At 31.6% G+C, this 72,089-nt stretch overlaps 3 protein-coding genes and 1 long non-coding RNA gene across 4 annotated transcripts; 2 read left to right on the top strand and 2 right to left on the bottom strand.

Moving 5' to 3' along the window:
* The first annotated feature begins 43,070 nt into the window (after positions 1-43,070).
* LOC131171227 (protein FAR-RED IMPAIRED RESPONSE 1-like) lies at positions 43,071-44,147 on the top strand. The gene is made up of 2 exons (XM_058130700.1): positions 43,071-43,470; positions 43,579-44,147. Exons 1-2 carry the CDS (start codon positions 43,071-43,073, stop codon positions 44,145-44,147), a joined length of 969 nt encoding a protein of 322 aa, XP_057986683.1.
* Positions 44,148-49,664: 5,517 nt separating this feature from the next.
* On the top strand, positions 49,665-50,573 carry LOC131171262 (uncharacterized). The gene is made up of 2 exons (XR_009141832.1): positions 49,665-49,795; positions 50,374-50,573. It is a non-coding gene; the product is annotated as an uncharacterized LOC131171262 (long non-coding RNA).
* A 1,215-nt stretch (positions 50,574-51,788) lies between these two features.
* Positions 51,789-53,282, bottom strand: LOC110642635 (pathogenesis-related genes transcriptional activator PTI6). The gene has a single exon (XM_021794745.2). The coding sequence runs from the start codon at positions 52,908-52,910 to the stop codon at positions 52,122-52,124; it is 789 nt and encodes a 262-aa protein (XP_021650437.2). The 5' UTR covers positions 52,911-53,282; the 3' UTR covers positions 51,789-52,121.
* A 3,986-nt stretch (positions 53,283-57,268) lies between these two features.
* Positions 57,269-61,970, bottom strand: LOC110642633 (ubiquitin-conjugating enzyme E2-17 kDa). The gene is made up of 5 exons (XM_021794741.2): positions 61,834-61,970; positions 61,653-61,748; positions 61,400-61,527; positions 60,158-60,262; positions 57,269-57,706 (listed from the first exon to the last, which is right to left on the bottom strand). Exons 2-5 carry the CDS (start codon positions 61,720-61,722, stop codon positions 57,563-57,565), a joined length of 447 nt encoding a protein of 148 aa, XP_021650433.1. The 5' UTR covers positions 61,723-61,748; positions 61,834-61,970; the 3' UTR covers positions 57,269-57,562.
* Between the last annotated feature and the right edge of the window lie 10,119 nt (positions 61,971-72,089).

Genomic DNA, 72,089 nt, shown 5'->3' with positions numbered 1-72,089 from the left:
AGAGGAATTGTCCGCTTTAGTCATAAGCCTCACGGTTTTGTCCCATAGGTGGAATGGAGAACTTCTCAGGAGGTCACCCATCCTAGGATTTCTCTCAAACTAGCACGCTTAACCCTGGAGTTCTTCCAACTTTCTAGGCCATTCCACCAAAAGGCGCCACTTGTGATTAGTTCTCCCATGTTATATATCATTACTTTTTGAACCAAAGACCATCTTCGTGCTTTGCCGATGTGGGATTTGCCTAAAGAACCTTTCTCCCCCCCTCTCGGGACTCAGCGTCCTCGCTGAGGTTTGCCCCACCATCGCCCAAGAGGACACGCGAGCAGCTCTGATACCAATTGTAACGATCGAGCTCCAACCACTAGAGGAATTGTCTGCTTTGGCCATAAGCCTCACCGTTTTGTCCCATAGGTGGAATGGAGAACTTCCCAGGAGGTCACCCATCCTAGGATTTCTCTCAAGCGAGCACGCTTAACCCTGGAGTTCTTCCAACTCTCCAGGCCATTCCACCAAAAGGCGCCTCTAGTGATTAGTTTCCCCATCTTATATATCATTACTTTTTGAACCCAATACCATCTCCGTGCTTTGCCGATGTGGGATTTGCCTAAGGGTCCTAAAGGCGCGCCTCTAGTGATTAGTTCCACTATTTTATATATCATTACTTTTTAAACCCAAAACCAACTCCGTGCTTTGCCAAAAGTTCCTTTGGCAAATCCCATATCGGCAAAGCACAGAGATGGTCTTGTGTTCAAAAAGTAATGATATATAAAATGGGAGAACTAATCACAAGAGGCGCCTTTTGGTGGAATGACCTAGAGAGTTAGAAGAACTCCAGGGTTAAGCGTGCTCGCTTGAGAGAAATCCTAGGATGGGTGACCTCCTGGGAAGTTCTCCATTCCACTTATGGGACAAAACCGTGAGGCTTATGACTAAAGCGAACAATTCCTCTAGTGGTTGGAGCCCAATCGTTACAATTGGTATCAGAGCCACTCGCGTGTCCTCTTGGGCGATGGTGGGGCAAACCTCAGCGAGGACGCTGGGTACCGAAAGGGGGGGAGAAAGGTCCCTTAGGCAAATCCCACATTGGCAAAGCACGGAGATAGTCTTGGGTTCAAAAAGTACTGATATATAAGATGAGGAAACTAATCACTAGAGGCGCCTTTTTGGTGGAATGGCTTAGAGAGTTGGAAGAACTCCAGAGTTAAGCGTGCTGGCTTGAGAGAAATCCTAGGATGGGTGACCTCCTGAGAAGTTCTCCATTCCACCTATGAGACAAAACCGTGAGGCTTATGGCCAAAGCGGACAATTCCTCTAGTGGTTGGAACCGATCGTTCCATCAAAGGCCCATTGCTTCTGATCTTTGAAACTCTATGGCATGAACCCATTTATGAATGGTTTCACAAACTATGCCCAAGATAACCCCTTAATACGAGAGAGCACATAATCTATCATCCACTATCTAGGCACAGGTCCCATTACATGCTGCACACACTGTATTAGCCTCCTGTCAATCAACTGTAGCTCCACTCCTGCCTGTTTGAAAGAGTTCAAAAACCGTAATGCATCATCTGTAGTATCATATGTACCAGGCACCCACTTCTTGAAATTTATTGTTTGCTTATAAGATTCACCTCTCTATACTGGGGGCTACTGCTGTTGTGGAGGGCGGACCATATATTGCACCATCATGTCAATGGTCCTCCGTAGACCAACTAGAGCGGCTACCATTGGATCCATAGGATCCTAGGCCATAAAGGATTGTTCCTGTACTTGTGGTTGTTGCTCTTCCACTTGAGTAGCTCTAGGTCTCCTACCTCGTCTTCTTAAGGAAACGCCTCATCTTGTGCCGATACTTCATCCGGTACTTCCCATTCTAGCACCGTGGCATCTCTCCTACCTCTACGTATTTTCTTAAAATTTAGTAGCATTAGCCTACAAAAATCTAAAACAATGTACTAAGCATCTCTATAAACTCATAATTACATACAGGTACATAAAGCAGAAACTAGATGTAAGGATAACAGTGCAAGGACAAACCCCAACTTGACTTTTAAGCCTTAGACATGTACTTTTAATGAATCTGGAGCCTAAGCTCTAATATCAACTTTGTCACGAGCCAAATTATAGGTTGGACCAATACTAGGACTTGAGTTAACATAACGTCCCCAAAGCCCATAGTAAGCCTAACTGTTCTGGCCCAACCATGAAGCCCATACTCTAAGTCCCAATTCAAGAAATAATCAAACAAAGTTTGATCATAACCTGGACTATCCAACAGGGAGTTCTTGACTCACCTAACCTGTAATCACAAAATATATCCATTTACAAAATATATCCATTTGGGAAGCTTAGCTCATCCTTATAATACTCAACACAGTAATTTAATTAAATGAGAGCTCAGCTCCCTCATCCAAGACAAATACCCATTCCATATATCCATACACGCATAAATATTAGGTATACAATCTCAAAAATAAATAAACTATTACAATCCCAAATCAATTAAAATACTTCTAACACATGCAGAGTTCTAGATTTGTAATCAATACTATATAATACTGATATTTGCTACTGATAGACTTGCGAGGAAGGAAGCTGGTTAATCACAAAACAATGGGGTGAACAAGAGTGAGCGTTCGACTCATAGAATAAGATATTAATTTTAAATATAATTTCTATAACTATCTAGGGCTAATGCATCCCTAAGGATGAAATGCAGCATATATCAACACATTTAACCAAATTCAAATAATATTCACACAAAGAATAATTTAGAGCACTCACACACTCGTGTATCACATTAATCAAATATATATATGTATATACATATATGTATACATACATATGTATATATACATATGTATACATATGTATACATACATACATATTTATACATATGTATACATACATATGTATTTATACATATGTATACATACATATGTATATATACATATGTATATATATATATATATATATATATATATATATATATATACATATGTATATATATATATATATATATATATATATAAATACATATGTATGTATACATATGTATAAATATATATGTATACATACATATGTATATATACATATGTATATATACATATATATACATATATATATGTATGGGCGTTGATCCCCTACACAACTCTCTTAATTCCAACCTCTGCCAGCGAGATCAACTCAAGCAGGACTTTCTCTTAATAATCCAAATGCGAAGGTTAGCGAGATCAACTCAAAGCTGTACTCACTCTGACTTATCACAAAAAGGATCAGGCCCCAAACAAGACTAGCTCAAGCCGATCTGCCCGTCCTACCTATATCCAGTACCACACCTCATGATGCCGATACACGCACACAACTCCAAATTACCCTATTTCATCAAATAATAATACAACACAAAGCGTGCCTATAATAACTATATACATATAATTATAAGTGAATACATGAGCATGCCTTATATATATGATAATATTGAAATTATAAATAAAATCAATATCTACTCACAGTACACTTGGAATCACTGTGGCGGCTGAGCGAAGGAGGATGGCTAACCCTAATCACCTACGCCAATTCTGATGCCTAAAACGCATCCGAGGCATCTAAAAATGGTGGTGGGGACTATAATTTTGACCTGTTTTCGAAATGGCTCCAGCAGCTCGCCTGTTTGGCCCGAAAATGCGGATCCAGGTGCCATTGAAATTTCGCGAAATAAAGGTACCGAATTTTTGGTGTTGAAAAAATTTTAAAATTTATATCAATGCGAAGCTCTCGTATGTGGAGCATGTCAGTACTCTTGGAATTTTTGTGAGGTTCCCGGTTTGGGAGAAATTTAGCCCAAAAGTTGAAATGGGCTTAAACTTTTTAAGCTTAAATGGGACAAACCACTCAACAAAAATTCGTGTTCTTGATGTCTTTGGAAAGCTCTCGAAGTGTAAAGGGTGATTGGGACTGGATCCAATCCAATTGGTGGCTTAATCGGCCGAATTTTGGCTTGGAAGTCAAAGAGTCACGCGTGCTAGTGAAGAGAGGTTTGGGCGCATTTTTTAGGCAAACCAGGCTGCGGCTAGCAGCAGGAAGGCTAACTAGTGGTGCGCCTGCAAGCTGGGGAAAAGGGGGAGGTGGTGGTTGACGGTGGGGAGGAGAGAGGAGAGAGAAAATAGAGAGGAATGGTTAGGTTGTCCGAGACGCAAGAGAAGGGAGAAGAAAAAGAAGAAGAGCCAGTCTAATTCGATCGGTCCGATCCAGTCTAGTTTGATTCGACCAATTCGATTCAGGGTACCCAAAATTGAATTTTTACTCTATATTGAGACCCAAAATGAGGTCCAAAAATTCTAAAAAGAAAATAATAATAAGAAAAATTTGTGAAGCCAAAATATATTTTTAGATTTGCTACTTGGTTTTTAAATAAATTTTTAAAAATTGATAAAATTTATTGTCTTAAGAAAATCAAACCCGATTTTAAAAATCTAAAAAATTTCAAATAAATTTTCATAATATTTAATACAAGAAAATATTATAATTTTTATATAAAATAATTATTTAAAATTTTGGGGTATTACATGTTATGAGCCTTTGAATATCAGTCACAATACCAAATTAGCTTGTAACACAGAAGAAAATAGTGAAGTTGGTGGCCTCTTGGCCAACTACTCCAAAGCTCAAGTCAATTTTCAATCGAAGATGAGGATGTTGAATGATAAAATGCTCTTCAATAGAAAATTCAACAGAGTAAACACACCTCATTAATACTTTATTTGAATTTATAGACTGAAAACTAAAGAGCTGTTGTAACTAGTTTGAGAGAATATCAGACACTCAAATGTCATTCTGAGATTTTCGCCTATGAATCTGCCTTGATTGTTAACTGATACTGCTGATATTTGGTATGGTTAATACTCAGCTTATTGGATTAGTGACTACTCCTATTCATTGCTTTGATATCTTCTTGTTCATGTTTGTTCAGACTAATCTTTTCGAACTTTTCTTTGCTTGGTCTAGATAGTTTGGGTCTTGGCCATTCAAATCAATTGGCTAAAGCCACACGATGCTCGAATTACTCCCTGATCATGACTTCTTTATTTGACATTTTCATTGAGCGTTAGCTCTTTAATTATTATATTTACTTCTTTGATCGAGCACTAATTCTTTAACTTGATTTTTCACAAATAGTATCACTTATGAAAATTTTAAAATATTAAAAATAAATATCAAAATAAACTATATCTCTTTTATAACAAAAAAAAAAAAGAAAATCTCTCCCTATAGAAAATGTTATGTCAATGAGCACATTGATACTGTTATGGATAAGCACACAAGAAATATACTTTTTATTTTTTTTTGTTTTTATTATTCTAAATGAAAAAAAAAAAAAGTAAGCAATTAATGATATTGATATGAGCGTGAGAGGCTGCAGGTAGCTTAGCAGATAGGTGTGTGTAATCATTTACACAAAGCACGTGTTTTGATTTTATATAATTTTATCACACTAATCATCTTTATTAATTGGATTGTTGCTTCTAAAGTGGATAATTAATGGGCCATTGTTAATCTTAACTGATAAACAAACAAACAATTAAAAATATCTACTGTATGTTGTTGATGTGATTGCATCTCCATCCTGTCTTTGCTTATGGGATTAATTTTAATCATAATACCTCAATTTAATTAGTTGTATAAATAACGTTTCTTAATTTAATTTATATCATAAAAATTTTTTAATTTTAATTTAAATATTATTATAATCCTTAAAACATGTTATTATAGATTTTCAAGTTAAATTATAGATAAATTTCACTTATCATCCCCTAATTTTAATAAATATATTATACACATTCTTCAACTTTAATTTATCTCATAAAAATTTTTAAACTTTAATTTAATATTTAAATAATTTTAATATAAAATATACTAATAATAATTAAAATTAATATATTATTTTAATAATTTAACAAATAAAGACAAAAACTATATAAATCAACTTATTTAAATATTTTCAAAACAAAGTAAAATAATCATATGCTATTGAGAGTTTTGCTACTTTAAGTTTAACATATTTATTTTTTTATCAATAAATATGATATTTTTACCTATTTATTTATTTATTTTATTAACTATGATATTTTTATATATATATATATATTTTACGATTCATAAAAAATTAATTTCTTTGAGATTTATAGGGACTACTCTTAACAATATTTTCTTCAATGATCGAATCTAAATTCTCCCATAAAAAATACAATGGATCTTATCATTACACTGAACACATGTTGATAATTCACCTCCATATTTATATAAGTGTAAAAAAATATATATTAAAATTACCTTTATCAAAAATAAATTTAAAATAAATAATATTAAAATTATCTTTAAAAGCATAAAAAATTTAATGAATTAAGTGTTATTAGGTAAAATTATAAAGAAAAATGAGTTGGATAAATTATATATATATATTCACCTCTTTGTTTGTTTAAGTGTAAAAATATATATTAATATCACCTTTATAAACAATAAATTTAAATTAAATAATATTAAAATCATCTTCAAAGTTATAAAAATTTAATGAATTAAGTCTTATTGGGTAAAATTAATGTAAAGATAAATTGGATAAATTACATTTATAGATTTTTATTCATATTATCACGTCCCTAATTAATTATAAAATTAACTATATTCTCTTTTGTTAAATGGGATAACATATGAAAATCTAGAATTTATATGTTTTCTTCTAATTAAATTTGAGGTAACATCATAATCAAAGAATGCACCGACTAAACAACTATATAGGTATCTTGATAAAAGTTTTCAATAAGGAAAAAAAAATCTAGCTTCCTCTCTAAATTCTCTCTCTTCTTTCTTCCTTTTCTCTTTGAGAACTCTTTAAAATGGTCACCGGTGAGTATTTTTCATTAATGGTTATCTCTTCCTTTTTTGTTGAGTATTTTCACTAATAATTACCTCTTTTCCTTTTCATTTTTACATTTTTTCTTATATTTATATTTTATTTTTCTTAATAATCTCTCTCTCTCTATATATATATATTCTTTTAGAACATATTTGTGTTTGTCTTCAAATCATCTAAGTTTTATCTCCTTTTGGAGGATTTATTGTTTGCTCTTTGTAAAAATTTAGTATTTCCTTCTTTGGCGATAATTTATTGTTCCCTCCATTATGAGGGAGGATATTTTTTAATTAGATGTTCTACTTTATTATTTGTGTAAGAGTGCAATGAAAGATATCAAAATTTGGTAGTTTTTAGGACTATAAAAATTATAGAGTTGAATAGTAATAGATTAACACTAAATAGAACATGTGTTTTTCTGTTAAATAATCAACTCAAATTATCTGTCAACACGATCAAATCTTTCAAATCAAGATAATTACTATTATATTTTGTATAAATTATTTATCTTAAATTTTTTTATACAAAATTATAATAGCATGGAATATTTTAGATTTGTATTCTATTTCCATCAAACGAAGCTGTATTTTATTTTATTTTTTAAAAAATGGAGGGTAACATGGTCGGGATTAGTTGATTTGGGTGTGATTTTCTGCAATGAACTTGGTCTAGTAACGGCGTGTGCTTCGAAGGGTATTTATGGGAGTTGGCCGCCTGATGTTTCAGAAGCTATTGCCCTTTTGTTTGGTTTGCAGTTTGCTTCAGACTTGAGTTTCTGCCATGTGATAGCTGAATCAGATTGTAAAAGGAACGTGGAGCTGCTACATGGTGGTGATATTTCTCAAAATGGATTGGGGTTTCTTCTACAAGATTCTTTAGAGTAAGCCCATAGCGTTGATAGTTGTTGTTGGTCGCATGTTAGGCACACTGGTAATTTGGTGGCACATGTGTTGGCCAAAATTAGTAGAGATGATGAGGGTGAGAAGTTTGGATTAAGGAAATGCCAACCTCAATTTATTGAAATAATGGTAAATAAGACTTTTTTTTTTTAAAAAAAAAAGATATACACATAGCATTATGTTTTTCACATCTACACATATTTAAAATTATTTTCTGTATTTTTATCAAGACTTAAAATTTAATATACTTTTATAAATAAATTTAATTGAATATAAATATGATACTACATCAAAAAGTTAACGGTGGAGTTTAAATTTAAAAACTTTCAGATTGAATAAATTTCTCTTGTCACTTAGATCAATCTTAATAATAAATTAATTTTTCAATATATTTGAATTTATATAAGAAAAATATAATAATTAGTTATAGAAATAATAATTTGGTCATTCCATTCCAATAGAATAATTGTCGTTGAAGGGTAGAGGAGTTTCGCCACATCTCATTCTCAACTCTCAAATGAGTTATGGTTTTGGACTTTAGTGTCGCAGAAAGACAATAGATAATGGATGGGTCCCATACCCATTTGTATTTGGATGAGAAAATAATAAAGAAATAAATGAAAGAGGAATTAGGAATATACAGTGGGAGGCGGCTGTGGTTTAAGTGGAGGAGGAGCTCAGCTGGGTCTCTGTTTCTTTGTTTGGTTCCTTTCGAATCCGTTTGGTCACCTACCATAGGCCCCACTGAATCTCTTCCCCTTGTTTTCTTTCACCACGGTAACTTTACTTGCCCCACTTAGGATAATTTACAATTTGGTTCTAAATTTTGATGGATATCATAATTTAATTTTTATATTTTAGAAATTAAAAAATTTAATCTCTTACTTATATTCTGTCAAAATCAAAAATTATTTCGTCTTATATTATCATTAATTTAAGTAAAAAAATAAATATTTTTTTAATTAAAATAAATTTATTATTTAGTTATTAAATTTTAATTAATATTATAATTTGATCATTTTATTATGAAATTAAATAATTTAATCTCTATACTTATCATTGCTGGAATTATTAAATTTATTTTTTTATTATTAACTTTGTTGTTATTATTATTTTTTTTATTTTTTATAGAATAGAAATAATTAATTTATTGAATAATAATTAATTTTAATTAAAGGGAAACATAAGTTGATGATTAAATTATTCAATTTCTAAAATATAAGAATCAAATCTAATATCGATCAAACTTCAAGGACTAAACAGTAAAATTCTATTAATTGAATAAATGTCATATTTATCTTTTCATTTAAATTAACAGTAATATTGAATAAATTGATTTTGAATTTTAACAAAAACATATGTGAGAGATTAAATAATAAAATTCCTACCCTTTCCCTACGAGAAGTTTTATAACATATTCTATCTAGGCAATTCTACATAAAATGATAAGCCAATAAAGATTCAACACATAATGAGACTAAAAATGTGAAAATAAATAAAAGAAATTACCCAACCATTTTTTTTTCCTAATAACTGTTTTTCATATACATGTTTTTCTTTTTTCTATTCGTTTTTTTTTTCATAATTATGGTCAAAGAAAAAGGGGAAAAAATTTAATAATTTTATTCTAATTATTAGCTTTAAAATTATTTATTTAATGTTTAAAATTAAAGTTGAAGTAATTATACATTCAATGATTTTCCTTAAAAAAATTAAGACTACATATTATTTTTGAAAATTATAAAATACAATATATATATATATATATATATATATATATATATATATATATGTATATGTATATATATATATATATATATATATGTATATATATATATATATATATATATATATACATATATATATATATATATATATATATATATATATATATGTATGTATGTATAATTAAAATATATTTTAAAATTGAGTTCCATATTAAAAACTAATATTTTTATTCTAATCAACTTTTATTTAAACACTTTTAATTTCAATTTTAATTATTAAATAAATTTATAATTAACTTTTAAATTCTGGAAGTTTATTAATAAAATAAAAATATGCAAAAAATTCAAAAAATTCAAAAGACTTTTTTAACTGTTGAGCCAAAAACTTATTATTACATGTTTATCTATAAATTAAAACTTTTAATTTATTTTTTATTATAATATTAAAATATTTCTGAATTACATAGGGTGAGCATTCAATTCGAACCGAATCGAATCGAACCGAACCGAATTAAATTATGAAAACAGAATTATATATTTTAGAAATCGAACCGAATCAAAATTGATGAAAAATCAAACCGAACCATTCTATTTAAGTTCCATTCGGTTCAAATCGATCGATTTTAATTTTTTATTGATTTTTTAATTTAGACTTGATTTTCAAGTTATTTAGTCTAATTTTGACTTTGGTTTGAATCTATTAACCATTAATCAATGAAATTAAACAATTTATATATATATAATTAAATATAATTCATAAATTCCCCATAAAAATAAATTAATTCAAAAATTGATTCGGTTCGATTTGGTTCAATTTGAATATATAAAATTACTATTCAGTTTGGTTCGGTTTAACTAATTTTTTTTTCTTTAAATACAATATATATATATATATATATATATATATATATATATATGTATATGTATATATATATATATATATATATATATGTATATATATATATATATATATATATATATATATACATATATATATATATATATATGTATATATATATATATATATGTATGTATGTATAATTAAAATATATTTTAAAATTGAGTTCCATATTAAAAACTAATATTTTTATTCTAATCAACTTTTATTTAAACACTTTTAATTTCAATTTTAATTATTAAATAAATTTATAATTAACTTTTAAATTCTGGAAGTTTATTAATAAAATAAAAATATGCAAAAAATTCAAAAATTCAAAAGACTTTTTTAACTGTTGAGCCAAAAACTTATTATTACATGTTTATCTATAAATTAAAACTTTTAATTTATTTTTTATTATAATATTAAAATATTTCTGAATTACATAGGGTGAGCATTCAATTCGAACCGAATCGAATCGAACCGAACCGAATTAAATTATGAAAACAGAATTATATATTTTAGAAATCGAACCGAATCAAAATTGATGAAAAATCAAACCGAACCATTCTATTTAAGTTCCATTCGGTTCAAATCGATCGATTTTAATTTTTTATTGATTTTTTAATTTAGACTTGATTTTCAAGTTATTTAGTCTAATTTTGACTTTGGTTTGAATCTATTAACCATTAATCAATGAAATTAAACAATTTATATATATATAATTAAATATAATTCATAAATTCCCCATAAAAATAAATTAATTCAAAAATTGATTCGGTTCGATTTGGTTCAATTTGAATATATAAAATTACTATTCAGTTTGGTTCGGTTTAATTAATTTTTTTTCTTTAAAATCGAACCGAACCAAAATAACTAAAATTTTTATAATATAAAATCGAACCGAACCGATTACATTTTAAAATCAAATCGATTAAATCGAATTAATTTGATTCCTTTCGATTTTTCGATTTGAACCAAAATCTGCTCAACCCTAGGATTAGGTATTCAACTATTAAAAAAAAATTATGTCAGAGAAAGAAACTATAATTAAAAAAGGTTCTTATGTGTTAAGAAAATGCTACAAAATTTTACAGTTTAGCCAATATATAATTTGTCGCTAACTTTTCCTGAAAAAACAAATCCGTCACTAAATAAGAAGATTCCTCGTGTCAATAAATATAGATAGCAACAGGTTAGATTTTTATAAATACTTGATTTTATCGAACTTTAATAAAATAAATTTAAATAGTATATAATCGAGTTTGAAATAAGTTTAAGTTTGAAAAATATTATTCATTATAGGTTTAAATTTTACATACTTGATATTTATTATTAATACATATTCATATAAATACTTAATTAAATACAAAATATATATTTTTTTATAATAATATTTAAAAATATTTATATATTTTATCTTAAATAAAATAGAATTTAAATATTTTATTTAATTATTAACTTTTTAAAATATAAATTATTGATAAAAATAATTTTTTATATAAATTATTAATTAAATTATATAAATTAAATATATTTAAATATTTTTCAAATAATAATAATTAAGTTTGAGAAAAATTTAAATATTTAATAATAAATTTTAATTAAATTTAAGATAAATTTAAATTTTTAAATATTAATAAATTTAAATTTAAATAAAATAATTTTTATAAGCATCTTATTGGATACCATCCTAAATAAGATATATTCCTGGCAAAATCAAAAAAAGCAACAGAATAGTAAATGACAAAAGACAGCTAAAAAGTCTCCTCGTCAAATATAATAGCGACCGGCATAAGTAATCTATCGTGAACTCACAATAACTCCGTCGCTAACCGGTTAAATTTGTATGTTTATATATATATATATATATATATATATATATATATATATATATATAAAAGTATTTTATATTTTAATATGATAATTAAAGTTAATTTTTTTTATTATTGATTAATTTTTTAAAATATTTTAAACATTAAGAGATGTGAAAATATTTTTTATAAAATAAAAAGAGTATAAATGTTAATCAGAAAATAATGACAAAATTATTTATCAAATTAATGTAAATTTTAAATTATTTATAAAATAATATTTATCAAATAAAATGTTAATTAAAAAAATATTTTTTACAAATATATTTAAACAAGAAAATACCATTTGAATAAGTATTTTCAAGTATGTTAGACTTTCTGTGCAAAAGGACGGCAACAATATAGAAGACGCCAGCTGTCAAATCACGTCAGACATAGCTGGAGGAGGAAAAAAAAAAGCAAAGCCAACTTATTCCATGGCAAAGGAGCAGCACTAGAGAGCTTCTAACGATAATTTTATTTTTTTTAATCAGCTAGAATTTTATTTTATTAATAACTAAATTTTAATATAAATAATAAAAATATAAAATAAAATAATTAACACAAAATAACCATAAAAATGTATTAAAATGAGCTTGGACCATATTAACGAAGATGATGTGAATTTAAAATACCTACAATTTTTTTATATTTATATTTAAATATCATAAAATATTAAAACTAAATTAAATCTAAATACTCATTTGTTTCTATGTTTTACTATTCAAATATATTTATCTTAGATTTATAATTATTCTGGGGAGAATATATAAATATAATCCATTTAATAATACTAAAATTAAATTTGTGGTTGATGTTAACATTGAATCCAGCATGGTCCAGGCTCATTTTAATGCATTTTTATTGTTATTTTTCATTAATTATTTTAATTTACTTTATTATTATTATTATTATTATATTAAAATTTAATTATTAACAAAATAAAATTTTAACTGATAAAAAAAAATTAAATTATAGTTAGAAACTCCCTTAGGATTGATATTGAGCAGTCTGAGCTGGAGCTATAGAGGCCATAAGTCAAGGGAGAATGACCCGGCATAGTCAGAATCAGGACCATCAATAACGAATGTAATATTAGAGTCTGCACCACCCTTGGCTAGATTAGGCAAGGATAGTACATGTACCTGTGTGCCTCCCGTACTTCGAACTCTTATAGGTGGTGCCTATCTCTTGGCCTTTAGCCATACCTAGGCTAGGGATGGAACATTTGCAAACTACTTACAATAAATAATTTATATATAAATAAAAATATTTTTTATTATTTAATTATAATATTAAATTAATTATATATATATATTTATATTATACATATATAAATATTTTTATATTTTAATAAAATTATTAAAATTTTAAAAATAACTTTTTTTAAAAAAAAAAGAAAAATTTATTTTCTTTAAAAATAATATAATTTTTATTTTAATTAAAAAAAATATTTTTTATTAAATAATTTTATGAGTGCCTCCAAATACTTAAAAAATATAAAAAATATTATTAAAAAAATATATTTTTTTAAACATACGAAGTCCTAGTTAAACAAACTTAGATGAGAGGTGTAACTGTATGAACCATGGCGCTAGAAGAATTTAAAATTTTGACAAAGAAAGGCGGGGGAAGATACAGATGAGGTGCGATGGAGTGAGTAATTTAAATTAGCGAGGGAAAGGGATAAAGTCATAAAACGATGGGAATAGAGATGGTAGAATGTGTTGTTCTGTATATATGTGTCGTGGAAATGTAGAACAAAAATCAAAATCATTTGATAAAGTTATTGATTATTTTAATCTATTTGGTTCATTTATGATCTATTTGGTTTAACTGTTGGATACTATTGATAACCGTTAACTGATGATAATTGATTTATATTAAGTGTTTAGTAAAACTATATTTAACTGTTGCTGGAGATATGTAAATTCATTAATAAGAAGATATATTATATCATTTATTTTAAGACTGAAAAATTATCTATTAGCTACAAGTTACATCCGAAAAGTGAATCAAACACCCCTTAAGTTTCATTCCTAATTTAAATTAGGATATTTAGGGAAGTTTTGCAAATGACATTAACAAAGCTCTTATTTCATTGAAGGCTTCTATTGCTCACTATTAGTTCTAGAAGCATCCTACAATGGAAGATGTAATTTACCATACTCACATGTAAAAGAAATTATTGAGTTTGTTGGAATGAAAAAAGGAAGAGGATTCTAACACTACATGGGGAGTCAAATTACAATTAGAGGAGCTTATAAGAAGCAACTTTGATTAATGTGCAAAGTTGCTTCTAATTAGCTCTTGCTAAAGGTACTGTAACCCTGCATGAAGTGATGTAGTTATCGCTTTGCGCCATTTCAACAAACTTGAAAATTTCACTGTCCATTTAAGACTGGAAAATTACAAATTTTAGTTCAAGATGCTTTCAGAACTAATTACTGAGCACTTAAAGCCTACAGTAAATGAGAGCTTCAATGTCTCCCTTAACACTTCCATAAAAACAATAATATAACTTATCCATGAACGTAGATATATCAAATGGACTAGAATAATCAATTACTTTACATAAAAAGTTTTGATGTAACATCTCGTGCGGTAAGGGGAAATAATCTGTTGTCAGAGGCAGGATTTCGCTTGAGACCTTAACTAAATGGGAGGTAGAAATGAACCAAATCATACATTGAAATGGGATAAACTAATCATTAGAGGCGCCTTTTGGTATAATGGCCTGGAGAGTTGGAAGAACTCCGGGGTTAAGCATGTTTGCTTGAGAGAAATCCTAGGATGGGTGACCTCCTAGGAAGTTATCCATTCCACCTATGGAACAAAACCGTGAGGCTCAGGATGGGGTGGCCAAACGGACAATTCCTCTAGTGGTTGGAGTAGGGGCGTTACAGATGGTATTAGAGCTGGACCCCCTCCAGTAGATGTGTGGTTCGGGGATAAACCAAGCTGAAGCTGGTGAGCCTGTAACATCTCGTGCGGCAAGGGGAAATAATCTGCGACTGGAGGCTGGGCCTCGCTTGAGACCTTGACCAAATGGGGAGCAGGAATGAACCGAATCATACATTGAAATGGGGAAAACTAATCACTAGAGGCGTCTTTTAGTAGAATGGCCTAGAGAATTGAAAGAACTCCGAGGTTAAGCGTGCTCACTTGAGAGAAATCTCAGGATGGGTGACCTCCTGGGAAGTTCTCTATTCCACCTATGGGACAAAACCGTGAGACTCAGGATGGGGTGGATCAAAGAGAACAATTCCTCTAGTGATTGGAGTAGGGGCGTTACAAATTTCTTTTCTCCAGTTAGGCAACACCTATATATAGGAAGCTACACATTACCTTATTTATATCTATTATTATATATTTCTACCATATTTTGCACATAACTTAATATAATGACTTAATCTAGAGTCGCTACTGGCGCTAAGAGAATGGGTTGGCAAGATGCCATCAAAGCCTATAGCAAGCCTAAACATTACTTTCATAAATCATTGGTGGGCCCATTTCCCTTATAAAATACATTTAAATATTTAAAATAATTTATTTATATCATAAAATATTTGGTTAAAAGCACCACAAACTTTTATACAATTACGTGTCATATAGGAGTTTCATAAACTTATACCTTTTGAAAAACATGATGAGACAATAGCCTCTGGGACTCATAGCTTGAATATGTTGAACTGTATCTTCAACTCTTAGGCCTAAAAAGAGAAAACATAGAAAGGGGGTAAGCTTTACGGCTCAATGAGTAAAAGTCTAATTCGAGGAAAGAAAACAATAAAACACTTGCATACAAACACATGTAATGCAACAATCATATGGCTTTCACAACACAAATAATTCACATTAAGGTAATTCATGTCACCAGTGGTTCTCCAACCATTTCATAAAAATATCTTAATTCTAATATGCCTGACCCATTAAAGGAGCTCTTCAAGACTTCCTCTTAATCATATACATAATGGATACTAGAGAAACAAAATTCATATCTCACTTGGAGGCTTTATTTTTGGAACCCTGCCATCCGAATGTCAGAGACACAAAATTGCCTTATTCGACATCTTCTTTCTTTCTTTCATAAATGAGCTCATAATGCATGCATGCCATAACTTTACTTTCCTTTTCCAATTGAAACCAGTGGTCATCCATGAATTACCAACACAACACAAGTAATTATATAGCATCTTCAAGAACATAAATTAGACATTTACATATAATAATCCTAGAGATGTATTCATATCTAATAACACGTATCATGATACAAGAGTCCATATGTATGCATTTAGAAAATGTTAGTTTAAAAGAGTTTAGTAAGTACTCAACTATAGTTGTTGGACTCTTCTGCTTTATCTACTGCTGGATAGCCCTTAAATCCCTTGTCTCTGAGTCTTCTATGCCTTATCTTCAAGTTTATAAGGGAAAGGATTTAGGGGCTCTTAATTTAGGAATTAAACATAATTAAATAAATTTGGGATTCTCAATCAGGGGATTATTCGATGGCCGAACTTTGCTGTGTATTGTTTACGTGACTGTTCACATGAATCTACTTCTAAATATTGATGGTTCAGCCCTTAAACCTGGGTTTACTTGGAATCCATCCGCAGTACAAGAAGCAAGGGTTTCAACCCTTCAATCCCAATATCAAGTACTAAAGTCTCATTATAGGTTCCTTGCATCATTTTAGACCTTAAATAACCATAAACATTTATTATTAACTTAAATTTACTTATTTTAACTTAATCCTTATAATTTTATACAAAACCCTAAAATCATTTTTAAACTAGATCTAAACACTTTTCTCACAAAATACTATGTTAGAATCTTTAATCAAATTAAGAAGAAGGAAGAAGAATCTTACCTCTCTTAGCTAGGGTTTCCATTACGAGGAGTTTCTCCAACTTCTTCTTCTTTGCACTTAAAAAAGGAGGAAAAAGGGTACTCTTTAACATTTTTAAAAGGCTTAGGATGGATCTCTTTCATGTAGAGGCTTGAATAGAGAGTTTTAAGACTAGGGGATAGAGAAAACAAAAGGAGAGGAGAGAAAAGGGAAGAGAGGTGGAGAAACTAAGGGAGAAGGCTAGTGGGCTCCCAACCCTTTGGTTAATATATTCTGTCCAGACCAAATTTTGCTGCCAAACTTATCTAGACAGGCTTATTACACTTTAATCCCTCTTTTCTTGTTCTCTCTCTAAACACTCCACTTCTTTTGAGCTTTCTTTCCTTTGGTACTACGTGGAACGTTCCTTCTCTGGATATGGATTTTGGTTACCCTTATTGTGGCTATTACACTTAAACTACTTTTCCTTAAGTTCTTTATTGTCCCTCTTTTCTCCTCTTTTATTAAAAACATATATATACAAAAATAAACAAAAGTTAAAAAAAAAAATAAACACACAAGATATTATCCTTTAAGGCAATCGAAGAGGGGGGATGAATTAGGTTCTATTTAAAAATTCTAAAGGCTAAGAGGAAATTGAACAATTTAAAGAACAAGAAGGGGGAAGGAAGAATTAATGACACAAAAGATTTATAGAGGCTCAGTTATCCTAAGCTCATTTTCTCTTTTCAAGGCTCTCCTTGAGAGTTTAACTCCACTGTCTTAATCTTCATTAGGTGAAAATTAAAACCTCTTACAAAAACTTAAGTACAAACCCTTACACTCTTATAATCCATTTTCACACAGGAGCCTTAAGGCTCCACAACACCTTAATAATGAGATACAATTTAATTCACTCAATAACATAATAATAATAAATAATACAGCTAAAACTAACTCTCAAAGGATTAAATGCTTGGCTCAAGTTTTAGAGAGAGAAAATATAAGAAAATGACTTAGACTCAATAAATTCATAAATAGCTAGTTATTTTAACTTCAACTAGTTCATAAACACTCCTTATTTTTAGTGTTTTCATAAATTTGACCATTTAGAGTACATTTAATGCAAATAGAGCCATTTAATGTCTTCAAAAAAATCTTGGTTTGATAGCTAAACATCAAAGTTTTGGTAGCCAAAGCCTACTACCAAAAACATCACTTTTGAAAATTGACTTTCGCCTGTAGAAATTTCTATTACATTAATCCTCAAAAAGCTTAAAAACACATAATTATTGATGTTCAACTCAGAATTTTAATCCATTTGAAGCATTGTAAACTAGATCTAAAGCTTTTATCATCTAAATGACTTCCCAAAAAGTAAATTTTCCCTTTCAAAATATGTAAAGTTTTGTTTAACTCCCCATTGATCAAAGAGTTCGTAAATTCCAAGGTCATGATAAAATTTTCTAAGTAAAGACCCTAAACTTGAGCCACCACAAGTAATACATTGAGAATTAAATAGCAGAAAGAAAAATATTACATTATAGGCTTCCCTCTTGAACTTTGCTTCCATTTCTTATTCATTCTTAGTCATGATTTGAAGTAATTTAGTATTTTTGAATTTGAGGCCTATAAGCCCATCACAAATACTTTCAATATAATTAGTAGCACACTAATTGTTTATTACCATCAAAAAATGAGTTAAGACACTTAAGTCCAATGCAAGATAACAAGTTTGAGGAAACATCAAATTTTGCATTGTATCACTCAAGATAGAAATATCACTACATGATGGCTAAAAATAATGAGTTATCAAGAAGTGCAGGACAATCCCTATTTCATCAGTCCCTAAAGTTTGCCAAGCCAATGAAAACTAGCATTTTCATATTTTATGTTATATTTTAGGTCACTAACAATGTTATCACATAACATGTCCTATTTTAGGTCCCCTAACAATATCAAGCTAATGAAAAAATAGGGAATTTCAACTTTATCCTTCATTTTAGCACCCAAAGTGGAGTAACTTAGGCAATGTAATTATACTCATAACAAATTCAACACACCATCAAATATACACATATCAGTTTTCAGTACATCACCATACACATGCATCTTAATTTCAATAAACCATCAGACACACAAACACATTTATAATCAATTCAATACATCAACCTAAGCACACAAATTTCTAATAATTTTAGTAATAATACACATATCTAATTTCATTCACAAATAAGAAGCAAGGCTAAGAACATACATGCTGAGTAAAATCATTCATATCTATTAGCAAAATCATTCTCAGCTAGACTCAGCTAGGTTTGGGAAAAAATATAGCAATATGGATGTTTAACAATAGTATAGAATGATAAAAACATAGATGTTGAGCTACACAACAACAATCACAACAAAATAGCCAAAATGGCAAGATAAAATTATAAGGAAAATACAAATGAAAGGAGGTAATTAATATTATATAAACCTTTACCCTAATTTCACAAGAATTTAAACCTTTTTCATAAATTGGCAAAAAATAATTACAAATTTAACTCAAATTCATGAATGCCATGTAATTAATAGAGAAACATGAATCAATATCTACATAATTAGTGGAAATTTGAGGGTTTCCTCGTGGTGACTAGAAAGAAGTGAGTGAGCCAATCCATTGAGCAATTGCCAATTTTTTTTCTTCTTCATCATGAGAGTGAATGGAGATGGCAAGGTAGGAGAAGCAGAACAAGTGAGGCAAAGCATGGTTTTCTACAAATCAATGTTTTTACTAACTTGTTTCTTCATCTACGCTTTAGATGGCTAGAGAGAGAGAGCAAAGAGAAGATGATGAAGAAGAGATGAGGCTGAAAAAAGGGATAAGGAAGAGGATAGATTGAGGAGATTTTGTAAGATTGGGAGACGAAAGGGAGACAAAGATGAGAAGAGGAAAGATAGTAAAGGCGAGGAAGATAAAGGTGATGAGGAAGTGTTATAAATAGTTAGTGATATAAAAGTTCTCTTATATCAAAATAGTTATGTCTGTTCATTAAAATGCATCAAAAGAAACTGTTTATTGCCAATAATTATATCTGTTCTAAGAGGTATATATGAACAAATGTAATTATTCTATTCTAAGAGGTATAAGCGAACATATATAATTTTTTTAAGAGATAAGAAGTGAATTGATATATCTGTTATAAAAGTTCCAAGCAAACAGATATAATTATTCTAATAAATATAAAGTAAGCTATTGTATCTGTTCAAAGAGGTGTAAATACTTTATAAATAGCAGTAGTTTTGAGTAGAAATTTATTATCTCTTTCTCTTCTATCTCTTCTCTTCACTTCTACTTACAATCAATGTTATCATTCTTTAATTCGTTCTTAAGAAAATTCTAGAATTATTGTCTAGAATTCTATTTTGGCTTTATTATCCTGGAGAGATCTATTCAAACTATCCGACAGCAATATATAATGGGGGGCATAATTACTTTCAGCAGAGTGACTACACGATCGAAGCCTATTGCTATTGTTATTGTTATTTTTATTTTTCTTACAATCTTAAGGGAATTATACAAAAATGGAGGCTTCTAGTATTTTTGTTTCTGATTTTTCTTTTAACAAAATTGTCAATTCTAATGTCTTCAAACTGGAGCATTTTGATGGAATCAATTTTACTTGTTGGAAGGATAAATTATTATTTTTGCTTACTAAATTGGGTGTTGCATATCTGCTAAGTGATAATCTGCATAAAATTCCTAAACCATCTGATAGTAAGAATACAACAGTCATAGCATCTCAAAAGAAACGTAAAAAAGATGAAGTTTGATACAGAGGATTTATTTTGAATTCTCTTTCTGATAGGCTGTATAATTTATTTTGACCTATCAAAACTCCACAAGAAATCTGGTAGGCCTTAGAAAATAGGTATACTTATCAAAAATAAGGTACGGATAGATTTTTAAGTATAAAGTTTTTTGAGTTTCAAATATCAAAAAATAAATTTGTTATGAATCAAGTATATGAATTATTTGTTTTGGTATCTAGACTTAAAGAATTGAAAATAGAAGTGTCTAAAGAACTCAAGTGGCTGTTGTGATTGCAAAATTGCCCACCACTTAGAATGATTATAGAAAGAAACTGTTGCACACTGCTGAAGGTTTCATTGTGGACCAACTTATAAAGGATCTTCGTATTGAAGAAGAGACTCGCATTTGTGAGAATAAATTTGCTTTAGAGTCTGGTAGTAAGGTAAATAATATAGAGTCTAGTATTAAGAAATCTGGAAATACCAAGTTTGAAAAAAAGAGGAAGTATACTTGTAACACCCCTAACTCGTCTATAATGTAGTCGAGCAAGACATGCTACATTCGGTACCGGAACACTCTATCTTGTCCTGTCGTGTACAATATTAATTTAATTATATTATCTTACGTGTAGAAATTTTTTTTTTCACATCTTATTTTCATGGAGACCCAGACAAAGTCTCCTCTGTTTTATTAGTACATGGCAGGTTTCCTTATTTACCTGTTAAAATCCCATATCCATATCATTTTCCATAAACCATGTCATGTCATCATAATACCCATAACCATTTCAAGTAAATAAAATATTTCATTTTATTCATATAAAATTCATACATTCATATAAAATTTAGATACAATAATTTATAAATTATTTACAATCACAAAATGATTTACATCTTTTACTTATATACAATAACCAAAATGTAAAATCTAAATATACATGAGCCCTACCAAAATGAACTGCTGATGTGACAATCTACACTGTAGCAGATCTGATCAAAATCTTATCTAAGCTCTACTGCTGCTGCTGTTGCAGGTACTGGCCTTCCATATCTACGTGTGGTAAGAACCAACACGTTAAGCATATTGCTTAGTGGTGCATAAATTGAAATAAAAATAGCTAAATAATTATTCCACATATAACTTTATAACTTTATAAAGAAATATAACTTTATAAAGGAATATAGATTTCATGAGTTTATAGTCTTTTACATGTTTATAGAACTTTAGAAGTAATTAAGTTAATCGGGATCTTTTCTGTTCATTTATTTCATGTTCAGTCTTAATACTTACACCTACGATCTTTTCATGTACTTATTTAAAATTTAAGGTTTATTATTGATATCTGTGTCCAAGTAATCTATAACCAATTATAAAGACTAGATACACGGGAGTATACTAGTTAAACATCCATATGTCTAACATGTATACATCTGTCATATCAGGCACTAGGCCAGCGGGCAGGCATAAAGCCAAAAATAAAATCAAGCACAATGGCCAACGGGCAGGCATAAAGCCTGTAGAACAACCATATCAGACATATATTGTCTATCAATAATTATTCCTGTGGGCAGTACTACAATCTGTAGTTCCTAATTGGTATACCAATCGATCCATGCTATATAAATAAGTCTAGGTATACTTGGGGCAAATTAGTATTATTAATTACTTATGATCTTATCATTTTATGTCATGCACTATTAGTCCTTTATAGTAGTTTCATGTCAATTTATAGTGGAAAAATAGGTTCCCCCTTCATTTTCATGTAACTTATACATTTAGCAATTCATATAGGTAATTTACATGTCATATATCAAATAATATCTTGAAACTTTTTTTAGGTCCATATTTGGTGTCTTCTTTTTTCCTAGCAAATTGGCCAAGATGTGGCCACTGTTTGGCTACACTTCCTTCATGGAAGTTGTTCTTCTATGTCTTCTCTTTGTTTTTCTTTTTGATTCATGTCATTTGAAGTTTTAGAACTCAAGTTATGGTCAAATAACCACAAGTATTTCAGGTCTCATTCTGGGTCCAGATTTAGGCAGATTTTGGAGTCCATTTTTCCCTTATTATTTGGATATGTCACAGTCACTTTTAGACCTAATGTTCTTCATAGAAGTTGTTACCCTATGTCTTATGATCACTCAAAATTTTGAATTACAATTTTCAGGTCTTGTAGAATTAATTATAGCAAATTAACTGGCCTGGACTCAGGTACCCTGTGTCTACAGGATTCCAAGTTTAGGTCAGTGGCTTTGACTCCCATTTTAGGGTTCTTACACTCAAATTTTGAGAAAAGTTTCTAAATCAAAGTTTAAACCCTATCTCTTAGGTTTCCAAAACAGTTTGGCTCATCCCATTTGGGATTTTTAGTGAAAGTTATGATATAAATTCTGTTCTGGGGTCAGGTGGTAGTTGAAGTAAATTCCAGGATTTGGTGTACTACTTTGTTCTAACAATTTGACTTAGTTCTCTTGGGTTTTGGGTTCTGGTCAAAACATCAATATGGTAGATCTAGTCTTATAAAAATTTTGGCACTCGTTTCATTGCTTTTCCAATTTTGTAGAACAAGTTATGGCCTTTTTGCCAAAATTGATCGGGTAAGCCTATATCCAACAAATTCTAGGCAGATTGGTTCTGGATAGTTTTGTTGATCTAAATTGTGCTAACAATTTGACTTGGTTAAAGGCAGATCTGGGTTCTCTATTCTCATGAAAAATGTGCTCCTATGTTTACCCTTTCCAACGGTTCAAGAATCAGGTCATTTTGACCTTCCTAGTGTGAGTTATGGCCATTTGAACATTTACTGTTCATTTAGTCATTTTTCTAGGTCTAGATTAGGGTTATCCGGATTCAAGAAAATTTTAGGCCAGGTTAGGGACAGTTTTTGGGCATGGTTTCTTCATGAATAATATGACAAATTGTCCTAGTTTTCATCTCCAATTGGAGCAACACAATTCAACTTATGGCTTAAAAACCACACTAGACTTAAAGCTCAATTTCCTGCATAGAAAAATCAGCACTCCCAATTTCAAATTCTCTCAACTCCCAAACTTCATTTCACATTTATAGTAGTTCTAATAGTCAACAATTCATTTCAACATTATCAATTTCAAGCCATACACAAAATTTCCAAATTTTCACCAAAACCCTAATTTCAAATTTTCAATTCATGGATACACATACCAAACTCATACTAATCACTTTATCCATCATCTATACTCATCAATAACATAAATAAACCACTTAATTTCATCAAAAATCAACGATTCTCAAACTTTCTCATGGTTGGCAAAATTTAGAGGTTCTATTTACTCATGGTTTTCTTTTGATTTCATGCAATTTTTACTTGATTTAGCATGCTTACAAAGATTAAACAAGGAAAAGAACTTGTTTAGTGCACTAACCTCTTTGATCAATTCTAGAGCTTACTAAATCATTGAAATTTCTTCTCCTTGAAGCTGCCTTGAGCTTCCTTGTGATATGAGGATAAATTTTAGTGAAGTTAAACTAGGGTTTTGAAGTGGAAAAGCTTAGGAAAATTAAGCTTGAAAAAGGAAAAGGGAGAGAGAGCTATGGATGAGTGTGGACGGCCATGGGAGCAAGAGGAAGAAGAAGATAGGCTTTTATTGAATTTTTGTCTCATTTAATACTCTTTCTTATCCCTTATTAGTTATTTGTTAAGCTCCCATTGGTTATCACTTTTTATGATGTCATTATGACATCATGCTCATGCAATATATTTTATTTCTTTTTCTTTTCTTTTCTTTTCTTTTCCTATTTCTAAGCATAATTTCATGATTTAATTTATTTTATATTTTTTAATCTCTCTTATTTTAATTGACATTTAGGTCAAAATTCAACTCTGGGGTTGAAATGACCAAAATGCCCTTCATTATACTCATCGGGTTATTTTTATCTGTACCAATAAATAAATTCTCCTAAATTTTCTTTGACATTTTTAATGTCATTTATACTTCAATAAACCTTTAATTAAGTCCTAAAAATTATTTTCTAGGGTTCCTCGCGGTTTTGGAGTCAGCAACTGTCTTCGCAGTCGCTTCCCAGTATGGTCACCCATCACCGTGACCTTGGCTCGTTTAACCGAATTGTACTTCACTTCTTTTACTTTTTTTTTTTTAATTTTACTTGGTCTTTATTCAGTCAATTTATGCCTTCTCACTATAGTTTAAGTATAATTCTAAACATCCTGATTGTCCGAATAGACGTTAGTCATCGGAACAAGAGAATGTACAGACTACCTAAAGTGAGGGTGTTACCATACTAATATCGCTTCAAGTTCTAATTTTAAAATTAATAAGAAAAACAAGTCATGATTTTTTTGTAGAAAAAAAGGTCATTTATGAAAGAATGCAAATTTTATAAGAAGTTGAAATTGGAAGAAAGTGCTAGTCAAGAGAAGGCAAATGTTATTAAAAATAAGCCATCTATTTCAAAAATTATTGCCATGGTTTCTAAACTTAATATCGGTATGGTAATGGAATGCAACATGGCAAAAATAGAAATATGCTTATTGGTGTTATGATAATGGTGCTACTGTTCATGTTTGCAATAACAAAAATCTGTTTAAAAATCATGAAGTTGTAGCAAAAGATGAAAAAGTTCTGATGGGAAATCAAGACACAGCTAAGGTTCTTGGAAAAGGAACTATGAAACTTCATTTCACTTCTGGAAAGAAGTTAATTTTAACAAATGTTTTTCATGTTTCAGATGTGAGAAAGAATCTGATTTCTACAAATTTATTGTGTAAGAAGGGTCTCAAGGCTGTCATAGAAGTAGAAAAAGTTATTTCTCTCTAAATGATGTATTTGTTGGATAGGGATTTTCATGTGATGGCATGTTCAAATTAAGTATTAATAAAGTATTTTGTTCATATGTTTGAGTCTTTTTTTAATTTATGGCATGCTCGTTTATCACTTGTTAATTTTCAATCAATTATATATATATATATATATATATATATGGATTGATTCCTAGTGTTAATAACAAATCTGGAAAATATGACATATGCTTACAAGCAAAGATGTCTAAGAAACATTTTCCAAAGAATGAAAGAACAACATAATTGCTTTAACTTATATATTCTGATATTTGTGAATTAAATGGTCATTTAACTAGAGGAGGTAATAGATATTTTATTATTTTTATAGATGATCATTCAAAATTTACTCATATGTATTTGATGAGAACAAAAGATCAAGCTTTTGACATGTTTAAAAGTTATAAAGCCTTGGTAGAAAATCAATTGGAAAGGAAGATTAAAATCCTACAAAGTGATAGAGGAGGTGAATACTTTCCAAATGAATTTTTTGTTTTTTGTGAAGAAAATGGTTTGATTTATTAAACAAGTGCTCCTTATAACCCACAACATAATGGTTTAGCTAAAAGGAAAAATAGAACATTGGTAGATATGATTAATGCTATGTTTATGCATGCGAAATTACTAATGAATCTATGAGGAGAAGCATTATTAATAGCTTGCCATGTGCATAACAGAATACCTTCAAAGAAGTTTAGAGTCTCTCCATATGAAATATGGAAAGGAAGGAAGCCTAACTTAAATTATTTAAGGGTATGGGATTGTATAGCCTATCATAGAGTTTTACATTCTAAAAGAACTAAGTTAGGACCTAGAGCTCTTAAAAATGTTTGTGTGGGATATATTGAAAATTCATAAAAGTGTTTGTGTGGGATATATTGAAAATTCAAAAGCATATAGATTGTTGGATTTAGATTCTAATGTAATTATAAAATCTAGAAATGTTGAATTTTTAGAATTAAATTTTATTGGTGATACAAATATTAATCCACGATCAAATACAAAAGGTTCTAATCTTACATTAACTCAAGATGTCAATTTGAATTCTAGTTCTTTTTCAAATAATAAATAAAAATAAATTGATTCTCCTATTGAACCTAGAAGAGGTCAAATAGTTTGAAAAGAAAAGAAATTAGATTCTAATTTCATTTCCTCACAAGCAATAATCTTCCTAGTTAAAGGTAGTAGAGATAAGATATTAAATAAAATACATACTATCTTAAATCTGGAAGAGGGTACTAAATCTTATAGTGAAGCAATTGCTTCTAAAGATTTTGCTTTTTGGAAAGAAGCAATAAATGATGAAATGGATTCTTTATTATCAAATGGTACATGGGTAATAGTAGATTTACCTCCTGGTTCTAAACCTATTTGATGTAAATAGGTATTTAGGAGAAAATATAATACCGATGGTTCTCTACAAACTTTCAAAGCTGGACTAGTTGCAAAAGGTTTTAAACAAAAAGCAGGAGTTGATTATTTTGATACATATGCTCCTGTGGCAAGAATTACTTCAATAAGAGTGTTGTTTGCTTTAGCATCAATTTATAATTTATTTGTTCATCAAATGGATGTTAAAACTACATTCTTAAATGGTGATCTTGATCAAGAAGTATACATGGAGCAACCTGAAGAGTTTGTACTTCCAAAAAATGAAAAGAAAATTTGTAAATTAGTAAAATCATGATATGGTTTGAAGCAAGCCCCAAAACAAGGGCATGAAAAGTTTGATATTATCACATAGTTTTAAACATAATGGAGCAGATAAATGTATTTATTCTAAATTTACAAAAGATTACGGTGTAATAGTGTGCCTTTATGTAGATGACATGCTAATAATAGGAACTAACATGTAAGGTGTGAATGATACTAATAAGTATTTAGGTTCTCAATTTAAAATGAAAGACATGAGAGAAGTGGATACTATCTTAGGTATCAAAATTAAAAAACATAATAGGGGGTTTTGCTTTAAGTCAATCTCATTATATTATTAAGATTCTTTTCAAGTATAATCATTTGTATATTAAAGAAGCTAATACTCCTTTTGATGTTTCTAGCAAATTAGTTAAAAATTCGAAAAGATTTGTAACTCAATTAAACTATACTAGTACAATTGATAGTTTGATGTATGCTATGCATTGTACTTGGCCAGATTTTGCTTTTACTGTTTGTAAACTTTCAAGATATACTCATAATACTAGCACTAATCATTGGAGAGTTGTTGGAAGAGTTCTCAGTTATCTTAAAAAGACAAAGTCTTTTGCCTTGTTTTATAATAACTTTCCTTCAATACTTGAGGGTTATAGTGATGCCAGTTGGATAACTAGTATTAATGATAATAAGTCTACATCTGGTTGGATATTCACTTTAGGTGGAGGAGCTATCTTATGGGCTTTTAAGAAACAAACATGCATCACCCATTGCACAATAGAATATGAGTTTATTGCTTTTAATAGTAGCAGAAAAAGAGGTAGAATGGCTCAGAAATTTATCAGTAGATATAAAGTTATGGCCACAACTAATGCTATCAATCTCTTTGCACTGTGATAGTGAAGTTACTATGTTTAGAGCATTTAGCAAGATTTATAATGGCAAGTCTAGGCATATTGCTGTAAGACATGAGTCTGTTAGACAACTAATTTCTGATGGTATTATCACAGTTATATATATCAAATTAAAGAACAATCTTGCTGACCTATTAACCAAAGAGCTTCTAAGGGATATGCATAGTAGCACTGCATGTGTGATGGGTCTACATTTTTTCTACCTTGTCACTAATAATGGAAACCTTACCTTTCTTATTGCTCAGCAATTTTAAAGATTTAAAAGGTAATAATAAGTTATAGTTTGTGACAATTTGCGAGTACTAGAAATTTAAGCAGTGCTTAAGAAAAAGAAGTTGAGTTTTGTTACTCTTAATGAAGATCCTAGGTTTGGTTTAGAACCAAGAAGTTCATAATTGTGATTTAGTTTAAACTTCACCTATATAAACACAAGAAGTGGTGCCACTTGTATCAAAGTTTGGATAATAAAACTTTATAAGTGTTTATAAATTCAGAAGGTAGCACAATGCCATAATATGGTGCTAAAGCTAATGGTGAATGTAACACCCCCATACCAAGTAGTCTATACATGTTACTGTTCCAATGACTAGTAGGGGTGAGCATTCGGTTCAAACCGAACCGAATCGAACTGAACCTAATTAAATTATGAAAATCGAATTACATACTTTAGAAACCAAATCGAACCAAAATGGATAAAAAATCAAATCGAATCGAACTGCTCTATTTCAGTTCTATTCAGTTTAAACCGATTGTTTTGATTTTTGATTAATTTTTTAATTTAGACTTGATTTTCAAGTTATTTGGTCTAATTTTGATTTTGATTTGAACCTAATAACCATTGATCAATGAAATTAAACAATTTATATATATCTATATATATATAATTAAATATAATTCATAAATTCTCCATAAAAATAAATTAATTCAATTTGATTTGGTTCGATTTGAATATATAAAATTATTATTTGGTTCGGTTCTATTTAACCAATTTTTTTCTCTTCAAAATCGAATCGAACTGAAATAACCCAAATTTTTATAATATAAAACTAAACAGAATTGATTGAATTTTAAAACCAAACCAATTGAACCTAATTGATTTTATTCGGTTCAGTTTTTTGATTTGAACCAAAATCTGCTCACCCCTAGTGACTAGTGTTTGTCCGAGCAGTCAGGATGTCTAGAACTATATCTGTGTCATCTAGAAAAGCCATAAATAAAAATTAATAGAAATCATATGAAGGTGAAATGGAAATAAGAAAAACAAAGCTCAATCGGTTAAATGAGTCGAGGTCCCAACGATGGGTGACCGAACCAGAAAGTGACTGCGAGCTCAGTTACTACCCTAAATTCATGTGGGACCCTATGACATCTCAGGCCTAAGATAATTGCGAAGCTAATGGTAATGTGAAAACCACAAAAAAGAATAGAGAACAAGTTCAAATAATTGAATCAGAGTTCAGGAAACAACCTAGTGCTATTGGAAAAACTGATCAGACCGACAAGGAGCAATTTGGTCAATTCACCCTAAGAAGTGACTCTTGGCCTAAATGTCCATTAAAATGTAGGAAATTAAAATTATAAAAGATAGATTAAAAGTGAAGAGGTGTGTGGAAGAAAAGAAAGAAAAGGAAAAAAATTCAAAATTAAAGTGATTATGACATCATCAATGATGTAAGCATGACACAATAAAAATTTATAATTTAATTAATTTTGGATAAGTATAATAAGGGGATAAATACAAATTAAAAAGAAAAAAAATTGTGATCTTCTTTCTCTTGTAGCCGTCCCTCTCTCTCTCCATTTCTCTCTCTCAAACATCCTCTATTGATGAGCAATTTAAGCTCATTAAAACCCTAATTTTCTTTCATAATTCCCATAATTCCCAACACCAATCCTTGAAATTTCACTTTGGGTTGAAGATTGAAGGAGAAAGAAAGGAGAAAATTGAAGAGTTTAAGAAGATAGAAAAGCTCTATAGAGGTAAGTGATTTTCCAAGTCACTTCTCTTCTTTAATCTTTTAAAGTATGTAAAATTAAGTTGAATTGGCATGAAAAATTTGAGAAAATGATGGGAATATAAAAGAGGCAAATTTTGGTAGCCATGGATAGGGTTGGAGTTTGATAGTTTTCTTTGAATTAAATTTGCCTGGAAATGGTTCTTGATAAGTATAAGTAATTAGTATACTTGAATTGCACAAATTGTGACATTTAAAGAATTAGGGTTTATGGTGGTTAGGGTTTTGGAAGAAATTGGGGATTTTTGGGAATTGTTGACCAATTAATGTTGTGATGCCTAATTATGGCCAATTAGTGTGCTTTTAAGTGTAAATTGTTGAATGGAATTGAGATAAGTGAGTGATGTTAAGTTATTGAATTCTGGACCAATGATTCCAGCAAGTTTAAAAGGGCATAAGTTGATTTGTGTTGCTTCAATTGGTGTGAGGCCAATTGGAAATGAAATTAGGGTCATAATGCTACATTTTTTATGTAGAAACCTTATCCAAAAACTGACTATAAGTTAGTCTAAAATTGGCTTGAATTCAGAATTGGTACCCTGATTCTAGGCAGAATTGACTAAATTAACAATACATGTTTAAATGGCCATAACTTTGTATAGAGAGGTCTAAATGACCTGATTTTTGAACTATTAGAAAGCTTATACATATTAGAACAACTTTCATGAAGAACAAAAACCAAAATTATGACCATAACCTAATCAAATTGCTAACTAAAATTAGGTCAGCAAAACTGCTAGAACCAAATTTACCCAGAAATTCTGGACATGGACCAATCCGGCCAATTATGGTAAAAATGCCATAACTTGAGCTACAAAATTCCAAATTGAGTGATTTAAAAAGGAAATTAAAGTAGAGACATTAAGTAACAACTTTGATAAGAAAGATTAGCCAAATTTCCACTGTAGATTAGTCCAATGGAATAGTAAGCATCAGTAACAAAAACTGAAATTTTGAAATTACTCCTAATAAGCCTTGAATTGCAATTGGCAACCAATACTAATAAAATTATTATCCAAAATGTGATAGAACCATATGTTTAGAAATTGTATACTTATTAATTATAAAAAAAAGTCAACATTTTGAATGAATAGTAATATGAATAGTAACCACAATAATATCAAATGCAAAGAACTCAACCCTTATGAGAATTTATAAGTAAAATTAAGTATGCAAAATTCAATTTGTTGGATTAGTTAGTAGAAATGATTTAGGTGGATATTGAAACACTTTAATTATGTGTTTCAGTTGGAAAGAAGTCATCCAAGGAAGGAGGAAAAGTTGGATCAAGTCAAGATTAGTTAAAGAGGTTTGTGTAGAACAACTAACTCCCTTTTGTTTTTCAAATTAAATTTGTATTGAATGAGTGGTGAAAATAGTTTATGATCTTTATTATATTAAATACCTTGATTGACAAAAATCATTTGTTGTTAGCCCATTTTTGAGAAATCAATTTGAATAAAATAAAAATGTGAATTGATGAATATTTTTGATGTTTGGAAAATTTTTGAAATGGTTTAAAACCGCAGTTGACATGACTATATGTTTTGAATTTCTCACTAGTTGTTTAGTGGGACGAATTAGATTATATTCCCTCTCTGGCTGAAGTGTGGAGATGTATGCCAGTTGAGGATGAATTGAATGAGTACTCATATATATGTGCTAGTTAGCCTTGGCATTCCCTATTAGCCTTTGATTATTAGGACGAATTAGATAATCGTGTCATGATCAAAACTGTGTGACTTTTTAGAATTTTTGTTTTATAATTGATGAAATAAAATTTATTTTTATTAAGTGATTCTTTGGCTTCAGAAATAAAGCATGATTTTATATGCGTTAACATTTCAATTGATTTAGCTTGGAAAATTGTGATTTATATTGATGTGTAAAATATTATTATTTTTTTTAGTTGTGCACCACTGAATCTTTGGCTTAGCGATAGCTTGTTTATGCTGTCGCAGATAAAGCAACAGAGTAAGCTGCTTATGACAAGGAGTGATCATTATTTTGGAATCGTTACCGGGTATATAGATTATACCCTTATAAATTTTTTTTTAATGTATATATATCTATGTGTATGTACATGACAGACTTGAGCAGTTGTATAAAGATTTTTGAATTTTATTTTTTATCAGTGTAAATATTTGTATTTGTTCTAAGAGGTATATATGAATAGATATAATTATCTAATTCTAAGAGGTATAAGTGAACAAATATAATTTTTCTTAGAGATAAAAAGTGATTTGTTGTATCTATTATAAAAGTTATAAGTGAACAGATGTAATTATTCTAATAGATATAAAATGAACTATTGTATATGTTTAAAAAGGTGTGAATGCTTTATAAATAGTAGTAGTGTTGAACAGAAATTCATTATCTCTTTCTTTTCTATCTCTTCTCTTCACTTCTACTTACAATTAACGCTATTATTCTTTAATTCGTTTTTGAAAGAATTCTAAAATTGCTATATAGAATTTTGTTTTGACTTTGTTATCCTAGATGGATTTGCTCAAACTACCTGGTAGCAACATAGTGAGAGGCATAATTCTCTTAAAGAGAGTGATTACACAATCAAAGTCTATTGCTATTATTATTGTTATTTTTCTAACAGGAAGAAGAGTCGGTGACTGTTGATGGAGTGGGAGGAAAGAGTGTTAAGAGAGAGAGAGAGAGGTTTAAAGAACCATTGTTAATTCATCTCTATTTCTCAATAGCAAAACGATGAATTTTTTATTCAAATATTATATCATCATTAGTGATGAAATTCCTCGTGGCTTTTTTATATAACGTTTATCATTAATTCTAAAAGCACTTGGTCAAAACACAAAGTTTTAACTTTCCGCTATTAATCTTCTCTATTTATAGACAGATTTGAGATGGAAAATTAATTATTTACATAATTTTAATAAAAAACCAAGAGTTTAAAACATAAATCTTTCCTATAAATTAAATTTTATCAGAAAAATATTATTGAAAAAAATTTAAAAGTGTTATATAATTTTTAAAAGGTTTTTATAACAAATTGTGAAATTAATTTTAAAAGTCTATACTAAGCATATTTAAGGTGCTTTTAAAAAAATTATTTAAATAATAATATTAAATTAACTCTCTAAATTTGAGAAATATTTTATAAAAATTTTTAACTTTTATTTTTTAATAGAAATAGGCTAATTTAGCCATAGCACCACGCAGAGTGCCACCTTTCATTATTTTCATCATACAAAATGTATATATATATATATATATATATATATATATATATATATGTATATATATGTAATCTTCCAAAAGCACTAAAAAAGACAAAGCAATCTACATAACAGAGTACATTTGAAAGTTGAAGTGCAGCCGCCGGTAAGCGGTTGGAAAAGAAAATCCAAGACCCAGCCAATCAGCATTATTATTATATTTATAATAAGCATAAACGTGTCCAACTCAGGTAGGACCTTTTAATATTATTAGCCACATGGCATTTAGCCACCTCTTCGTCACTTATGGCTCCCACTCTCATTGTTGCGTGTCATCCAATTCCTACCTGAATTTAAAATTAATTTTGTTAATCTTCTACGCTTTAAATTCAATTGGATGCAATACCTAAAATTTTTAAACTTAGTAAGGTTGATTCAATCATTATAATTAAAGAATCCCATTTCTCAATTTTAAAATTTGAATATATTCTTTTTAATTTAAATTGAATATTGACATTAATATATTTATAATTTGCTATAAACATTATATAATTTTTATTTTTTTAATCACTTTATAAAAATGCTATTTTTAATATATATATATAAATTATTTTTTTTTATTTATATTGTGACGTAACGTATTTTCCATAATATTATCCCATCATAAACTCTATAAAATGATTAATTTGCTAATGAATGAAGAAATTAATATGCTGATTAATAATCATTAAAATCATTCTTATATATATTAATATTTAATTTTTAATAATTGTTTTAATACTTTTATTTGGTGTTTAATAATTTATTTTAAGTAATAATGTTTTCACTCTCTAAATTCTATTAAAGTCTCATGAGAAATTCTTATGAAAAAGTCTCATGAGAAATGATTAGATCAGAGTTTAATTAAGATTCTATATATTTAAATTATCTTAATTAAAACCATCAAAATTACAATTTTTTAAAAGTTTTCTTCTTAAATTTTTAATACTTATTCTATTATAAAAATTCATGCACAATATATTATAAAATGCCAATAAGGTTTGGCTTTTTTTCTCAATAGTTCATTAGAAAATTATTTAAACAAATACTATAAAAATTATAAATAATGTGCAGTACGTAAAGTATGCATATTTTTTTATGATATTGCCTCATAGGATTACAAATTTATGCCAAGTGGTAATTTATTAAAAAAATATAATTTATTTGGGCAACATAGGATTATAATATATTTGATATTTTTTTATAATTATGAGCAATAATTATAGGTAATTATATCATGAAAATTTTTATAAATTTTTCCATTACTATTTACAATTTTAAATAAAAATAATGATATAAGCACTAAATATAATTAATTATTTATTTGAAATAAAAAAGTTATTTTGGTTTTTTTAGTCATTTATTTATTCTATTATTTTAGTTGCATCTATTTGATAAAAGTATATAAATCCTAATTATTATCATAGAAATAAGTTTTATTGTATAGAAAAGGTAAAACATTTTCGTTAATTGACAATTATATCTAAATATTTTAATTTTAGATCATATATCTTAACATTTTAGATTAAGAGTAGGGATGGCAAAGGGTCAAGTATTTACATGTATCCTACTCAACAGGGGAGGACGCAAGATTAAATATGGAGAAGGGCCAAAATTTAAATATTCATGTAATTATTATAATTAATAAAAAAATTATAAATTACATTTTTATCAAATAATAATCAACATTATTTTTTTCTCTAAATCATGCATGTAAATTATATTTAAAAAAAAGTGACAGTTGGTTGCATTCTTATACATATGTAGATTATATAAAAGTGAACTAATCTTGTGGGAAATATCTTGCAAAATCATAAAAAGATAACAATTATAGAACCATAAAAATTATAAAATACATGGACATGGGCAAACAGAATAAGACATAAGTAGACTAATAGAATTATAAGAAAGTCCATGTGAACTGTTGCAAATCTTGCAAAATACATTAAATATTGGGACTAAAAAGTGAAAACCTACATTGGGTTCAGTGGTAGGTCCCTTTCTTTGGGATTGAATTAAATCGAGGACATCAATCGGTAACTCTGAGCCTTAGACTTAAGGGGTTATGACCATCAAACCTGGAGAGTTCTATTTTTTACATTTGAAGAAAAAAAATTACATTGTTTCTTAAGAATTTTTATAATAAAAAAATAAATATATCTATTAATTGTTTTTACAAGAAAAGATGAATTGAGAACTGCTTAATTTTTCATCTCTTTGCCTTCTATGATTTTATCTGCCTTTTTTTTAGTAGTTTAATAGTCACTTAAGGGAGAAATTTTTAGAGAATCTAATTTAGGTTTGGAAATTTAAGATTAAAAGTGTCATATCAAAATTAAGTTTAGATTTTAGAGTTTAAGTGTGTGGAAATATTTTTAAATTAAAAGATAAATCTTCATGTCATAAAAAATTTATATTTTTTATTTCAATATTTAATCTATTTCATAATTGGTGATAAAATTAGTTTTAAAAAATTAATTTGATAAACTTATAATTTCCTAATTTAGGGGAAATTTTTAGGGATAAATTAGTAAACTTAGCCAAAATTAAGTTTGGATTTAAGAGTGATTTTTGCAGATACCCTACTCATTATCATTCCTAATTTAGAGCAATTATAGTCAAAAGCCTCAAAATCAATTTGTGGCTTTTAAATTTTATCCACATGGAGCCGTTATTAATAACAAAAAGCATTCTAAAAGTAATTTATACTTCACGCATTTTATTGTGATTAACAAAATTAATCCTAAGATTGTGAAATTTAAATACAATTGCTCTAACTTTAAGATGGGAATATGTGGTCCAAAATTAAAATATTTGTATATAATTGTCAATTAGTGAAATAAAGTTTAGACTTTTTCTATCCAATTGGACTAAAAATAATTATCATGAAGTGATAAGTAAAATTGGCAAAGAATGGTTACTATAAATTAAAATCGACTTTGCCTATTCCATCCATCGTGAATTATTTAAATCAATTTGAAAAACTGACGATTGTCACTCTATTGCCGATTGATGATTGATTAACCTAACATAATGTATAATTCATTTCTACTTTTTTCTAAAAGAAAATTTAGTGATGTAGAGACTGTCATTAATTTTATAATTGGCCTAATTGTTAAGAAAAATCAAAGTTTTATACAATTATTAATTTTAGATTTTTTTTTATTAATTTTGGCTCAATTTCAATTTTTAGTTGATGATATAATTAAAATTATTATTTTAGATATTTTTATTGATGTGGTGGTTGATATGACGTAAACTAAAAAGTTTATTGCTGACATAGCGTGAACTAAAAGCTCATTGCTGATGTGGTAAAAATATTATTATTTTATATATTATTGCGGACATTACGTGAACTTTAAAAATAAAAAAGTCAAGAGTTTTCAATTTTTATTAATAATAGCTAATTTTGTTTATTTCCTTTTAATCATAATCAGCTGACTAATTTTGACCTAACTTAATAAAAAAATTAATGTTTTATTGCACTTGTATGCGGCTTCAATATTTGCATATGTAATTCCACTCAATTGGCTGCAATATAGGAATGTGGCTTCAGATGAAACTTGTATTTTCCTCTCACAATTCATAAACGCTCAACTATACATAAATGTATATGTATTGCACACAATGAGGGAAAGGTCGGAGTCTTCTCATAAATCATAAACAAAGAGATATGTATACATATTTTGAGTTAATTATTAAGGAAACAATAATCAACATAAACCACAATTACCATAATTCTGCAGATTTTCCAAGAATCAACATACTTTTTACATTGATGAGAGGAAAGATAAAGCCAAGACTTGGTAAAAACCAAGACTTAGTACAACAATTAAAGCGCATCTCATTTTCACCATGCTAAATGGTCTTTTTGTTAAAATGATTGATCAACAGCCTTGAAATATATCATTTGAACAAGAATTTGTATAAAGTAAAAATTCAATTCTACATTTAATCATACTATAAAACCAATAAATTGACCAAATATCTATTTTCAGTTAATTTAATGGAATCCCAGCAAAAAACCAAAAAAAAAAAAATCCTAGCTAAGCATTAACTAAATCCCAATTGTTAAAATCACATACAATTTTACCAAGTAATAAAAAATTAATTTGTTACTATGGTAAGTTAAAATTAATTAGCTAGCTATAATTAAAACAAACTAAATACAATTGGCTATAATTGACAAAAATCGAAAACATTTGGCCTTTTTATTATCAAAATTTATGCCGCATCACAAAAATAAATAAAATAATAATATTTTTATCATGTCAGTAACAAAGTTTTAATTCATTCCACGTCAGCAATAATACCTAAAATAATAATATTTTGGCCACGTCATTTGCTACATCAACATTCAAAATCTCCAACTTTGAAGCTCGGCTAAAATAAACAGTAAAGTTTGAAGTTATGCCAAAATTGGCCAAAAAAATAATGAATTAGCCAAAATTGACAATTGGCGTAAAGGTTTTGCCTTTTTTTTTTTGGAAGGTTTGCCTTTATAATTAAAAAGAAAATTCAATTCTTTATGCAAATTTGCATTTTAATCTAGACATTTCAACGTTAGCAAAATAGTCCAATTCTTCAAAATTCTTGAAAATTTTATATAAATTTTTAAATTGGATTTAGAGAGAGTTGAAATGGTAGTCTAGATGGCTTTTTAAATATTACATTGTGATAAGGATAGTTATACTATGAAATAGTTCATATGGTTTAAAACTACTTATGATGGAGAAACCTGTGAATGTGTATTGTTTGGGATTTTCATAATTATTTTGTGTTTTATTAATTAGGGAATTGTTTGTTAAATGCATAGTGTATGCTATTTATGTCTTGACCATGTGTGTTTAATGAATAGTGTGTTATGTGACTATAATTTTGGTGTATGTTGGCAAATGGAAAAGAGGTAGAAATTCGTAGAAGTTAATAATGACCATATAGTGGACATTGAAAAATTGAATTATCCATAAGGCGTTAGTGGTTGGTGTTGTGTTTTGATTGCTTTCATATTAATTAAACATTAGAGGTTTATTGGGGTTTGAGGATGTGAATGAGTTGCAATTTGATTGGATGCTAAGTTGGCAAGTGTAATTTCTCAAGAAGGAAAAGAACTAGTGTTAGAATATAAGTGAAAAGTTATATGTGTGAGATTGTGAACCTCTTATCTCTTTCAATTTTCAAATTTTAATGACGTTGAATCAATGATTGTAGCTGTTCCTTTGTTAGATGTTAAAGTAATATATACTAATTCTTTTTAGAGTTGTTTAGTTGGTTAAGAACTATTAAAGATGGATGAAATAGAATGGAACACAACCTGGCCGTGTGAGAAAATTCTCCAACACAGCTTGGTCATGTATCAATGAAGTCTCAAGTAATATACAACACAACCTGGCTGTGTAGGAGAAGCAAATCACATGGCGTGGCCATGTTTTGTTCTGTCTAAAAACCTAAACGAAAGGTATACAATGAATATGATTATAATATAGAATGTAAGGGACTAGAAACCGTTAAGGGCCATTGACCAACAAGCCAAGAACTTTTGTGTTTAATAGATATTTAAGTTATGACTATATAGATATTGGCTGGTGTTAAACATTAAGTATAACTGGAACTTTTAATAGTCAAACATGGTAAAATAAGTGAAGAATCAATTGTGACCAAAATACATATCATAGAGGAGAGACAAAGATATAAAAGCAATTCCATTTGCACAAGGTTAAGTAGCTTTATTACTAGAGTTTTGGAAAGCAGCTTTACTACTAAAGACTTAAAAGGGTAGTGTCCCCTACAAAAGATGTGGAAGTAGCTTTACTACTAAAGATTTTAAAACCCAATTAGATATTAGAATTAATACAACATCATACTTTTACCGCTAAACTATACTCGCTATGATTCGATTATTGTATATAAATGAACCTTTTGTTGAGTAAGACAATCGACTATTTTTAATATATTAATAAATTTTATTATATTAATATATTTTATTTATATTATATATTTATTATATTTATTTATATTTATATTTTACTTATATTATATATTTTTCTATTGTTTATTATTTATTAAATTATTTATTAATTTATAATAAAATTATTTATTAATTTATATTTCTATTTATTATCAATTTAATTATTATTTTATATTAAAATTAAATTAATTATTTATTTTATATAAAATTAATTATTTTATTATTTATTATTTTTTTTTTTAGAATTTGGTTGGGGAGCAAATAAAGTCTTTTCATCAGTGATTCCATGCAATTTCTTGGATCTATGTTGAATTGCTAAAACCTATGATGTTGCATTATGGCTTAATGTTAGTAAAATTGTTAATTAATCAAATTGAATATAATGAATTTTAAGTCTTCTTATGCATGATTTATAGTTATAGGAATCCCGTGGCTCTATCACATCTGTTTTCTGAACTGGTGGCTATATCACATATGTTATCTGAATCTGGAAGCCATGCCACATCTGAGTTTAATGGCTTTGTCACAAAATAAATTTTCCTTAACCCTAAATTTATGCATACAGGCCCAAGACACGGAAAGTAAACCTGCTCATAATAATGCATTGCAATGAGTAAAGGAATTAATTTGGTGTTACTAAATTATATACGGTACACTAGTAAGATAACTTAATGAAGTGTGCCTGTGTTACTCATTCATGTATAAGTCCCAAATTAATAATAAAATAAAAGATCAATAATTAAAAAAAATGATCCGATATAAGGAAGAGATATATTATGATGGGAAATAGGAATGTGAAATTTCTATAAATATATCATTTAGTAAAGGAAGTGTTCCTTAATCATGTTTGCATAATCTTTGATAATAGAAAAAAATTCTCATATTCTGATTAATATTACTGTAAAAAATGAAGTGAATCGCTGCAAGCATATAAAGATGGTAGCATAATGACAACGATGCCCATTGGGGTGCTATAAATATGTAAATGAGCATTTCCATAGAAAATAAGTATATGAAATAAGAAATAGTATAAAGATGCAAGACAAGTGAGAGTACAACAAAGTATTAGAATGATATGATAACATTGATCAATATAGTGTTTACAAGGCACTACAACAAATATTAAAATTGGCAGCAATATTAATTTTATAACCTATAAAGATAACATACAACAACAATATGAACAATTGTTGTTAATAGTATATAAAAAAAGATATGAAAATAATTATTATTTTTATTAAAAATTTTTTGCAACAAGAGTTATTGCTGCTAATAACTTTTTTTTTTTTGCAGTAACCACAATTTTATTATAAAATATATATGGCCACAATTTTATAGCAGCAATATGTATCAATTCAAATATTATTGTTATAAACTTATGTCAGCAATTTTTATATATTTGACAATAAAAATCATTAGTACTAAATTTAACATTTCTTGTATTGAGAGCTAATACTAGTCTTTTACCTTTTCAATTTTAATATCGTTACACTCAATCATTACTAATGAGTGATTTCTAATTATTACAAGGTTTCTATAGGTAGTGTTTTCAATGAAGATTGAGGGTTTCTTATGTCCCTATTAATTAGATATGAAGATAACTCAGTTATTAACTCGTTTGGTCATGTAGTAACTAGTTAGGTCATGTAGATGAGCATGAGCATGTACTATTGTATTTATTCAAGATCATTTTTATATGTATAATTTTAAGAGCAATATTTAAAGTTTGTCATAGTCTTTAAGGACTTCGACCAAGTTAGAGAAGAGTTATTTAACTGTGCTTTGTGATACATGAATAAAGTTTAAAGATATTGTATTGAAATCATTCTACTGCTAAAATGATGAATTGTGAGTCATTAAAAAAATAATATTATTTGGATACTTCACAAGTGAATTAGAACTTATTTATAGAGAAAATTCTGCCAAACTTCAGGTAAAATTTTAGAGTAATAATTTAGGAAGCTAATGTCTAAACAGATGAGTGATTGATACGATACACTCCAAAAATGAAATTAATTATGCATTAATAGGAATGAACAGTGATATGAAGAAATGGGCGTTACATTATTTAAGATATTAGTAGCAACAATTGAAAAGAATTTTAATGTCAAAAAAAAAAACTTAGGCTTAGTTGATCTAGATTTAAAAAATATATTTTATCCATTATAGAAAATACACTCATAATTTTTAAAAATAGTCTAAAAATAAATTCAAGACATGGTAGATTGAGGATGGGGTGATGTTGATGTTGCAATATAGAACAAGAATTTCACTAAATCTTAGTTAAAGTAAAACATGAATGAGAGAGTAAAAGAAATAAGGTTACTTTTGGCACAACATAATACAATAGAATGTAATCAATCATGCAATAGAATCAAAGTAATAATATAATATAATGTAGTAAGCATTATATTACTTTGTTTGGAAGAACAAAAATGTAATGCAATTACCATTACAATATCATGTTTATATATATGTAATTTTAATTTGAAATTATTAATATTTTCTCTATTACCACCGCTATCACTACCACCACCACCAAATGGTGGTAGTGATAGCCAAGTGGTGATAGTGGTGGTGGTGCCGATGGCTGAGTAGTGGTGGTGGTGCCGATGGTAGCTAAGTGGTGGTGGTAATGCTGATGTTATTAAGGTGGTGGCGGCAATGGTGATAATAGGGTGGGAGTGGGGGTTGTGGCAGTGGCAGTGGCAATGACAATGAGTGGTGGTAGCAATGGCTAAGTGGTGATGGGGTGTTAATGGTGATGGTATCTAGGACGATGGTTAGATGGTAATAGTGGTGAAGGTGACAATAAATAAATAAATAATTCAAAATAAATAATCATGATTACATCTATTTTTTGTATACAATAATAATTACATTACTTAAAGTATAATTAATGACATATGCAATTATTATTTTATTATATTAATTTTTTTTTGTTATTAAATATAGTAATAAAAAATGTAATGTAATTCCGATTGTATTACACTTTTAATTACTTGATATTAAATATGACTCTAATTTCGAGTCACCTATATAGGTCAACTCAAATCCCTTATTTTTATTTGGACTTGACTAGGTGTACAAAAATTGTACAAATGAGATAAAATGTCATTTTTGCCCTTAAAACATTTAGGCTCCAAATTTATTTATTTTCCCTCTAAAATCTTTTTCCTCCAAAATCCAACCAATCATTGCCTTTGTTTTTTATTTATCAATCAGCTTTTACCAATGTTTCAACTAATCACATTGTACCAAAACTTCAACTAATCATATTGCACCAAACCTTTAACCAATCAATAGTTTTCACCAATCTCTCAACCAATAATATTTCACCAAAAATTCAACTAATCATGTCTAACCCTTCCAAAAATTGAAACAATCATAGTCTTTTTCATAATTTTCCATCCAAATCTTATTTTCATCTCTTAGAAAAAAAATATATTTCCTTCATCTATGGTTTAAGGTAGAACAAAAATGATCAATCTTCATCCACTATAATAAACATACCAATACCGTCTAAGATTTTGTGTTATAGTGGGTGAATTTTATAGTATTGATTAAGGGTAATGGAGGTTGAAAATGAGAGAAGACGGAGAGAGCTGTATGATACATTAGGGATTAGAGATGATGATAGCTTGTTCGATGCAAACTCTCTTAGCGATGAACCTTCCAATGGCACCAATGGCACACCTTCCCATGGTTATGAGGAAGGCCCGATTGAAGAATCTCAGTCAGGCAGCGATGGTCAATGTTCAAATGTTCATGAGAATGAAATTCCTTACAATGTGGAGGAAGGTCCAAAAACTGGGATGCATTTTCCAACTATGGATGATTTGGTTAATTTCTACAAGCATCATGCTAGATTGAAAGGATTTTCAATTGTGATAAGATCATCTTCTAAAGGCAACAGTTTAGTTCCTAAATATGTGCTAATCACTTGTGACAAGGGAAGTAAACCACATAGTGGTAAATAAACCAAGAGGGTGAATTGTTCAGCGAGAATAAATGCTTCTTTGAAAGAAAATGGCTTATGGGTTATTGGACGAGTCGTAACTGACCATATCCACCAATTAGATCCATCTATGTCGAGGTTTATGACTCATCACAGAGGTTTATCTAATATTGTGAAAAGATCATTAGAGGCCAATGATATAGCTAGAATAAGGCCTTCTAAGAGCATTAGATTGCTAGAAGTACAATTTGGAGGTCCAGAAAAGATGGGATGTTTTCCTAAAAACTGCAGAAATTTTGTTAATAGTAGGAGAATGTTACGACTAGATGATGAAGATGCAGAGTCCATCCGAAAGCTCTTTTGCAGATTACAAGTAATAGAAAGTAGTTTCTTCTATGCTATCGATGTTGATTGGGAATGCAGGCTTAGAAACATGTTATGGATTCATCTGCGGGGTAGAGCTGCATATGAGGAATTCCATGATGTTATATGCTTTGACACAACTTATCTTGTGAACCGATACCGAATGCCTTTTGCAACATTTGTTGGTGTTAATCACCATGGCCAATCTATTCTGTTAGGTTGTGCCTTATTGTCCCACGAGGATGTAGAGACTTTCAAGTGTGTGTTATCAACTTGGCTTTCAGCAATGGTAGACATTCATCCCCATGCGATTCTTACTGATCAATAAAAAAGCATTAGGGCTACTATCAAGGAAGTCATGCCTGAAACAAGACACAGATTCTGCTTATGGCATATACTTAGCAAAGTGTTAGAGAAGTTTAAGGGTGTGGAAGATTTTACAAAAGCAACTAATGAGTTTAAGGCTTTAATATTCGATAGTCTAATGATTGAGATGTTTGAAACAAATTGGAATAATTTCTTGATGAAGTATGGACAAGAAAATAATGAATGGTTGATGAAGCTTTATTTTGAAAGGGAGAATTGGGTACCCATCTATTAGGTACCGGTCTATCTCAAACACATGTTCTGGGCTGGAATGATGTCTACTCAAAGAAGTGAGGGCATGCATACTTACTTTGATGGTTATATTAACTCAAGAAGCACATTGAAGCGATTTGTCAAACAATATGAGATGGCCATACGTAGGAAGAATGAGAAAGAGTTGCTTTCAGAGTTCATATCAAAAAATAGAGTTGTTAACTACATATCTCCATTTGGATGGGAAAGAAAATTTCAACATGCCTTCACTCATGAAATGTTTAAGTTGATTCAAGAGCAGATTAAGCGATTATGGTATTGTGATGTGAATCCTCGAAATCAGGATAAAGAGAGCAATGAGCATGGGTTAGAGAGATACAATATACTGGAGAGGTGCATAATCAATGATTGGTACCACAAGGAGTTTGTGTACAGAGTTGAGCACAGAGAAAACGAGCAATATTTCAATTACCACGGCAAAAGTTTTGAGTCAAGTGGAACACTTTGCTACCACATCTTGAAAGTGATGGTTACAAAAGGCATCGAGATAACTAATGAAAGATATTTAATTAAAAGATGGAGAAAAGATGTGCACCATCTATACATTAAAAAGTTTTTTGTTGGAGCCTATCCAAAGATGACAGAGAAATACCAGAAATACTAAGAACTTGAGGGAGAATTTGAGCAAATAATTGACATTGCCATTGGCAAAATGCAGAAGATGGAGTATGTTAAGAGGCAATTTCGAGCTTTGCAAGTGAATTTATCAGAATGGAATGATGGATTATTAGCTTCTGCAGTAGGCTCAGAAAATGTTGGCATTACAAATTTAGATAGTTCAATTGCTATTTTGAATCCAAATGAGGCTCGTAGCTGCGGAAGGCCACAAAGCAATTGATTCCGATCAAGACATGAATTGAATGGAGGAAGCAACCGTAGCAGAACTAGAGGTAGGAGAGGTCGTTGTGGACGTCGCACGCATGTAGCTGGTGGAGGGCGAACCACAAACTTTAACATACAAAATAATAAAGATCAGGTTATAATAATATAATTTCATTGTTAATTATAATTGGATAGGTAATTAGTTGTTTTTTAATTTTTTTTATAGGCAGTTCATTAATAAAAAAATTTAATTTTTCACATTTTGTTTGTTTGATAGGAAAATGCACGTGATCATCATGGTACCTCGATAAATCATAGTGGAGATGGAATCCTAATTAGCCAACATCAAAGTGTTGCACACATTGACAGCGATTTTAGTTTTGAAAATCTGAATTTGACCTTATGGCTGATGATGTCCAAAATTGGATTTGATTTTAATGTACCTTTTTTTTTTCTTGCATTGAATCCTAAATAATAGAACTTCTAATCCATTTCTAGCTATCTTATTTACTGCACTGTTTAATTGACATATGATATTATTATATGTGTTTGATATTTCAAACTCTTACGATGGATTACTTCTTTATAATTAGTGTCAATATTATACAAGATAATTATATTTGCTTATATTTGCAGTGCCAAATTTGCCTATGATAATGCTATATAGCTTGCTTAAATTTTGTAAATATTATAATTTTATTTGCTTTGTACTTAATTTATGCTTAAAATTATCAAGCAATGTCCAATACCGCCAGGGTTGGATTACCTACTTTGACTTCTTATATTATTCCTTTGCAGTCCAAGCCCTACATCACTTATGTTGCTACAATATCCATGAGGGGTGGGCGGTCAAATTTACATTATACACGAAATTTGCATGTGCTGGTCATCATGTAAAATGGACAGTGAACTACACCCCTGCGTTTTACTTCGATTTGCATTTAGTTTTTACTTGAAACTGCCAAACAATGACCAATACCATTAAGGCTAGTAATTTATATATTTTTTCATATGCTGTGTTGGGCATGAAATATAAAATTGAATTGTTACTTTGTTCGTAACTCTTTGAATGATTTTCATCTAATTTCCATCCATGTATAGGCTTAATTTAATGGCAAATAAATTAAAGGAAATGGAAGAGAATATTTACTATTTCAATAATAACAAACAAATACAAGGCTTAATAAAATTATAGTATAAAACTATGGATTCTTTCTCCACAATAAAATTACCAATAATCCCATATTTTCCTCGAATTTAGATTAATTAAAACCAATCAAATTCACATGATATTAGCATAATTCATGAAAAAAAAATATTTCTATCAAACTGTACCATCAGATTTAGATATTAGTAGTCCTACTAAATCTCCAGCAAAGAAATAGATCTAAGCATTCTTATTTGTCCCTTCGTATTCTTGTATGTCTATTTCTTCAACATTAAGCACTTGAGATGTCTCTTCACCTATCTTTTTATCGTTACAATATTGATCATGAGCATCTATCTTTTTATCGTTACAATATTGATCATGAGCATAAAGAGCTTCATCATAACTATTAAAAGACTTGTAAACACTTCCACTTACACCTAAAACAGTCGATGCACAATATTGCCATAAAGAAAATACTCTGCGAGTTCTACCTTCGAAGACAACATAATATTTTTAATTTTTCTTTCCTCTTGTAAAAATCGAATCACCTCTCATTGTTGCAGAGCTTGGAGTATGTATGAGATGAAAAATATAAATTTGATTCGAAAATAACAAAAAAAAAAAGATTAAACCGAAAATAGATACATGAAGAAAATTAAACCAAAAATGCTTGAGTTTGGATTGTGGAGTCTCTTGCTTGAGAAGGGTTATGGAGTTAGAGGTTGAGATAAGTCATTATTGGTTAATGTGATGGTGGGCTCTGATAGGTTATAGTAATAGTAAGCTCTAATAAGCTAAAAGGATGATAGATTCTGATAGGTTATAATAATGATGAGCTCTAATAGGCTAAAAGAATGGTAGGTTCTGATAGGTTAAATGGATGGTGAGATAGATTCTAATTGATTGAAAATTTAGTAAAAAATGATAGATTATAAAGTTGGTGATATTTGATTGGGTGACAAATAATAGAAGAGAGAGAAGTTGCAAATTTTAAAATTTAAATCTGAAATGTCACGATCCAACCTATGGGCCGGACCGGCACTAGGACCTGGGCCAGCCTAAAGCCCTCGAGGCCCGTAGTAAGCCTAACTATTCACTTAACCCAACTCTAAGGCCCATTTGAGCCCAATTTTAAGAAATCAACCGGACAGAGTCCGGCCATAAAATGGACCTTTCAACGGGGAGTTTTTGACTCACCCGACTTGTAAACACAATAAATACTCAATTTGGGAGCTCAGCTCACCCTCCACATACTCATCAGTATAAAAATAAATGGGAGCTCAGCTCCCTCATCCAATTCATCAAACATGCATAGAATATTAAGTTTACAGGTCCAAAATAATAATTTAGTGTGACAAACAGAATCACTTTGCAGTGACGCAATAACGACAGAACAACAGTAGCGGTAGAACGAGAAGTGAGGTATTGACCACTGAGGTCATAAGGAGAGTGAAGATCTCGAACAAGATGCCTAGATTAGGTGCTACAGGAAAGCTACTCATAGGATGCCTTAAGATAAGGAACATAAGTCATGTTTTGGGGAAACAGAGATTATTGAAACAAAGGGATGAGGACTGAAGTCACTAAGAGACACGATAGAGCGTAATAAAAGTGAGGTAAGCGCCAAAGTTAATTAAAGTTATCAGAGATTAAATCGAGAGTAATAGAGTTATAATGAATACCTAAAATGTTAGAAGAGTGATCAGTGAATAGCCAAGAGATAAGAGCATTTCTAAAAAGAGATGATGATAAATAGGATACTATAGTAGAATCAGAGAGCGGTAGAATATCATATATAATATACGAAGAGTTTGAAGAATAAATGTTTTACCAATCTCTGCATAGCTGAAGAAGTAATTATTGCACTTGTTCTAATAATCTTCTTTTCCTTATTTCTTTGTTATTCGAAAATTCGAGGATGAATTTTTCTTAAGGGGGAAGAATGTAACAACCACAAAAAGAAAAAAAAAAAAATTGAAAAGAAAAACGGGAGGAGGACCCCCCCCCCCCCCCCATTTCTCTTCTTTCCCTCTCCTTTCCTCTCTTCTTCTTCTTTCTTTCTCCGGCGACCTCCCAAGCAGCTTCCCACCCGGCCGGCGACGGCCAGACACCAGAAACGGCGGCAAGAGAGGGAGAGGAGAGAGAAAACGCGCGCACAGTGGGCAGCGGCTTTCCGGCTCGATTCCGGCTTCATCCGACGTCCAATCGAGGCGATTCAGGTAGCGTTTGAAAGCTTGTTCCAAGAGCTTTCTTTTGATACCAATTTTGCAGCAAATGGAGATCGGATGAGTGAGATATGGAGGAGAGAAGTTTCAGGTTTTTCAAGCTTTTTCGTCAGATCTACGACGATCCGACCGTTGGATCGACGATCCGAGACCACCTATGGACTGAGGAAGAGGAGAGGAATATGGTGGTATGATCAGATCCAGCAAATGTCACCGGCGACCGGCGGGCGGCCACCGTGCGCGGTGGTTCCGGCGGTGGCTCCGATGGGCTATGGAGGTGATTCAACTTCCAGAGGCTCCCTCGTAAATTTTTGGAATTTTTGAGACAGATAAACTTCGGGTAAGACAATTTCTATTATTTCTCTGTCTGTGGAGCATAAATACGGTGTTTCTTAAACAGGAAAAATTGGAAAAAAATTCTAAGAAAAATATATGATGAAAGTAAAATTATTTGGAGATATTCTATGGTGTTTGTTTAATTTTTGAGTAATTGTAGAATATTTTTGAAAAATATAGATAGATTTTAGTTAGATTTTTAGCATATGGGCATATAAGATTATTTGAAATTAAGATAATTAAATTTTATATGATTGGTTGAAGCTTGAGGATGGAGGTCTAAATATGTGAATATTGAATTGGGTTGAATTAAAAATATGTTAGCTGTTGGAAACTTATGGAATCGAGTAAAATTCTTAAATAAAATATTCATGGCTGACTAGAAAATTTCAATTCATTTTGCAATAGCCTTATAATATTATTAAGGACCGCGGGGCAAAATTTTAGAATTTTTAGAGCATGTTTGAGTGGATTTTTGAAAAATGTCAATTATAGGGACTAAAACGTAATTTTTAAGATTTTGAGTATTGTCTGATTTGAATGGCCCAGGAGGGGCCATGTGATATTGATGAGATGTGATTGTGGAAATTGAGAATTTAAAAGTGTTATTTGAGCCTTTTTGCAGGTTAGATAGGCCCTAGGTATAGGGGAAACTCTGTCGGATTTTCGGCATGAATTAGGCTGTCTATTGCCTCTTTAGAGTTTTATCTTAACTTAGTACTAATAAATTTATAATTTAATTATTAGGTGATCGAGGTCGGCTATTTTTCTGCATCCAGCAGCCACAATAGTCATCGGTGTACTGTGAGTAAAATATTAATTTTAATTGTAATTTCGATATTATTATATGTCCAAGCATGCCCATGCATCACTTATATGCATATATTTATGTAGTTAAACTCTAGGCACGATTTATGTTGCATTCATAACTGTTAAAAGTGCCATGGATGTTGTTGTGGCAATTTAGAGCAGTGTGCGTGCGTTGGCGTGCGTGTGATGTGGTGTAGACTATGGATAGGACGGGTAGTTACGGCTTGAGTTCTTCGCTGGGACCCGATCCTTCGGAGGGTAGTCACGGCTTGAGTTCTTCGCTGGGACCCCGATTTGGTTTATTAAGCGAAAGTCCGGCTTGAGTTCTTCGCTGGCACCAGGTTGGATTTAAGAGAGCTGTACAGGGGATCAGCTCCCATATATTATTATTGATATTACTGGGTGTGTGAGTGCTCCAAATTACCTTTTTGCTGTTATGATGTGAAAATATTATTGATGTTGCATTTCACTCCACAGGGTGCATTAGTTTTAGATAGTTATAGAGATTATGGTTAAAATTGATTTTTTACTCTCTGAGTCGAATGCTCACTCCTGTTCAATATTTTTTCCAGGCCACAGGAGGAGTTATTTTACAGAGCAACCTGTTTTCTTCCTCGCAGGTTTAACGTAGATTATTTAATTATTTTACTATCTTTTCAAAATTTAAAATCTAGAACTCCGCATGTGTTAGTAATAGTGTGGCCCTTCATAGAAATTGTGTTAATTTAAATTTTTGAAATTAATAAATAAAGATTTGTATGGTATTTAAACAGTTTGTAAATGAGGTAACAGGGTTGAGCTGGGCTCTCCCGAATCTTAGTTTCTAAAAATTTCTGGGTTAAGTTGGCTCATAATATAATTAGAACAGTTTAATTTAAATTATTTTATATGCATATTGGGCCTGGCTATGGATTTGAGGAATAGTTAGGCTTACTACGGGCCTCGGGGGCTTTAAGCTGGCCCAGGTTCTAGTGTCGGTCCGGCCCATAAGTTGGGTCGTGACATGAAAAATCCATAAAGAGTTAAATAGACATTGTACATCTAAAAAATATTATGAATTTACTGAATTACCCCTTTTTGTATGTTTTTTTACACCAAATTTTGTACACTAAGCATTTTCCTTTTTATTTATGTAATAAGATAAATATATTAAAAAAAATGTGTAAGTGAAATGACATAACGCGATTTCGCTAAAAATAAAAAAGAAGGGTGAAACGTGACAAGAGAAATACATAGAGAAAAGGAAGTGTATGTGCGCTAAGAATTACCTTTGTCTTGATTCAATTTGTGGGGTATTTATTTCTGTGATTACAATGTACGCTTAGACTTGACTCTACAATAATATTTTCCCCTATGAACACGTGACTATGTTATGACTGGTGAAATAAATAATGAAATGTTAGGATAAATGCATGAACATATTTTAAAAAATCTTATATATTTGATTATATATGTATATATATCATGAGAATGACGAGGCAATAGGGTAAGTGTTGAAAATTCCAAGCAAAGGGATGCAATCCAACAAGACTAATCCCACTATATGTCATTATTAACGAGTAACAATCCAAGAATAAAACAATATACCTATAAGAAGAAAAGAAGAAGAAGAAGCAAAAGAAAATGAAGAAGAAGATTCATTCAAAGTTCAACGAACCATGACATTAAACATCATAAGCTCTCTCTTTTTTAATTATCCTATTACGTCCCTTTCTTTCACCAATAATAATATTATTAATATACACAATCCTAAGTCTTTGCGTTATACACCACCCACATCCCCAAACACAATCTGCGGAAATTATTTATTATTTTAATTAAACCCATTTGACTTGTTTTGTTAATTAATTCATTTCTTTCTTTATTTTTAGTTTTCGATTTTAAATTTATGATTTTTGAAATTAATTATTGAGTCATAAATCGTTAATTTTATTTTTTTTTCTTTTTTTCATAGTTAATAATTTAATAGAAATCACACCAAATTACATAAATAATTTAAATAGTTAATAATATATAATTTTAATTATACGAGTACAAAAATACTTAGAACACGTGACAAAATCGCCGTATAAATCCCTACAATCGGCTAAAACTCCACGTTTAATTACACTTCGTAGTGTTTGACTAATCAAACCAAAACCACCAACGAGGGCACTTTTGTAAATCCGCCAACAACTTGCCCACTTGTTTCCCTTAGTCGCCCTTAATAACAAATAGTAAAACGCCACGTCGGCAAAGTGAAATTACCAAATACTGCACCCTGTTCGCTGAAATTTCCTAGACAAAATCAGTGACTGAAGAGACATTGTTTACACTATACTTAGGATATAACGTCGACCAAGAAATCATCGAGGTCAACGAATTCTTCGCCGGCCAAATGTTTTCCCGATGACATAAAATTCGCTAGATTTAACGGCACGTCAATATCGAATCCGAAAGCGTCAACGTCACCGTAACTGAAATTGTCATCAAACGTCGTTAATCCTTCATATCCGAGGACCGACGTAGGGGAGGACATGACGGAGCTTGGTGAATCGCAGGATTCACAACCATCCCTTTGACTGTCTATGTCTTCCGTCATAGCGGGGTTAGGAAAGTTCGTAACGGCGTTAGAGCCTTTGAGTTTCACTGCAGCTCTATCATACACAGTGGCAGCCTCCTCAGCGGTGTCGAAGGTACCGAGCCAAACCCGTTTCCGGCGGTTTGGATCTCGAATCTCGGCGGCCCATCTGCCCCACGGTCTCTGACGGACACCTCGAAACTTCTTCCGGGAAGTGATGCCAGATTCCGGAGATCTCGAAGGTCTCCTTTTAGCAATAAAAGGTGGTGGACCTGATGGTCTGGTTTGCTTAAAGCTGATTTCTCTGACGTGCCTCTTCACTCTCTTCACTAATTTCTTTCCTTTCCTTGGTTCTTTCTTTTCTTCATCTTCTTCATCACTGGATGAATCAGTGGCATAGGGGTCTGTGAGGATGATTCTAATGAGTCTTTTCCGGGTTCTTGAAGAGATGGGGATGAGCTTGCTGGTCGTGGTTACATGCTCGGTGAATTTGATCGCTGGTTGTACGGACATGGAGAGAGGTTCGGGGTTTAAAATGGTTTCTGTCATCTGGGGCAAGAGTACAGCAGAAAGATCGATCGGAAAAGAAGCGAAAGAAACTGAGTTAGGTTCGATGAAAAAGAAGCGAAAGAAACTGAGTTAGGCTTGGTCGAGTTAAGAATTTATAAGAGAAAGAGAGAAATAATTATGGGGAGAGGAGACAAAGAGACAAATAGAAAAAAGAGGCAAATAGCTTTTCAGATTGGAAGAAGCTGACACCATTACTGGGAAGTCCAGAGAAGCTGCAGCACAACTACAAAGTGTTGGGCTTTCGGCGGGAAAAAGAAGAGGTTATTCGGAGAGAAGGATCGAGGAAAAGAGGCTACAAAGAGAGAAGAGAGGAGTACATGGATATATAGGGAAGGCAAAAAAAAAATCTCTGTACTGTTGTTTGTCGTGGGGGGCGGGTCACTGGGAGTATTGGAGGGGATCAGTACGTAGCTAGCTCAGCCCAAGAATGCTTAACCTCTAGCGTCTAGCTGCCTATGTTTGACGTGTCAAAAGCACCGTTTGTTATTTTATTTTATTATATTTTTTAAGGTTAATTTGGTTCCACGACAGGTCGTCTTTGATCCTTTTCTAGTCTGTGCTTCGAAGACGGAAGAGAGAAGACTTCATAGAATTAAGTAAAGAAGTTTCCATATATATATATATATATATATATATATATATATATTAGTGTTCGTTTCGTATTCTTCTACTAAAGTTATTGTTTTCTTTTTCCCTCCCTCAATATGAAAAGTTTACTTTTTTTTTTTAATTATTAAAGGCCATTATAAATGAGAAATCTCAAATTTGAGTAAGAAAATAAGCCTATAATGAATTAGATGTTTTTAATTATATAGAAAAGTTTTATTCGATAATATTAATTATTTTAATAATTATCAATTATTAAATATTAGCTATTAGTTATTAGTTATTTATATAGCGATTAAAAATAAAAGTATTTGATAAAAATAACGATTCAATTATCTACTAAAGGTAAAAATAATAGTATTATTTTATTAATTTTAATCAAAATATTTTTTTAATTTTTAAAAATTATGAGAGATAACTTTTTATGAACAGCTCCTTCAATCTTTAAAAGTTGATATAAATATTATGCTGCTAAATAATATAAATAAGAGAAATAATATTTTAATTATGGTTAAAATACTAAATACTGCAACCGTTGCTGAACAGAATCAAAGACAGACTATTTAAGATATCTCCAATTTAAGTTCTCTTTTTTTTTTTTTTTTGAAATATAATGAGAATTTAGTTCAAACTTTAATTCAAGTAGCAATAATAATAATGGTGGTGATTAATTCTATGTAATTATTGTATATGTAGTAAATAAATTTTAATTGTTAATTATAACAAGATGGGAGTTAGTGAGAATCAATGGCTATAATATACATGTAGTGATTATATTTTCAAAATTTTCATGAATTACTCTAATACCACACCATATATAAGCAAATTCAACATAACTTGTAGTGAATGTTTAAGTTTAGAGATGAATGTGTTTAATTTAGTGGTTAGTTTGGTGTGAGGAGGGGTGAGATATTAATGGAGGAACATTTCACTTCTTCACTCCTTATTTGGTAGGGAAGGTTGAATATTGAAGGAATGAGCATTTAATAACTCCTAAAATATCTCTTATATTATTGAGGAGAAAGAAAATATTTGTTATTTTTTTTATTTATTATTCATTCATTATCTATCATCTTTCTTATGGTAATGAATATCATATTTATTATTCTTTCACTACATATTATTTTATATTTTTTAGATATTATATTAAATTCACTTCATTTTTAATCACATAATTTTTTTTATTATTATTTTTCTTTATACTCTTAAAAACTAGGCACTTTAGTGTTTTTTCATTTTAATTTAAAATTAATTTATAAAACATCATCTTATTAACGTTAATTCAAAGAGATGAGTTTCTATAATAATGGAGTATTATTGAAGAATTAGCCTAGTCATGTGTTAAATGCATATAATGGGGCAACTGAATGATAATTATTAAGTACAACTATTATAATAAATTTATTGCATAGAAAAAAATATATGGTCTAAATTCAAAACATAAATACGTGAGTCTCAATTATTTTATATGTAAAATTTATTAAAATTTTACATTGATTTGAGATAGGGATAATATGCTTCTCATATAATCTTGGGCACTTCTACTCTTATGAGCTAGTTTTTAAGTGTGAGTTAGTTACAGCCTATTTTATTAAAATTATATCAGAACCTTCCTAACCAATATTTAGGCCTCATAAATATTTTATACTTTATGTGTTTGGTCCTGAGTTCGAAGGAGGTGTGTTAAGATCCCATGTTTGTTTGGGATACGAGTAATATGCTTCGTATGTGGCCCTTTAGACACTCTTTTCCTCTTGAATTAACTTTTGAAATGAGTTATGTTCGACTATTTTCTCTATAATATAATAATGTATAACAAATTAAAGGGTAAAAAATTATATTATACTTATAAGAAAATACAACTTACCAAATCTTTCCTTATAATTTACTTTTCTAAAAAAATATAATGTACTCACAAAAAGTTGATTTAATAATGTAAATCAAGCAGCTTTATACACTTCTCCAAAAGTTCAACTTTAATCTATTCACCCCAATTAAATAACTTCTATATCTTGAGTCTCTTGTACTGAAAGAGTGAACTTAAAAAAGAAAGAGCCAGATGAATTAACACGACTGTGAGTGTGAAGAGTAATCCAACCATTTCCATTTTCAGAACAGCAGTAAGAAACGTGCCTCTTTTGAATTACTTCTTTTCCACTTTCTGTGTCTCCAAAAGTCGGTATCAGAGATGCCCTTCTCCTCGTGACGTGGGACGCCCATCATGCTTCTCCTCACTATTTCTTTGCTTTTATCATGCGTTTCTCCTCACCATCTCTTCACGAGAAATTTACAATTCGGTCTCTCAATTTTATCTTGTACTACACTTTGTCTTTAAATTTCAGGAAATTAATTATTTAATTCATAAATTTTATGTTATATTACACTTTAATCCCTATATTTTAAAAAATTAATTATTTAGTCTATGAATTTTATACTATATCACACTTGAATTCAATATATAAAATAATTTAATCATTATGTAAATAGATAAAATTGTTATAAACATTAAAATTACAATGACTAAATCATTTTATATATTATAAGGATTAAATAATTAATTTTTAAAAATATAAGGGCTAAAGTGTAATATAATGTAAAATCCAAGGATTAAATAACTAATTTTTCAAAATTTAGATACTAAAATATAATATAGAGCAAAATTCAAAGACCAAATTGTAAATTTCTCTTTCTCTACTAGATGAACAGGAGTTTAAGAGCTATCCAGCAAATTCAACCAAACCTAACATTAAAAATGCATAAGAAAAAGAGGGACAGACACATGGGCACATACAAGAATTAAAGCTAAATGGGAAAATAAAAACACCATTAAAAAGTTGAAAAAAGAACGATTTGCTTTAGTTGGTTGCAGGCTTAGATAGGAAGCAAAGGTCAAGACACCTCCAGTGAGCTAGCATGTGTAAGCATACCATGTTCATATATAAATATAATAGAGTCGAACGAAGTAGCTACGAGTCAGTGACCGTCCCAACCCAACCCAACCCTCAATCTCAATGCTTGAAAACTAAGCGATAAGGTTATAATGATTAATGCCTTCGCTCTCATCTCCTAAACTCCTGCAACTATCTCGATTATTTTCTTACAATATCATGATATGCTGTCCCACCGCACCAGTGACAGTTCAAACCCATTCATTTCACACTGAATTTGAGCTTCAATACTTGAAAAATCTCTTGCAACTCTTTCCTTGAAAGCCTCCCACCACTACCTTGGAGATTCATAGGTTCCAGCTTTTTGACTTCTAAACATAATTATGCAACAGATCATACTGATTATGGTTGGACCATCTTAATCATATTTTTTATTTTCAACTTTCAACAAATAATTTGACTATACAAGAGGCAAGTAAGATACTTCAAATTCAGCCTGTGATGAGTCTGTCTTTCCGCAAAGCTTCATATTTCAAATCAGGGTAATGCCACCTTAAAGAAGTGAAGCATTATCCAATAGCTAAAGATTCAAGCAAACAGAGAAGAACTTACAAGGCACAGGACAGCCCAAGACTGTTCAACCACAGCATCCTGGATCCAAATGACTGGACAATAGCTATCCCATAATTTGATCCTTTCAATGTTTCTACATTTTCTAAGAGACCAGTGCAGACGCTTTGGTTATTACTATGCGAAGTTGCAAAAGTACTTTTAATCTGCATATAAGATTTGGCAACTGAAGCAAGCCATTACTATCAAGGATCCTAATCATAACTAGCCTCATAGACAACACTTTCACTTCTGAATCAATCATTTAAAGCATCCAACCATACATAACATTATGAGTATAAGATAAACACAAGCGGTTCATTGAACAAGAGAACATATATTACAATTTTCTACCCTCCCTCGTGTTCAACAAATATCCACAGACTAACAGGATCTTTCCAACATCGAGTCCGCAACAAAAACATCAGAAACAAAAGGGCATTTTAGCTCTTCCGTTATTTTACCTAACTGATATAACAAACATGGGGTAGCAAATTCTTTTGAATTTGGTGGAGGGGTTGTTCCTGATCAACCCATGGCATACTTCTGTGTCCAGCTGCGAGCAGTGGCCTCATACTTGGCTCTGTCAGTCTTGTACATGTGAGCAATTTCAGGGACGAGTGGATCATCAGGATTTGGATCAGTCAACAGGGAGCATATAGACAAGAGCACCTACTGAAAGAAAACAAAGAAAGTTACTATGAATCATTCCACCAGTGAAAAGTAAAAAAGTACTCGGGCCACCCAAAATATTCCAACACTGCTGTAATAGATTTAAAGCTAAATATAAAAGTTTCATTTGTCTGATCATCATCTGAAGATTTTGCCCTCGCAAATTCAAACCAACTAAAAGAAGTCAACAAAGAACTTAAGCCCAACTGTTGGGGTTCTTACACCAAAAAGATTTCCCCTTTTAACTTCCACCAATATTGCGTCATATTCTTACATGGGAATAAATATTATGTTACCATAGGGAACGGACTAAAAGGACAGCTATTCAAAACTAGACGTATAAGTTGTGGTAGCATTTCAATACACATTCAATTGCAGAATATAAAATGTCACAAGAACATAAATATCATCAATATTTAAATTGTAGGTTAGCATCACCATGCTCTAGGACAATACATCACACAACATACATGATTTACAATCAACTCTCATCTCCCATCAAGCAGGTACCAATATGATCAATCTTATGATTATATCAAGCATTAACACAATATTATATCTAATTGCCAGTAGGTAATTAGGAATACACCTAACAACCCCCACCCCCCAAGGAATACACCTAACAACCCCCACCGCCCCAAATCACAAAAAAAAAAGGAGGGGGGGGGGGGGGGGTGAGAGAAGAGAGAGAGACCCTGTGTACAGGTCCCCATTTCCTAAACAATAAAGAAATTATTGGGTGCATCAACAATAATGCACCATCCACACATAAACATGTGATAGACACCTGAAAATGTGAAAAGAGAATCCCACATGAATGAAAGAGAGAGGGTTCCTGTGCACCAGATGCACTCAACAATCTCTCAAACAATGGATGGTCTGCATTTATCCATGAACAATTAATTCATCAAGATTTCTAATATAATGCAGTTCATAATGAGCTTTACAGGACTTCATTACTGCTACAGTTTTCTTTTGCTGTTTTAAAACCCTAAGCTGCAGTCAGCTTCTCCAATTGATGAGGTATCAAACATGAGACCTTTCAAGACATAGTCAAGTCACTACTGGTACACTAACTCCAACTCCCGAGTCCTGACAAAGCACCTTAAACAGGACTAAACTCTGTGAACACTCATATCTTGCCATTCCTTTAATAGCAAGAAAAATAGCTGAATATTCATAGTTCCAGTATAAAATGGAGAGTCAAATTGTCAAATATTGCCAAGGGATCATCAAGTCATTGTGCAATTGCAGGTTGATTTAAAGTCACCAGCCATCTCAGACCTTCAGCATTCATGCATAGAATAGACAAAACTAATTCTCAGATTTACTATCACAAACTGAGACCTTTGGGACCTTATCATTATTACTGCTGTATCCAATCTCTTCTCCACTAAATACCTTAAAACAGGACTAAGCCATGTACAGAAGGAAGCCAAGCAATCCAACAGATATTAGAATAATTTCTCCTTAATAATGAGAATAATCACCCCATAAACAACATTAAGAGTCAAATGGTCATACCTACTAATAGATAACCACGTAATAGTGCACAAGGCATACTGATTTCAAGTGAGCATAGTTATTAAAGGCACGTCTGAGGCTCCAGGCTCACCAAGCTCCAGGCCTAGCGCCTCTACAGGAGAAAGGCGGGAAACATTCACCAGGCCCTCGCCTTATGCGCCTAGGCGTGCTCCTTGTTCTAGGCGCAAGGCTAAAAAGGCGTGCCTTTTTTATTTCTACATTCAGCGAGTACTTCCATTGACAAAAAGTACTACCACCCAACTCGAAATTTGTTGATATAGAAGTTTTCAAAATTAGTATTGTTGGTGATAACTATTTACCAAAATCTCATCAAACTAACATACTCAGGGTTACAAACCTCTCATATTTTCATTTTCAACACTATCACTCATTATCTTTTTCAAAAAAAAAAAAATTTAATAATCATTTAGTTCTTAAAGGTGAGGAAAATAATGAAGATATTGATTTTGAAGATGAATATTAAGAAGAAGAAGGTGTAGAAAAAGATGAAGAAGATATAGTTACTTTATAATTTCTTAACTTTAATTATGAAATATTAAAAGACTATTAAAGTTTTAATAATTTAATACTTGAATACTTAATTGTTATTATTATTTTTAGTTTTATGTTATTTGAAGTTTGATGGAATATTCATATTTATTTTACTTTTATTTTTATTTTTATTTTTTTTTGCGCCTCATTTTGCTCAGGCGTGCGCCTTCACCTTGCGCCTTGCACCTAGGCTCCAGGATCACTTGGCGCCTTAGTGCGCCTTGAGCCTTTAATAACTATGCAAGTGAGTTTCATATAAACATCCAATGCTTATGTGTATAATACTGCAAATAATCCAGTTCTCAGATAAATAAAAGTTTCAATGGTAATGAATGTCTAACAATAACAAAAGAAAACGTAATAGTCAAATCAAACCTTGGAGATTGTTAGCGCTGGGCTCCATTGTTCCTTAAGAATATCCAGACATATGCTTCCATTACTATTAATGTTCGGGTGGAAGACTTTTGTCCTAAAAGCAACCTGAGATTATATTTTGGTCATTACAATCATTATTTTCACAATGCAATACACAACACTAAAAGTCCAGCATATTAGATGCCTACAGAACTGATAATGCAAAACTAAGAATAGAATTGACAAGAGAATAAGACCCAATTTTGTTTTCCCTTTGGTTTGATTTGGCTCTTAATGGAGTTTGAACTTTTACCCTCACATCCTTGGAGAGGACTGCAATACTATTGAGCCAAAGCTCAATTATACACAATACTTAATTTTGAAAACTAAAACAAGTATCTAAAGGAAAAGAGACCCACAAAAGATGACTTGATATACAAAACAGTACGTGCACATCATCAAGGACATGTACTAAGCATACCCACCATATTAAAATACACGACACCCCAAACCCATCACATGCAAAAGGATCATTTTCAATTCAAGCATAGCAACCAAAACGATGCAACTAAATTAGTAGAACATAACGATTTTGGAAAGGATATGTTTTTATAACTAAAATAACCCACAAAAGTATTTGACTTTCACTTAAAATCAGGGCTCAAGTACCTTGAATGAAAAGAATTTTAATCCTAAGGGTCTATATGGATGAGGATAATAAGGGTAAATAAAGGTAAGGAGGGTAAATAACTATTTTATCTCTTTTTGGAAAAAGGTAAGTTAATTGAGGATAAGAGTATGTAAAGGTAAATCTTCCACTTCTTACCCCTTAAATCTCAATTTTTCTTATTCTCAAGTAGAGATAAGAATTATAAATATTTTATTTATACACCATTTAAATTTACCTCTCATGCATTGCCCCTCCTTCCCTTTCCATTGACTCGGTCCTTCTCAAATATGAAATTTTTTTTATTATAACACTAAAGGACCCTTCCCCTTTCTTCCTCTCTTTTGCCTTTCCATTACTTAAACTTCACTCACCCCATCCAAACAGACCCTAACTTTCAGGATTAAGGGTAAAAAAAATATGGAATATTCATACTCTAATTGCACTATGTTTGGGAGGAATTTTTGGAGGTAAGGCATGGTTTTGCAGCGGGTTCTTCTTTCTACTTCCCAAATGTGTAAACCCAACATTATCGCCACTGAATACCAGAAACAGGAGCATTAACCATAAGTAAATGGGGAAAAAAAGCAACATACCTTGGGAGGTTTAAAGGGATAATCAGGAGGGAAATGAATAGAAACTAAGAAGACTCCTCCAGCATAAGGGCTATCAGCAGGACCCATAATCGTTGCTTGCCAATGGAACATGTCCTCAGCCACAGGACCTGATTTTCAAGTCATAAAAATAAGAAAAAGGAAAAAAAAAAAAAACAATTGAAGATTTTTCAGCAAATAGAGAGAGAGAGAGAGAGAGAGAGAGAGAGAGAGAGAGAGATTAAGAAGAGAATACCAGCACTGCAAGAGGTAGGAGGATCCTTCTGCAAATCCTTGAGCTCTTTCAGAATGCGCTTTGATGCCATATCAAATCAAATTCACCAATGAAATCCTGAAAACCACAACAATCATACACCAGATCAGCAACAGAACGCGAGGAAAAAGTGAGATAAAATGATTGAGAGATAGAGAGAAACCTAGAGGAAGAGAGAATGTAAATGAAGTAGAAGAGAAGAGTAGATTGATAGGATTCTTATACAACTAAGAGGAAGAAATGTCTGCTCTGCTTCTAGAATTTTCTATCACTTCGATTTGGCGTAAGATCGACGCCCTGCCCCCACTTTTTCCGTTCTTTACTTTTCTTTATAAAGAAAAATAGCCAACGATCCAAATTTACCCTTAAAGTTTTACCCAGTGATCAATTTAGCTCCTGACTTTTGTTTGGGATCAATTGAGCCCTTTTATAATCCAATTTCAGTTTAATTAAATCCTAATTTAACAACGTTAAATATTTGCCATTAAAAAGAAATAAAAAAAATAATTCATATTCTTCAATCCAGTAATGTCAATACAACATTAAACGCAAAGCAAAATTTTTCTAGCGTTATAACAAAATAATGATCACAAAGTTTTAAAATCATTTACTCGGTAACCAAAGATCAAAAAACCAGGACATCATCTCAGCGCAAGATTAAAGATGCGAGTAACGCACAATAGTACAAAACGTAAGCCCATTGAGGATTCTACAAAGAGCAGAGGTCCAAGCTCACTTGTTGAGTTTCACAATAGGTGTAGCAATTTTTGCATCGAAATGACAGTTCGATCCATAAGTTGGCAATTGGTCATTCTCATCCTTAGTAGCGAATGGGGTCACAATTGTGAAGGGGTAGGAAGTTTAGAGTAGTAAAATATAACTTTTAGGGACTAATGAAGAGAATATCCATATATTTTGTATTTATTTCTATTTATATAATTTTAGGAGTGTGATGGCTTAAATATAGTGATGTCTCATTCTATCACTTCTAATTGTGTCCCTGATGCTCTTTAGAGGGGACTGACTAATTGGCTATTGTTGGGTCTAGCTAGCCACTGAGTCCATAGAGCCTTTGTCCCTTTACTCTTTGTATATTTTTCCCTTGCCTACAAGTCATGTGAGGAATGTATGTAACGTCCTCACTTTAGCTAGTACGTACAGTCTACTGTTTCGGTAACCAATATCGACTCGGACAGCTAGAATGTCCGGAAAAATATTTAAACTAAAGTGAGGAATCATAAATAACTCAAATATTAATAAGAAAAATTTAGAAAAAATTTTAGAAATAAAATACAACCAAGTTAAATGAGCCGGTGCCCTAGCGATGGGTAACTTAGTGAGAAGTTGCGGTTCTCGCAACTAGGAGCCCTAGATTCGAGGAAAAAATTATAAAATAATTATTGGGACTTCAGAGAAGGGTTATTGAGGTTCTTATGGCATTAGAATGCCAAGGAAATGCTTAGAAAAAATTTTTCAATTGGTACAAATAATTTTGGCCCGTTAAGCCAAATGGAGGGCATTTTTGTCATTTCGTCTTCAGAGATGATTTTTTGCCAACTTGTCCAGTTAAATAAATAATTTATATAACATAAAATATGACTAAATATTGTTAAAAATTTAATTGAAATTAATTAGACAAGAAATGAAGAAGAAATGAAAGAAAATAGCATTATGACATCATAATGATGTCATTAAAGTTTTTCCAACCTATTCAATATGGACACATGGCATCAACTTATTTTAAAGAGACAAAATGGGCTGAAAATGAAACAAAAAAATCAGATTTCTCTTCCTCATCTCTTCCTTGCCGTGAACCTCCACCATTGTTACCCATTTGCAAGCTTTTTCAAGCTTGATTTTCCCTAGCTTTCTTCCATCAAAAACCCTAATTGTCAACACAAAAAAGTATTCCTGCAACTTGGTGAGTATTTTGGGAGCAAAAAGAAGAGGAAAACAAGAGCTTTAGCAAGTGAGAAAAATCTCACTCCATAGAGGTTAGTGACTTGAATTTAAATTTCACTTAAAATTCATGTTTAATAATTATGAATGAGTACAAATGATAAGGAAAATTGATGGAATACCATTTGTATGTAAACCCTAAGTTTTGGCAGCCTTGATTAGGCAAGATGGTGATGATTTAAATGAAGTTAAAAGGGTAGTATGGCTGCCCACAATATGTCTCTTTTATGTGGATTGATGAAATGCAATCTTAATGCATGGTTTGAAATGTTGAGTTAGGGTTTGGGGTGGAAAAATGGGACTTTGACCATATGATGATGAAAATAGGTATTAATGGTCAATTAGTGACCATTTAGTTCTATTCAATAAAAAATGAAGTGTGTTGAGTGATAGGATTTGAGTTTGGTGTGGCTGCCCTTGGTGACCTGCAGAACTGGACATGAGTCCAGCAGGTTTGGGTAGCCATAACTTGAATTGTAGAGGTTCAATTGGTGCAAGGCCAATTGGATATAAAACTAGACACATAATGACACAACTTTGGTGAAGAAACTATGCCCATAAAACCAAACCAAGTGGACCAAAAGCTTACCCTAATCGGGTGACTGCGATGCACAGGCAAAATGACCAAATAAATAGTTTTTAGTAATTTTGCCATAAATCAGTGTAGAAAGGTCCAATTGACTTGAAATTTTACCAGCAATAAGCTGAGATGTAGACCAACAATTTTCATGAAGAAACCTAACCCAAATTATGACCAGAACATATTCAAAAGGTGAGCTGTAATCACTGTTCATTACATTGTAGATATGATCAGTCCAGAAATTCTGGACAAATTTCAATCCGGCCAGTTGTGGTTTTTAGACCATAACTTGAGCTACAAACTCCAAATGGAGTGATTCAAAAAAGGAAATGAAACTAGACAAAATAAGGAACAACTTTCATGTTGATCAGTTTACCAAATTCCCACTGCAAAATTGACCAATGGAACAGTAAAAACAAAGCATAAAAACTAAAAATTCTGCCCAACTAACATTAAGCTTAAAAATGGTATTGGCAACCAATACCAACAAATTTTGAATGCAAAATGTAGTATGTTGATAATATTAGAACCAATGTACCTATTGCCTATGCAAAAGTCAACATTTTTGTTGACCAATGAATAGAATAATAATACTAAAACTTAAATTCCAAAAATTGTGAAACTTAAAAGTGTAAAATGCCATAGTATACCTAACAAGATTGGTTTGGATAGCTTGGCATGCCAATAGGGTTCTATTAGCAGTACTGCATATGGCTTCATGTCATTCTGTGTTTCATGGCTTCCCATGCCATTCTGTGACAAAATAGCCTTTGGCTATGTTATTTGAATTATTACACTTGGGTTTTAACCCCGTTAATTATTACAGCTTATTAGCTGTTTTGTTGCACACCGAGAGACATAATGTGACCGATGGTGTGATGGTCCGAGGTACTTAGTACCCAGTGCCAGTTTACCCGTTTATCCAATCCAGTTGACCAATATAGGTTACTCGGGCAATGATAATAAACTTTACAGAATTTTAAATGGATAATACTGCAATTAATAGCAGAAATTAAGTCTACCCAAAAATGTAAACATACATTCTGTATATTTATTTTTATTTCATTTTATTTTATTTTATATTGTCATCACTAAGCAGAATTGCTTAGAGCGTCACTTTGCCACGCAGTATCGAGACCTAGGTGGGAGCCCAGGACATCGTACAGGTGAGCATTCAGAGCTACATTCGGAGTCCAGAGTCATCTCATATCTGCACTGCATATGGTAGGACATTAGGATTTTGGGTAGCATTTTATATTTTGCATTTTGTATTAGCTTTGGGTTGTAACTATAAACTCTTGTAATTATGTAATGATGTAACTATATGAAATTTCATATTATTGGAATTTTCTGTATATTATGTTGAGAAATATTTATGAATGTGCTTCGAGCAATGAAGTGAAAAGAAATATTTCTGAAAATAGTGTTGTGATTTGAGATTGAGATTTTGAGATTGACTTGAATGTGTATAATGGAGTTTGGATTTGGAAATTATATTGGAAATGTTTTTAAACAGGTTCAGAAGAACTGTTTTTCAATTTACAGCCGGCACTCTGCCGGATTTTCTATAAAATTTGCGGAAAAATTCATATTTATCAAAAAATTGTAAATAAATAAATTAAAAAGGATAAATTGTAATTAGAAATATAAATTGGTGCTCCGGCACACTGAGTGGCATAACTTTCTCGGCTACACTGTTGACGGGTAAGGGGTGTCACATTCAGTGGTATCAGAGCATCGGTTTAGGTGTTTCTAGGCCTAGATAGAGTGCATATCATTGCATTACATTTGTAAGTGTTGAGGTGACACTAATGCAGATCTGTTTGTTTTCTTATTTTGAATAGGATATGGATCCTGCTTCGCAAAGAGCAGTTGAAGAAGTGGTGGAGAGTCGTGCTCCACCCAGGGCTGAATCTGGGGGCAGGGGAGAATCTACTCCACCAGCAGCTGAGGCACCTGCCCAACCTCAGTTTGCTCTATTTCAGCAAATGACCGAATTCTATCGACAAATGATGGGGGCAATTCCACCACCACAACCATAGCCACAACCTCCACCAGCACCAAAGAAATCTCATCTGGAGAAACTGCGAAAGCATGGGGCTGTGGACTTCTTCGAGAAGAGGGAGGATGATCCCATGACAGCAGAAAACTGGTTGAATAGAACCATCAAAGTGCTGAAACAGCTAAACTGCACCCCTGAGCAGAACCTAGAGAGTGCTGTGTCCCTACTTCAGGATGATGCATATCAGTGGTGGGACACAGTAACCAGTGAGGTGCAACTTGAACGGATCACTTGGAAATTCTTCCACATAGAGTTTAGGAAGAAATATGTGAGCAAAGTGTATCTAGAAGAGCGCATAAGAGAGTTTATTAGTCTGAGATAGAGACAATTGTCAGTGGTGGAATATGAGCGTGAGTTTATCAGACTGAGCAGATATGGGAGGGAGATAGTCCCTACAGAGGCAGAGAGGTGCAGAAGGTTTGAAGAAGGGCTCAATAACAACATCAAAGTCATGATCACAGCATTGGAGATCACTGATTTTGCTAAGCTAGTAGATGCTGCATCAAAAGTGGAAAGGGTCAGAATCAATGAACAAAATAAAAGGGAAAGACAGCAAAAGAGGGGTCCGGGTCAGTCCAGTACATTTTCTGCTCCCAGTAAGAAGAGTAAGGGTATTCCTGCTCAGAGTTCAGGACCACCACAAGGTCAGGGTCAATCTCAAGGGCCCAGACCGCAGTTCACACCTAGGAGAGGCCAGTCCACACCATCAGTGGGCAGCTCTCTAAGGACGGTGTTCAGGGGACCAGCCCCGGCATCTTCTGCTTGTCAGTACTGTCAGAAGTGGCATAAGGGGGATTATTAGTGAGTGACTGGTGCATGCTTACGATGTGGATCGACAGAACATCAGATCAAGAATTGTCCGAAGAGGACTACTACAGTTGCTCCAACACAAACTAACAGACCTGCTCCTGCACCACAAAGGGGTAGGAAGCCTGGTAAACCTGAGGCAGCTGGTCCATCACTGAGGCCTGCATCTGAATCAGCCGAGAGACCAAACACTAGAATACCAGCCAGGGCCTATGCCATCAGAGCTCAGGAGGAGCAAGATGCCCCGGATGTCATCAGGGGTACGTTTTCCCTCTACAACACTTTTGTGCATGCATTAGTGGATCCAGGATCCACTTATTCCTACATTTGCATCAAACTACCCATTGAGAGGGGAGTTCCAGTAGAGGAGAGTGATCAAGACATTCTGATCATAAATCCACTAGGCCACAGTGTGGTGGTGAATAAGGTGTATAAAGGTTGCCCGTTGAGGATTTAGGGGTATGAATTCTCAGCAGACCTAATTGAGTTGCCCTTCCACGAGTTTAACGTGATTTTGGAAATGGATTGGTTGTCACGTCATCAGGCAATAGTTGATTGCAAATTGAAGAGGATTTCTCCAAAACTTCGAGGGTAATGAGATCATCTGTGGGTGAAAAGACGATTTCTGTCAATGTTATCTTAGCCACGCTTGCAAGAAGATTGATGAAAAAGTCGTGAAGCTTACCTAGCACATGTGGTTGATACTAGGCAGGCTAAGCCGAACCTGTGTGATATACCCACAGTAAGAGACTTCCCAGATGTATTTCCTGAAGAGTTGCCTGGTTTACCACTAAAAAGGGAAGTCGAGTTTGCTATTGAGGTAATGCTGGGTACAACACTCATTTCTATTGATCCTTATAGGATGGCACCCACTGAATTGAGGGAGTTGAAAACTCAGTTGCAAGAGTTGCTTGATAAGGGGTTCATACGCCCCAGTGTGTCACCATGGGGAGCTCCAGTGCTGTTTGTGAAGAAGAAGGATATAACCTTGAGATTGTGCATTGATTACCGGCAGTTGAACAAGGTAACTGTGAAGAATAAATATCCATTACCCAGAATTGACGATCTATTTGATCAGTTGAAGGGAGTCGGTGTATTTTCGAAAATTGAGCTCAGATCAGGGTATCATCAGTTGAGGGTAAAGGATACAGATGTGTCAAAAAACTGCATTCAGAACCCGGTATGGGCATTATGAATTTTTAGTGATGCCGTTTGGGTTAACAAATGCACCAGCAGCATTTATGGACCTTATGAACCGTATCTTCCATCCATGTCTAGATCGGTTTGTAGTGGTCTTTATTGATGATATTCTGGTGTATTCCAAGACCAGGGAAGAACATGATGAACATTTGAGGATTGTTCTGCAAACCCTGTGAGAAAAGAAGCTGTATGCTAAGCTGTCCAAGTGTGACTTTTAGATGAGTGAAATCTCTTTCCTTGGACACATAGTATCAGCTGAGGGGATTAGAGTAAATCCCAAAAAGATAGAAGCAGTGATGGATTGGAAGCCTCCTAGAAATACAACTGAGGTCAGAAGTTTCTTGGGGCTAGCTGGGTATTACAGAAGATTTGTGAAGGGGTTCTCTCTTATAGCTGCTCCAATGACCAAGTTGTTGCACAAGAATGTGAAATTTGGCTGGAACGACAAGTGCCAAGCCAGTTTTGAGAGGCTAAAGGCTATGTTGACAGAAGCACCAGTGTTAACACAGCCAGTGTTGGGGAAAGACTTTGTGGTCTACAGTGATGCCTCGCATAATGGGCTAGAGTGTGTATTGATGCAAGAGGGAAAGTGGTCGCCTATGCTTCCAGGCAGTTAAGGCCACATGAACAGAACTACCCTACTCATGATCTGGAGTTAGCAGCAATTATCTTCGCACTGAAGATATGGAGGCATTATTTATATGGTGAAAAATGCTACATCTATACAGATCACAAGAGTCTAAAATATTTGCCAACCCAGAAAGAGCTCAATCTTAGACAAAGGCGATGGATTGAGTTCCTAAAGGACTATGATTGTGTGATAGATTATCATCCTGGGAAGGCAAATGTAGTTGCTGATGCCTTGAGTAGAAAGTCCATCACAGCTTTAAGATCACTAAATGCCTGTCTGTCCTTAGCTTAAGATGGAGCTATTTTGGCTGAGTTGCAAGTGAGGCCAACCCTGCTATAGCAGATACAAGATGGGCAGAGGGCAGATGAAAACCGATGGCCATTGTGGGCAAAATTCCAGAGGGAAAGGAAACTGATTATGAGGTGAAAGCAGATGGGTGTTTATACTACAGAGTAAGAGTGTGTGTACCAGATGATGGGGAACTGAAGACTAGTATTCTGAAAGAAGCACACACTAGTGGCTATGCTATGCACCCGGGAAGCATAAAAATGTATAATGATTTGAAGTCTCATTATTGGTGGCCTGGTATGAAGAGGGATATAGCTGACTATGTGACTAAGTGTTTGACATGTCAGCAAGTTAAAGCAAAACATCAAGTTCCGTCAGGATTGCTACAACGTATAAGCATACCTGAATGGAAATGGGATCAGGTCACTATGGATTTTGTTAGTGGTCTACCTCTCACCCAAAAGAAACATGATGCAGTGTGGGTAATAGTGGATAGATTGACGAAGTCAGCACATTTTCTGCTGGTTAGGACTGACTACTCCTTTGGAGAAGCTAGCGACTATACATCGCTGAGATAGTTAGACTGCATGGAATCCCACTTTCCATCATATCTGACCGAGACCCAAGGTTTACATCAAGATTCTAGAAAAATTTACAAGAAGCCTTGGGCACACAACTCCATTTTAGCACGGCTTTTCATCCCCAGACGGATGGACAGTCAGAATGAGTAATCTAAGTAAACCTAAAAACTAATTGAATTTTTACAATTAATAAATTGAAATGATAGTAACAATGTGAATTATGTGATAGATCCTGGAGGATATGCTAAGGAGTTGTGTCATTGAGTTTGATGGGAGTTGGGACAGATACCTCCCACTGGCAGAATTTGCCTATAACAATAGCTACCAAGCTAGCATTTAAATGGCTCCATATGAAGCACTGTATGGGAGGAAATGTAGAACCCCAGTGTGTTGGACTGAATTGGGCGAAGATAAACTGGTAGGACCAGACCTGGTGAAACAGACTGAGAAGAAAGTAAAGATAATCAAAGCAAACTTGAAGGTTGCCTCAGATAGACAGAAATCTTATGTCGACTTGAAGAGAAAAGAGATAGAGTATGCAGTTGGCGATAAAGTGTTTCTCAAAGTCTCACCATGGAAGAAAGTATCGAGGTTTGGAAGGAAGGGTAGGTTAAGCCCTAGGTTCATTGACCCATATGAAGTCATTGAACGTGTGGGACCAGTGGCCTATCGGCTAGCTTTACCACCAGAACTGGATAAAATACACAATGTATTCCATGTTTCTATGTTGAGAAGATATCGCTCAGACCCTTCACATGTCATTTCCATGGAAGAGATTGAAATCCAACCGGACTTGACATATACAGAAGAACTTATACAGATCCTAGCTCAGGAAGTGAAGGAACTGAGAAATAAACAAATTCCACTAGTGAAAGTGCTTTGGAGGCACCACAACACTGAAGAGGCAACTTGGGAAAGTGAAGAGACGATGAGGCAACAGTTTCCTCAATTGTTTGCATCAGGTAAATTTCGAAGACGAAATTTTTCTTAGAGGGGAAGAGTTGTAACATCCTCACTTTAGCTAGTCCGTACAGTCTACTATTCCGGTGACCAGAGTTGGTCCGGATAGCTAGAATGTCCGAAAAAATATTTAAACTAAAGTGAGAAACCATAAATAACTTAAATATTAATAAGAAAAATTTAGGAAAAATTTTAGAAATAAAATACAACCAAGTTAAATGAGACGGTGCCCTAACGATGGGTAACCTAGTGAGAAGTTGCGGTTCTCGCAACTAGGAGCCCTAGACCCGAGGAAAAAATTATAAAATAATTATTGGGACTCCAGAGAAGGGTTATTGAGGTTTTAATGGCATTAGAATGCCAAGGAAATGCTTAGAAAATTTTTCAATTGGTACAGACAATTTTGGCCCGTTAAGCCAAACGGAGGTCATTTTGGTCATTTCGTCTTCAGAGATGATTTTTGGCCAACTTGCCCAGTTAAATAAATAATTTATATAACATAAAATATGACTAAATGTTGTTAAAAATTTAATTGAAATTAATTAGACAAGAAATGGAGAAGAAATGAAAGAAAATAGCATTATGACATCATAATGATGTCATTAAAGTTTTCTCAATCTATCCAATATGGACACATGGCATCAACTTATTTTAAAGAGACAAAATGGGTTGAAAATGAAATAAAAAATCAGATTTCTCTTCCTCATCTCTTCCTTGCCGTGAACCTCCACCATTGTTACCCATTTGCAAGCTTTTTCAAGCTTAATATTCCCTAGCTTTCTTTCGCCAAAAACCCTAATTGTCAAAACAAAAAAGTATTCTTGCAACTTGGTGAGTATTTTGGGAGCAAAAAGAAGAGGAAAACAAGAGCTTTAGCAAGTGAGAAAAATCTCACTCCATAGAGGTTAGTGACTTGAACTTAAATTTCACTTAAAATTCATGTTAAATAATTATGAATGAGTGCAAATGATAAGGAAAATTGATGAAATACCATTTGTATGTAAACCCTAAGTTTTGGCAGCCTTGGTTAGGCAAGATGGTGATGATTTTAATGAAGTTAAAAGGGTAGTATGGCTGCCCACAATATGTCTCTTTTATGTGGATTGATGAAATGCAATCTTAATGCATGGTTTGAAATGTTGAGTTAGGGTTTGGGGTGGAGAAATGGGACTTTGACCATGTGATGATGAAAATAGGTATTAATGGTTAATTAGTAACCATTTAGTTCTGTTTAAATAAAAAATGACGTGTGTTAAGTGATGGGATTTGGGTTTGGTGTGGCTGCTCTTGGTGACTTGCAGAATTGGATATGAGTCCAATAGGTTTGGGCAGCCATAACTTGAATTGTAGA

This window comes from Hevea brasiliensis, chromosome 12 (assembly GCF_030052815.1).
Source record: "Hevea brasiliensis isolate MT/VB/25A 57/8 chromosome 12, ASM3005281v1, whole genome shotgun sequence".
Taxonomy (NCBI): Eukaryota; Viridiplantae; Streptophyta; class Magnoliopsida; order Malpighiales; family Euphorbiaceae; genus Hevea; species Hevea brasiliensis.
Note: the sequence above shows the minus strand (reverse complement) of the source record. Positions and strands in the feature narration are given on the sequence as shown.

What these genes read in the sequence shown, in the direction of transcription:
- LOC110642633 (XM_021794741.2), bottom strand. Translation starts at nt 61,722, where the DNA reads ATGGCATCAAAGCGCATTCTGAAAGAGCTCAAGGATTTGCAGAAGGAT. An exon ending in ATCCCTTTAAACCTCCCAAG is followed by an intron (nt 60,263 to 61,399) that starts GTATGTTGCTTT and finishes ATATAATCTCAG; the next exon opens with GTTGCTTTTAGGACAAAAGT. An exon ending in CAGCGCTAACAATCTCCAAG is followed by an intron (nt 57,707 to 60,157) that starts GTTTGATTTGAC and finishes TTCTTTCAGTAG; the next exon opens with GTGCTCTTGTCTATATGCTC.
- LOC110642635 (XM_021794745.2), bottom strand. Translation starts at nt 52,910, where the DNA reads ATGACAGAAACCATTTTAAACCCCGAACCTCTCTCCATGTCCGTACAA.
- LOC131171227 (XM_058130700.1), top strand. Translation starts at nt 43,071, where the DNA reads ATGGAGGTTGAAAATGAGAGAAGACGGAGAGAGCTGTATGATACATTA. An exon ending in GGGAAGTAAACCACATAGTG is followed by an intron (nt 43,471 to 43,578) that starts GTAAATAAACCA and finishes TCCACCAATTAG; the next exon opens with ATCCATCTATGTCGAGGTTT.